Raw genomic sequence first — 72,089 nt, forward strand, 5'->3', positions numbered from 1 at the left:
ATTTTCAAGCATACTTTTCAGCCCTAAGCAAAAGCCCACTCAAAGCATTCAAGAAGCTTTTAATTCAAGTTCACCAACTCCTCAAGTACTCATTCAAGTCTCCAACCACCTTGAGGAAATCAGAAAGAGCTTTCTTCTATTTGAGTAAAGTGTATTTAAAGCTTCATTTGCTCATTAAAGGAGCTTCCTTTATATTTTCTGTGCTATTAATTATAATACTCCTTTTGAGTTATTGTTTTTATTTTGGAAGGGTTTCAAAATGTGGGAAGGTTGATCTGAACCTTGAATCGGATTGTATTGGGTTGGCTTGTATCCGAAAAATAAGTGGACTAGCTTGGGATAGCTAGAGTCGAAGTTTTCGACGAGTGTATTCAGGTTGAATACAAGTTAGTGGATTGAAATTCTCAAGTAGGAGCTTGGGGAGTGGATGTATGTGCAAGGTTGGCACCGAACCACTATAAATTCTCTTATTTGTGTCGTGCTTAATTGCTCTCCTTTTAGAACCTCTTTATTCTCTTGCATTCTTGCATTTAACCATTAGCCTTGAATCAACTATACTCTCCATATTTTTTTTACTATTGTTAAACAATCTTCATAAGGTATAAGTTAAGTTTAAAATTTTTAGAAACCCAATTCACCCCCCCCTCTTGGGTTGCATAGCTGGGCAACAGTTAGGACCGTCATGCACCTGCATGGACCTGAGGAGACCTATGATGAAGCCCTCTACAAGAGTCCATGGCAATCTGAACTCTTGTGGGTCAGCAAACTTCATGCTCTAGATCGCTGCGCACCTTGAACCCTATGTAGAGACCTAGTTTGTGTCCCTCCTTGCTTCCAGGGATCTAAAATGCACCTCAAGATCTGATCTTCCATGCCCAACACTTTAAGAACCAAGTCTTGGGGGGTGGTACCTTTGGGCTATCAGATTTGGCACTGAACCATTGATGAGGAGGAGTTCTTATTGAACTAGGACTCCATGGCAGCATCTCCAAACCATAGCCTTCACTTTGTATGCTCCATCTTGGCCCCTACATACCTCTAATCTAAACCAAATCAGAGTCCAAACCTCTCCATGAGATTGCCTGCTCATCCTCCTAGAAATTAGGGTATTAGGGTGTCTAAGAATTAGAGCAATACCACACAAGAAAGAGAGAGTCCAAAACTAGGCAGCATCTTGCATCCGCAACCTTTGTGTTTATACCTTGTTCTTCCTCTCCCAAAACCCTATTGATACCAGATCTGAAACCCTCTGTTTCAAACCTGAAAATACCCTCCTTCAAGCCCCCAATCAGCATAGAAATGTAGACATGGAGACCTAGGAGATGGCGGCATAAAAGGTGATGGGGTGCCTCTGTCCTCCTAATCCTAGGGTGTCTAGGGGTTTAAGGAGGCAACCCCCACTCTAGGATTTCTTCCTTGCTGCCTAGGGTGGCATGCAAACCAGAGAGAGAGGTTAAGGGAGAAAGGATGTCTTTCATTCCACACTAAAATCCTAGTACAACCTATGTATATATATACATAGTCAATGTGGCTTGACACAAAAAACTCCCGTGGCTAACCCAATCTGAATGCACTCATCTAAGCCTGTGTACACCAATGTCTTGCCATGCACTCACCTGCTAGGACCCAAATTTGGTCCAAACTTGGCTTAGCCCCCTTGAGACCCAAATCCCTGGATCTTAAGACCTTAGAACCAAACCAATCCTAGCCCTAGGACCCAAACATATTCTAAAATCTTGAAGCCAAGCCCATGGCTCCTCTCCTGGCCTCTCAAGGCTTGGGAGTAATACACATGTGCCAACAAGCATAGTCATAGTAAAAAGATATCCTAATAGTCAATGCCTTCATGTTGACTATAACCTTTTACCAGAGCCTAGCTTTATAGGTCTCTACCTTTCCATATGCACCTATTTTTCTTTATAGATCTATTTGCATCCAATAGGTACTATATTTTCTGATGGATCTACTAAGGTCTATACTTGGGTGGAGTGCATTGAATCAATTTCTAACTTTATAGCATTCAACCATTTCTTGATGTCGATGTCTGACATCACCTCGTTGAAGATTTTAGGATCATCTCTATGTTCTCTATCTCCTACGAGGAACATCTCCTCTCATCCTCCATAATCATACCTATGTATCTTTTAGAAAGATGGGAGATTCTACTAGATCTATGAGGTGGAGGACATACTCCATCTACTGGCTTAGTATTAGTGGGTTCTATAGGATCTATGGCTCGTTGTTCTTCAGAAACTTTTTCTTTAAGCTTAATTAGCCTCCCATTATCTCCATCTTGGATAAATTATTTTTTCAAAAATATGGTTTGACAATTTATAATCACATTGTGATTCTTTAAAAAGTAAAAATAATATCCTAATGACTCTTTAGGATACACTATAAAATGAGCTCTCACAGATCTAGCCTCTAACTTGTCAGTCTGTTGTCTCTTAACATGAGCTGGACATTCCTAAATCTTAAGATGATCAAGATTTGGTTTCTTACCATGTCTATCTTATACAGTGTGGTAGGAATAGATTTAAAGAAAACTCTATTCAATAAATAAATCATAAAAAGTAAAGTATATCTCTAAATAAAAAAATAGAGATAAAACAATGAAGCTCATCATAGATCGGACCATACCTAATAGAGTCCTATTCTTCATTTTCGATATCCCATAGAGTTGAGGTGTACCAGAAGGTATCCATTATGAGACTATGCTATCTTTTTTAGATAATTTCAAAATTTTTCACTAAGGTATTCTCCTCTTTGATCTGATAGAAGATTCTTAAGAGATTTTTTAGTTGGTTTTTCTACTTTATATATGAATTTTTTAAATTTTTTAAAGACTTTAGATTTATATCTCATAAGGTACACATATCCATATCATGAATAGTCATCAATAAAGATAATGAAGTAGAGGCCGTTGGCTTGCATACCAAATGAGCAACACACATCGATGTATACCAGGACAAGTATTTCAGTGATCCTCTCTCCATGTCCTATGAAGGATAATTTGATCATTTTTTTTTAAAGGCAAAATTCACAAACTGGATATAACTCAGAATTTAATTAGCCAAGTATCCCATCCTTTTCCAATTTGCTTATTATATCCTATCCAATATGATCAAGTCTAAGGAGCCACATATACCTATAGTTTATCTCATCTCTTGATCCCTTAGATCCTACAGTACACACTATCTTCTCAGATACATTCACAGATATATCAATATGTAAATGGTAGAGACTATTAATTAAAAAACTATGTACAACCACTTTATTTTTGAAATAAATAGAATAGTAGTCTTTATTAAAATTTAAAATATATTCATCCTATTTTAGTATAGATATAGAAATCAAATTTCTGCCAACAGCAGGCACATAATAACAGTCTCTAAGATTATATTTGGTAGCTGACAATCTATCTAGATTGTTGGTAATTTAAAAGGGCCCTATCAGATTACCACATTTGGTATGCTTTTTTAATTGATAATCTAAATTATCAAATAATTCAGATTACCTCCAATGAGATAATCTGGATTATCAAGGGGAGGGGTGGCTATCCAGATTATCATGTATTTGGTAATCTTGTAATAATTTTTTTGGATAAAAATGCTCTTAAAAATTCAGATGATCTTCTTCCTCACGATGGGCAGCGGAAAGAGGGGGAGCCAAAGCCGGTGCCCTCCTCCATAAAGTCTGACCAACAATGGCCCCAAAATCAGCAAATCGGTGGGCCACTGTTGTCTCCTAATTGTCGGCCATTGGTAGCCATCGGGAAGCAAGGAGAAAATATCGATCAAAGCGAGATCCGACGACCCCTCCTCCCTCCTTTTTTTTTTGTTTGTTTGGTTAACCAGATCATCGGCTGCCTAGATGTTGCCATCGGAGTCGCTACCACCTCTTCAAATGGTGGCCTACAATCACTACACAAAGAAGGAGGATACGGCATGGAGGAGCCGATAGTCCCTTTCTCCCCTCTTTTTTTTGTCTAATGTGAGAAAGGAGAAGATCGAGCTTGGTAGGGATCAAGTGATGCCAGTCGCCATTGGCAGCACCGTGCGGATAGCTACAGAGGGTGGGGTGTGGGGGACCGACAGTGCGAGTGAGAGCGGCGGCATGGGTGGGTGAAGGTGACAATGGAGGTAGCTGCTGAGGGCATGCGGTGTGGGTTCACTGGGGGGCTAGAGAATGGTGCAGGGGGTGGCGCGGATGGTCGGGGAGCCGGAGGCAGTGCCGGAGATGCAACTACTAGGGGGTCGAGGTTGGACAGCTCGGGGTGGAGCAGCCGCATGTTGGGGGGTTGTGGAATGTGGGGGAAGGAGGAGAAAGAAAAAAAAAGAAAAAAATATAATATAATATATTGTATATTATAATATATAATATATTTTTATTTTTTTATTCTAAAAAATTCAAAATTTTATGTATGGGATGTGATTTGTAATAAATTTGATTTAAGAATATTTTAAAAATTTGATATTATATTACCAGTAATCTGATTATTATACCAAATATGTCAATCAAGATTTTCAATAATTTTACTGCAATATAACCTACATGTACCAAACATAGTAATTAATATTACTGGCAATCTATTCAGATTGCAGGTAATCTAGATTATCACGTAATCTAAATTACCACTGCTTGGCAATGTACCAAATGCAACCTAATAACTAATCTAAATCTAGATGGTAATCATAAAGGATAGGTGCCAATAGCAACAGCAGAAACTCTTACTCTATTGCCAATCTGAAGGATCACTTCACCTTCCCTCAATCCTCTACTTTCTATTAGATCCTACTTTGAAGTACATAAGTGAGCACTAGAACCAGAGTCTATTATCCAACTAGAAGTAGAAGAAACCGTTAGATTTGATTTAATTATGAGTAGATCTGACATATCTTCAGAAGGTATGTCTCTTTTCTTCTTCTTTAGGCTCCTCAAGTATGCTGGACAGTTCCTTTTCTAATGGCCATCAATATTATAGTGAAAATATTTTTTCTTATCAGCCACTTTCTTGAGAGTGTCCTTCTTTGGCTTATTCTCCTGCTTTTGCTTTTGCGCAGGCTTCTTATTCTTCTTCCAAGTAGACTTTTGCTTGAATGTAGATGCCTGCTCTACCACAAAAATAGTATCCTTTAAACTTTTTAAGATCCCCTCAGTGGTCACCAACATGTTTAATAGTTCAGATAGAGTGCTATCAATCTTGTTCATATAGTAGTTTACTATAAACTGTCCATATGAACTAAGAAGGGATTGTAGAATCAAATCCACTTATAATTCTTTATGCATGGTCATTTCGAGCTTCTTAAGCTCTTCTAAGTCTTTAATCATTGTTAGATAATGATCATGGACCAACAGTCCATTGCGCATCGTAGTGTTGAAGAGTCTCTTAGACACTTCATAACAGACAATCCCGCTCTGCTCACCATACAACTCTTATAGATGAGTTAGTATAGCCCTGACAGTCTTCATGTCCTCATGCTGATGTTGAAGTTCATTAGACATTGATGTCAAGATGTAGCACCTAGCCTTATTGTCATTGTCCATCCATTTGTCCAATGCTTCATGCTAATCAGTAGTTGGACAACTTGCTAATATAGAGGGGTCTTAGTTGAGTACATAGCCTATCTTCTCTGAATTCAGAACTATTCTGAGGTTCCTAAACCAGTCTTTGTAGTTCATATCGATCAATTGGTTAGACTTAGGAATTTGGGCTAAAAGGTTGGAAGTGTGAGAAATTTAGTGCAGGGATAAAATAGTAATTTTCAAATTTTTTCAAAATTATGATTTTACAGTGAAAAAATATTAATTAATCTAATTAATTAATATAAATTTATCCTACACTAGGATCTAAATATGATATATAGCATGCATGCATTTAAATTTGAATTTCAAATTCAAATAGTAAACACTTTACTGTAATGTGTTCAGAACACAATACCTTTGTGCGGGTAGTAAATCGCCGCAATCTGATCACCGTCAGAAGAGTCTGATTATTGCGATGCAGCCACACAGTGTGTCTGACCTCTATGGATCATCCACACGAAGCTCTCAGTCTGATCGACTCCTCATGAGTGCTAGCTCATTGTAGAGCCCTTTTGACGGCCGATGCTGATCGAACTCCTTCGATCGATGTCTGTCGATTCTTTAGATACTCTGGATCATCAATAGACATGCTTGAGAGGATGTTGAAGATCTTTCTGAGATTTTGTAGGCTCACGACACTCGTAGCTCACTTTCTCTCTTCCCGAACCCCAGGCTAAAACTCTAGGAAACTCACCGGAAACCTTGCACCCACTTTTCTTTCTTTTCTTTCTTTTTCTCTTGGAAGGATATGGACTTCCTTCTCATGCACAGGACTTCTCACGCCTCAAAATTTTTTTTCAAAAATCTTTTTCTTCCACGCCCCACTCTTCTCCTCCTTTTATAACAACGTCAAACGTCTTATCCAAAAGAAAGGATAAAGATGAGTAATTGCACATTTGAATTCAAATCAAATTTTGAATTCAAATGGACACCAACTCATCCCTTATCCATAAAAGGTATGAGGCATGGCTTAAATTATGCATGGAGTGATTTCATGAGAAACTTTTTCTCATGTAATAAATGGGACGTAAAAAAAGGGATAAAGCGCAAAGATTGATTGCCCATTCAAATTCAAACTTTATTTTGAATTTGAATGGCCAACCAATCATCCTTATCCATTCATTTGGTATATTAAAATGGGGCGTGGAGAGGGCTTGGTGTGAGAAAATAATTCATGAGAAGTTCCTTCTCATGAATTCAAATGGGTGCAATGGAAGTGAGGTGGTGCATGGAGATTGGGTTAAGGTGGTTTAATTATTTAAACCAACCTAATTGAACCAAATAAGTTAGATCCAATTAGACTAATTTAAACTCAACTAAATTAGGCTTAATTAGGCTCAATAAAATCTTAATCAAATCAGGAATTGATTAAGCCCAACCCCTGATCAAATCAGGGACCAAACCATCTCGACGATTAGGTCAACTCTTAACCTAATCGGGTCAAATCCAACTAAATCCAATTCAATTGGACTTGATCCAAAAATAATTACTCAATCAAATTGAGATAATTAGCAATCAAATCACTAATTAAACCTCTCATAAATACTGAGTCCAAATTCGATGGGCAATCAGGCATCAGAATTCATCGATATATAATCCTGATCGAAAAGCCCCAACCAGTGGGACTCTTGACCCCGGTACCCATAATATATGGAACTCGTGATCAGAGAATCTTGATTCTCGATCACTGAGTCTCAAATATATAAAATTCTACATCAGCCATCAGATCAGATAGGAACCTCTAATGTGTGTGACCCCGCAGGTTCGAACCTAAGCCAGTAGCACAGAAACCAATTCCTGTACTAATCGAAGTGACCATCTAGCAATGGTATCCGACGTCCGGATAGGTCGAAGAGTCGCAATCGCAACACTCAGAACCTATATGAATATGGTTACTGTATAATTCATCCTTTTGACCTCTGTGTTTAGGACAACTCAGGGTTAAACTGTCAACCGTGATCAGATCATCCGAATCGTGCTCAACTCAAACGGTCCTGTGACTCCTCACAAGGACTACCCTGGCCAAGGTTTTGCTAAATTAAAACATGACTGTACACAGCTCCTAAACTGGAGTGGTCAATCCCATCTTGATACACACACCGACAAGTCAAGTACTTGACTACACCCAGCAGCCTTCCGTCACTGAATTAAAAATTCAGGTAGTCCAGTGCCTAAGTGCAGTGAGTTGCTTGCAAGTCACTGTGGCGGTCTCAGGTTAGAGAGATATTTATACCCATATTCCATCGGAGAAAATCTTGACAGCAGAAATAGCTCCGAAGTCGGTCACGTTCAGTACAGATGTACCCTTACATCTCACCTGTATGCCATACAGTGTCTCCACACTCATTGGTTAAGAGGACAACCAACCTATATGGCACACAACGACCTATGGTTGATAAACATTATCATCTTTGGTAACAACGTATCATTTAGTCGCGAACAGATTTAAGGACTAAACGATAAATCCTCCTTTGTCGAGTTTAAATAGTCCTAAGGACTTCACCACAACATGGGAGTTCATTAGAAGATGAAATATTTTGTGATAAAAAATATCAAAATAATTTTTATTAATTTATAATTCATGTACATATACAAAAATGAGCACAACCATCAACAGGCTGACGATTGGCTTTGGGACACTATTCCCAACAATCTCCCACTTGGCCTAAAGCCAATCGGTGCAGTATCTAATACCCATCTTCGACTTGTAGTTGTCGAACTCCTTCACCGCAATGGCTTTAGTGAATGGGTCAGCCAGGTTCTTCTTCCCATCGATCTTCTGAAGATCGACGTCACCTCGATCCATAATTTTTCGGATGAGATGGTAGCGACACAGAATATGCTTCGTCCGCTGGTGTGCCTTTGGTTCCTTCGCCTGAGCAATGGCTCCAGAGCTGTCACAGTAGAGCAGAACTGGACCAACAAGGGAGGGTGCTACTCCGAGCTCGGTGATGAATTTTCTCAGCCACACCGCTTCTTTGACAGCATCTGATGCGGCGACATACTCCGCCTCACAAACTGAATCAGCCACTGTGTGCTGCTTGGAACTTTTCCAACAGATAGCCCCACCATTAAGGGTAAAAATAAATTCCGACACACTTTTGCTGTCATCGTGATCAGACTGAAAATAAGAATCTGTAAACCCTATAAGTCTCAAGTCCGATTCACCATAAACAAGCCACTGGTCCTTAGTATTTCTTAAATACTTCAAAATGGTTTTAACAACCTTCCAGTGATTCTCCCCTGGATCAGATTGGTATCTACTCACTACCCCTAGTGAGTATGCCACATCTAGTCGTGTACATGTCATGGTGTACATGATAGATCTCACTGCCGAAGCATATGAAATCCTACCCATACGCTCTCTCTCTTGAAGTGTTGTCGGGCAATCCCTCTTCGAGAGAAAAATTTCATGGCCTATCGGAAGATAGTCCTTTTTGAAATTCTCTATGCTGAATCTCTTCAGCATAGTATCAATGTACGTGGACTGAGATAAACCAAGCAACCTTTTAGATCTATCTCTATAGATCCTCATCCCTAGGATGTAGGAGGCTTCTCCCAGATCCTTCATGGAGAACTGTGACAACAGCCAAATCTTTATTCCCTGTAATGCAGGGACATCATTCTCAATTAAGAGAATGTCATCCACATACAATACAAGAAATACTACTACTGGACCATTAGCCCACTTATAAATGCATGGCTCTTCTCCATTCTTAATGAAGCCATGCGTCTTGATTGTCCTATCAAAATGTATGTTCCAACTCCGGGATACCTGCTTAAGTCCATAAATGGATCTCTGTAGTCTGCACACCTTAGACTCATCAGTGGATGTGAATCCTTCAGGTTGTATCATATACACCTCTTCATCCAGCTCTCCATTTAGGAAAGCTATCTTCACATCCATCTGCCAGATTTCATAGTCCAGATGGACAACTATCGCAAGCATAATCCGAATGGATTTGAGCATTGCCACAGAAGAAAATATCTCGTCATAGTCTATACCATAACGTTGACAATATCCCTTGACAACCAGATGGGCTTTATAGGTTTCCACCTTTCCATCTGCGCCCCTCTTCCTCTTGAAGACCCACTTACACCCTATGGGTTTTACTCGTTCGGGTGGGTCAACCAATATCCACACATCGTTGACCTTCATAGACTCCATTTCAGATTTTATGGCTTCTAGCTATTTTTCAGAGTCGGGTCTCTGCATTGCATCCATATAGGTGATCGGATCCTCATCGTTTTCATCAAGTTCGATAGGATCATCATCCCAGACCAAAAAATCATAGTATCTGTCCGATTGATGTGGTACTCTACCAGATCGCCTTAAGGATGCTTGAACAATGGACTCCGGATCTGATCTAATCAAATCCGGTTCATGTTCAGCAACTTGTGTCGATTTTTCCACCTGTCGAACTTCGTCAAATTCGACTTTAGAGGCAATAGTCCCTTCACCAAGGAACTCCTTTTCCAAAAAGATTGCCTTAAGACTGACAAACATTTTTTGCTCATCAGCTAGGTAGAAGTAATACCCTTTGGTCTCTTTTGGGTACCCTATAAAATTATACTTGTCAGACCTAGGTCCAAGCTTATCCGTAATTAAACGTTTAATATAAATCGGACACCCCCAAACCCTAAGGTGCGAGAGTACTGGCTTACGTCCTATCCATATCGCATATGGCATTTTGGTTACAGACTTACTCGGAACTCTATTTAGAAGATAACAAGCCAATTTGAGTGCATATCCCCAGAGGGAGATCGGCAGACCAGCAAACCTCATCATGGATCGAACCATGTCCAACAAGATCCGATTCCTCCTTTTAGATACACCATTATATTGTGGTGTTCTAAGAGGAGTCCACTGAGAGAGAATCCCATTCTCTCCAAGATATGTCAGAAAATTATTGAAAAGGTATTCACCTCCTCGATCAGATCGAAGAGTTTTAATACACTTTCTAGTTTGTTTTTCTACCTCATTTCGAAATAGTTTGAACATTTCAAATGACTCTGATTTATGCTTCATTAAATAGACATACCCATACCTCGATAGGTCGTCTGTGAAGGTTATGAAGTAGAAATGTCCACCTCTTGCACTTGAGTCATGGGTCCACATACATCAGAATGTACCAAACCCAAGAGTTCACTGGCTCGCTCACCTTTTTCAGTAAAAGGTGATTTGGTTATTTTACCAAGAAGACAAGACTCACAGGTTGGAAGTGATTCACAATCACCTACTTCAAAAATTCCTTCTTGAGCCAACCTGTTTATCCTGTTCTTATTGATATGACCTAGCCTACAGTGCCAAAGGTAGACTTCTGACACATTATATATTCTAGGGTATTTACCGGAGATTTGAACCACATTAACAGGTTGTGATAGAAAGTAAATTCTATTATTAAGTTGTCCAACAAACATTGTAACACCATTCAAAATGATATTGCAAACATTTCTTTTTATTAAAAATTGATAACCGTTCATGGCCAAAAGGCCTACAAAAATAATATTTAATAAAAAACTTGGATAATAGTGACATTCACTCAAAATTATATTTCAAGAATTGATTACAAAGTTCATGATTCCTAATGCTAGAACTGAAACTTTGCTTCCATCTCCAACGTTCAGGAATCTATCACCTTCATCAAATCTCCTACTGACCTGTAGATCCTGCATCGAATTGCAAATATGATAAGGGCTTCCGGTATCCAATACACAGGCAGTAGTATCACAAATGAAAAAGTTGCAAGGTGTTATCATATAAGTACCTTGCTTCTTCTTCGGTCTGTTCGGATCCAGGGAGGCAATGTATAAAGGACAATTCCTCTTCCAGTGCCCCTGCTTCTTACAAAAGAAGCACTCCACCTGGCTCTGGTCGGGCTTGCGCTTCTTGGTCTAACCCTGTGCAGACATCCCAGCACGCAGCTGCACCTTCTTATTCTTCTTCTTCTTGTTCTTCTTCTTCCTTTTCTTAAAGGGTCGACGACCAGAAGAAGACCCTCCCACAACATTCACCGACTCCTTATGAAGCTGGTGATCCTTCTCAAAGTTCTGCAGCAACCCCAACAAGCCGTGGTAGTTCACTGCAGGCTTTGTCATCTGAAAATGAGTAAGGAAGGGGAGAAAAGACTTGGGCAATGAATTAAGGATCGCATCCTTACCGAGCTGCTCGTGCAAAGGAAAGCCCAGTTTACTTAGGCGCTCAATCATTTCGATCATGTACAGTATATGATCAGTGATTGAGGCTCCATCCCTCATCCGAGTATTAAAAATGGCACAACTAATTTTGTGCCTTTCAACATCGTCAGGCGTGCCAAAGGAGTCGTTCAACATTTGAAGCATCTCCTGTGACTGGGCGTTCTCGAACCTGCGGCTGAAGTCATCATTCATTACCGCCAGCATAATGCACCGAACGGTGGTGCGATCGTTGAGCCACTTCTGGTAAGTATCTCGGACCGTTCCTCAAGCGTTCGGGGCTGGCTCCTCAGGTGCAGGATCCATTACTACATAAAAGATCCGCTCATGCTCAAGGACGATTTGTAATTTTCGATACCAGCTATCAAAATTAGGTCCCATAAGCTTGTCATTATCTAATAATGATCGGAGAGACAGGGTAGTGGCCATAGCTGTATAAAGAAAAATCAGACCTCTATTAGTACATAAATTATAAATACTAAAGACTTGGACTTTAGTCTAAAGTTTCTTCCAGTATTTTTACGAACTGGTAGCCTCAACCTCCAATTCGAGGAATTACTTTAATTCCTTAGTGGATACTAGAATCCACACAGACTACACACGAGCCCAACTTTGGTTGGTCAACCCATGTGCATCTATGGGTAGGTTCATAACCAGTTGTTTCTCTAAACAACTTCTAGTAATTGATTTTGCCCCAGAACCTAATCAGTAGGCTTTGGCCTCCACTGAAAAGATCTGGTTAGGTTCAACCATTAACATGATTTGATTTGATGAATCGGACCAATAAATGATCAGACCCGACTTTGGCCGGCCAACCTGACCACCATCAGAAAGACTCAAACCAAATTATCATATTGTGAATGATAATTCCATTAGTCAATAAGCACCAGGCCTTTGGGCCTCCAATGATTATTAAATTAATGGACTCATTATCACTCACTTAATGAGAGGCTATGACTTAGTTATCAATATAACTTAATCATTTTTAGGGACCTAATAATTTTTGAGAATTTTATTAAAGGATAGATGAGAAGAAAATATCCAGCCAATTTCAATCCTCCCACTGACTTCATCAAGTCAGATTAAAAAAAAGATTTAATTAAAGCTGGCATTAGGAGCACCTAAATCAGTCAAACTGATTTACCTAATGACATGGGTGAGCCCTAATCACCAAGTGATCTAATCAAAATCCAATTCATCAGGTTGGCTAGGTAAGTGAGATCAGTGGTGGGGATATGCCATTAACTCGTCAGAGATCGAATCACTGTGAGTAGCTCCCACTTAAAAACCACTGATCAAACTGCCAAACTTACCTTAGACACCAACCGATTCATTAATTTTAATTTGATCAACTTATTAAATAGGGTTCCACCATATAGCCATGAATTAAGTCCATCTTGATCTAGTTAAAGACATGGACCCATTCAACTACAACTATTGGAGTTGAGTCTAGAGTATCCTTGACCTAATCTAATTCAACTTTTGATTAGATTTGACCAATTACTCTAATTTAGTCCATTTCTTTAAGCTAACCTTAGGTCTAACCCAATTATGGACCTAATCCATCTAACCCATTGACCCACAAGTTTATGCAATTGTCTTAGGTCTTAATTCACAATTCTAGACCTACTAGACAACACTTAATTCTTTTAATTAAGTATTTGGGGTGATGGGTCAGGGTTTGACATTTTGAAAATAATTTTCAAATTTGAAAGGTTTTATTTTCTGTTCACCAAATATGTTGACTCATTTCACAAATAGATCAGCACATTTCATAAATAGCAATCCTATTGCTAATTACATAACAGAAAATAACTCAATCAAAATAAATCATGAATATTTCTTTAGATCTAATCTAACACATTCATGATAAATTTCATAATTGAACCTTTACATTTAATTTCTTTCGCTGCTTCATCTGTATGGGATATAATTACAGTGGCACCCCTACCGCCACAGGAGACCCCATCGAATGGGAGGAGAGGGCCTTTAAACCCTACTTTTCTCCTATGACCGGACGGCCATGGCAACCAACCCAATTCGATTACTTGCTACTTGGATCAAGTATATCTAAATATACCAATTTCAAAATTTAAATTTCAAATTTTTGAATTTTAAATTTTGAATTTTAAATTTCAAACAAATTTCAAATTTTAAATTTTTGAATTTTTGAATTTCAAATTTTGAATTTCAAATTTGAAATTTCAACCAAATTTTAAATTTCAAATTTTGAATTTTAAATTTTTGAATTTTGAATTTTGAATTTTGAATTTCAAATTTCAAAATTTAAATTTTAAATTTTAAATTTTAAAAATTTAAATTTTAAATTTTGAACAACTTTCAAAATTCAAATTTTGAATTTTGAATTTCAAATTTCAAATTTAAACTTTTAGATTACAACTTAATCTACGCATGCAAATATATATATCATATCTAAGAACTTGCTCTGATACCATTTGTGAAAAATTCAGTGCAGGGGTAAAATGGTAATTTTAAATTTTTTTCAAAATTATGATTTTACAGTAAAAAAATATTAATTAATCTAATTAATTAATATAAATTTATCCTATACTAGGATCTAAATATGATATATAGCATGCATGCATTTAAATTTGAATTTCAAATTCAAACAGTAAACACTTTACTGTAATGTGTTCAGAACATGATACCTTTGTGTGGGTAGTAGATCACCGTAATCTGATCATCGTCGGAAGAGTCTGATCATCGCGATGCAGTCACACAACATGTCTGGCCTCTGTGGATCGTCCACACGAAGCTTTCGGTCTGATCGACTCCTCACGAGTGCTAGCTTGTTGTAGAGCCCTTTCGACGGTCGATGCTGATCGAACTCCTTCGATCGATGTCTGTCGATTCTTTGAATGCTCTGGATCATCAACAGACGTGCTTGAGAGGATGTTAAAGATCTCTCTAAGATTTTGTGGGCTCACGATACTCGTAGCTCGCTTTCTCTCTTCCCGAACCCCAGGCTAAAACTCTAGGGAACTCACCGGAAACCTTGCACCCACTTTTCTTTCTTTTCTTTCTTTTTCTCTTGGAAGGATATGGACTTCCTTCTCATGCACAAGACTTCTCACACCCCAAAATTTTTTTTCAAAAATCTTCTTCTTCCATGCCCCACTCTTCTCCTCCTTTTATAACAACATCAAACGTCTTATCCAAAAGAAAGGATAAAGATGAGTAATTGCACATTTGAATTCAAATCAAATTTTGAATTCAAATGGACACCAACTCATCCCTTATCCATAAAAGGTGTGAGGTGTGGCTTAAATTATGCATGGAGTGATTTCATGAGAAACTTTTTCTCATGTAATAAATGGGACGTAAAAAAAGGAATAAGGCACAAAGATTGATTGCCCATTCAAATTCAAACTTTATTTTGAATTTGAATGGCCAACCAATCATCCTTATCCATTCATTTGGCACATTAAAATGGGGCGTGGAGAGGGCTTGGCATGAGAAAATAATTCATGAGAAGTTCCTTCTCATGAATTCAAATGGGTGCAATGGAAGTGAGGTGGCGCATGGAGATTGGGTCAAGGTGGTTTAATTATTTAAACCAACCTAATTGAACCAAATAAGTTAGGTCCAATTAGACTAATTTAAATCCAACTAAATTAGGCTTAATTAAGCTCAATAAAATCCTAATCAAATCAGGAATTGATTAAGTCCAATCCCTGATCAAATCAGGGACCAAACCATCTCGACGATTAGGTCAACTCTTAACCTAATCGGGTCAAACCTAACTAAATCTAATTCAATTGGACTTGATCTAAAAATAATTACTCAATCAAATTGAGTTAATTAGCGATCAAATCACTAATTAAACCTCTCATAAATACTGAGTCCAAATTCGATTGGCAATCAGGCATCAGAATTCATCGATATGTAACCCTAATCGAAAAGTCCCAACCAGTGGGACTCTTGACCCCGATACCCATAATGTGTGAAACTCATGATCAGAGAATCTTAATTCTCGATCACTGAGTCCCAAACATGTAGGATTCTACATTAGCCATCAGATCAGATAGGAATCTCTAATGTGTGTGACCCCACAGGTTTGAATCTAAGCCGATAGCACAGGAACCAATTCTTGTACTAATCGAAGTGACCATCTAACAATGGTACCCGACGTCCAGATAGATTGAAGAGTCACAATCGCAACACTCAAAACCTACATGAATATGGTTACTGTATAATTCATCCTTTTGACCCCTGTGTTTAGGACGACTCAGGGTTAAACTGTCAACCCTGATCAGATCATCCGAATCATGCTCAACTCAAACGGTCCTGTGACTCCTCACAAGGACTACCCTGGCCAAGATTTTGCTAAATTGAAACACGACTGTACACAGCTCCTAAACTGGAGTGATCAATCCCATCTTGACACACGCACCGACAAGTCAAGTACTTGACTACACCCAGCAGTCTTCCGTCACTGAATTAAAAATTCAGGTAGTCCAGTGCCTAAGTGCAGTGAGTTGCTTGCAAGTCACTGTGACGGTCTCAGGTCGGAGGGATATTTATATCCATATTTCATCAGAGCAAATCTTGACAGCAGAAATAGCTCCGGAGTCGGTCACATTCAGTGTAGATGTACCCTTACATCTCACCTGTATGCCATACCAGTGTCTCCACACTCATTGGTTAAGAGGACAACCAACCTATATGGCACACAACGACCTATGCTTGATAAACGTTATCATCCTTGGTAACAACGTATCATTTGGTTGCAAACAGATTTAAGGACTAAACGATAAATCTTCCTTTATCGAGTCTAAATAGTCCTAAGGACTTCACCACAACATAGGAGTTCATTAGAAGATGAAATATTTTGTGATGAAAAATACCAAAATAATTTTTATTAATTCATAATTCATGTACATATACAAAAATGAGCACAACCGTCAACAGACTGACGATTGGTTTTGGGACACTATTCCCAACAGGAAGCTGACATGATGAACTGTGAGAATAAAAATTTTAGTTAGATATTTATACTTAATCTTTTCAATTTATTTTAAGATCTTTTAAAATAAATTTTTTTTCACTATTTCCTCGAATATCTCACACTCCTCTGATAGAGAAATGAAAACTCCTACACGACTAAAATTTCAAGTGGGTACTGTGGTCCCACTGATCTACGCACACCTTATCTAACAGTTATTGATGATACGTAAACCAATGAGTGGACAACTCTTGTCCAATACTTCTCAAGTATGTTATAGCGATTCTTAGTCTTTAAGTCTATGTAGGCCTCATCTACAATTATTGGCTCCATTTCTTAGTTAAGTCAGACTCATTATTCAAAAGTAGATATAAGGCTATCATTGGATCCCTCACCTAACAGTTATTGGGCCCAACCCCATCTTCAACTCATAATAACTGTTGTTAATAGAATGGTTGCATCTTTCTGGTGCAACTAAACCACTGTATCTAGTCATGAACAATCAATACCAGAAGGATACCCACACATCTACGACGATGGACGATCGCTTGACTTAATATGTTGTGAGAAGATTTTAATTAATTTAGGTCTCATCTAATTAATCATCTACATCTCATGCAAATAATTAATCCTAATAGGTATGGGTAGAGCACAAATCACCAAGCACCTAATTCAAAACTTAATCAACCAAATTGGCCAGGTAAGTAAAGATTGGTGGGAGACTCTCTGTTGCTATTGCAACGGTTCTAATTAAGTAACCACCATTCAACCACTTGCCTTAGACACCAATTGATTAATCAATTTCAAAATTGATTAGCTTAAGTGAATTAGGCTCGAGCCAGTAAGCTGGAATCGAATCTTTGGGTCAATTTAAAATATGTGGATGTTAATCGATTTGATCATCTACAACTATATATTGATTTGATCTCGAGCACCCTTGATTTAATTGTAATCAACTCCTTGATCCATATGCTCAACCGCCCTTCTCGATGTTGTCTCCATCATGTGCTAATTGAAAACTCTAGATGTAATCATATTACAGACCTAATTTGGTCTACCTATAAACATATTAAAAATTTGGTCTACCTAGATGTAATCATATTAAAAATTTCAGATCTAGAAACTAATTTCAGATCTAGTGCATGAGTCATTAAAAATAAATTCAGATCTTGAAACAAAATTTTAGATCTGAAAATATCACATCATACATCTCATATATGAAAAATAAAATCAGATCTAATAATTTTAAGTTAACATTAACAACATAAGACTTTCAACATTATTTTAGGATAATCTTTGTAACATAATGGATCCCACCATTATGCCAGGATAATCTTATATCAAAACGATGTCAAAAGTAATCATGAAATTTAAATCTAATAATAGCATACATCTCATGTACAAAAGAAAAATCAGATCTAAAAATTTTAGATTAATCATATCATCAAATAATTTTCAATCATCATTCTAGGACAACCTTTTCTGTATAATAGATTAACGTTATGCTAGGATAACCTTATATCAGAATGATATTGAAAAGTAATCAAAAAAAAAAAAGATCTGAGAATTATATATTTAGATTTCAGATCGAAATCTTAATCTCATACATATGAAGAAGGCTCTGATACCACTATTAAGAAATTAGATATTTTCATACATGCAGATTTTAAAATAATTACATAGTAAAAAAATTAGATTAAAACTTCTTTTAATCTAATTAGCATGCATTAGATCCATTATACAAAATTTCTAAACAAGATCCTTCATATGAGAGATAAGATTTAGATATCTAAAAATCTAAAATATTAGGAATAAGATTCGATCTTATACCTTTGCATAGGTAGTTCTTCATCATGATCTGAGATCTATGGATGTCTTTGAGATTTTTTAGAGCCACACATGTGTCCAACCTCTATAGGTATCCACACGGAGCTGATCTCGATTAGGAGCATCCGAAACCACAGGGGTGCTAGCTTTCTTGCAGATTTCTCCCCTTCAGTAGTTGGATCTATCTTCTTCTTTTCATCTTTTTCCTTCGCAAGAGATCCATGGAAGAAGACAAGAGGATGAAGAGGGAGAAGATGTGTAAACACCTTTACATGAAAGAGGAAGAAGAAAAAGAGAGGACAAAGTCCTCTCTTTTTCTCTCTGTGGTGTCAAGAAGAGGGGGTGTAGAAAGGGAGGCACAGAAGAATATCTCTTTCTTCTGTGTCTGTGAATTCCTGTTAACCAACCATTCTCACACGAGAAAAAACTTCCCTTTTAATGTCTCGCACCCACCCTTATCTGATTAGCCCAAATCTTTTTTTTTTCAAGTTTGAATCAAATTCAAACCTTAAAAGCCAGATAAGGAAAGATGGATAAGATGGAGTGGAGAGAGATTCCTAAGGGGCGCCCAACACTTAGGACGCATGTCCTAACCTTTTTCATGCACGTAAGAAGAGGAGGCATGCTCTCTTTCATGCTTCCTTCCTTCTCTTAGGCATGGGTAAGGTAAGAGAGTCCTAGTACAATGGAACTCCGGAATCCTAACTTCGAATCCGATTCGAATCTAATTTGAGTCAAATCCAATTAGAAATTAAGTCTAAATCCTATTTGGACTAAAAAATCTAATAAATAAAATCTAATCAGATTAAATCTGATTTAATTTGACCTCAATTTGATCAAACCAAATTATATAGCAATAATTATAATTAAGTTCTCCTCTAACTCACTAACTCTTAGTAAGTCTTCTCTGGTAATTTTTACAAATCAGTCCAATCATCAATCATATTGATAATTGGATCCAACTACGATTCAAGAATATGAATCATTTATTTGATCAAGTCAAAACTTCTATTATATGTGACCCCATAGGTTCTATTTGGTCTGATAGTAAGATATAGTATGATCTCCATTAACAGTATCATTGAAACTCTTTTCAATGGATTGGAATAATTCTAACTCTCCCCAATCAAGATCATCAATCTCAAGATGGTCCTTATGAGTCTCACAATCTATCAGTGATGTCTAGCAGCATGTAGTGGCAACCCAGTGAATGGAAGGGAATGAATCTCTTGTGTAGTTAACATGTGATTCAGTTCTTCTATCATGTGTCCCGACAAGATGGAGGTTATAAAAAACTCATCAAGCCTCATCATCTGTCATATGTAAGATTTAATTAGCTTGAATTCAAATTATGAAATCTTATAAAAATTCTTTTGCATTAATCACATCATCGTGGCCACGGTCTTAAGAACCTAGCTTCATAAATCACATTGCCACTATAAAAATAAAGGGATTAGGAACGTTCTACAAGTAGCTTTATTAAAATCATACCTAATAAAAGTAAATAGAGTCATTCGTTAGTGTTCCTATTAAATAATTTTTTAGACATGTTTTTCTTCATTCCAATAAACACTTATAGGAACATTATCATAAAACCACTCTTAAAAATAAAAGGGAACATATTAGAAATGTTTCTATATACCAGTCTAGGAACATTTCAACAAAAATATTCTCATATATCTTGCCCAAATTTTTTGCTCCCAAAATTCTTTCAAAATTTATGAAATTAAATTTTCCCTCCTCTCTCGCACATCTTATATAAGGTTCCCCATATGAACCAAAAATGTTCCCATATATGCTGATCCCGTGGATCCCATGCAAAAAAAAATGGATTTTGGATCTCTCACGTGCCTCTCCACGGTTCCTCCATATTTCCACAATTTCTTATAGTGCTCTCACTGTTTCCACATGGAGCCTCCTTGTTCCCATTAAAAAGGTTCTCCGTATGAACCAATTTATTGTAGTGCAAACTCCCTTCCCAACCCGTAGCCTCTCATGTGCCTCCTTGCATTCCCCTTCTCCCACTGAATTCCTTCTCTCTTGGGCACCTCCTATGTATCTCTCTCACGCACCTCCTCACATTCCCCTTCTCCCATGAAAAAAAGAAAACATTCCCTCCCTTCTCTCTTGCACCTCCCCGTGTATTCTCTCTTCTCTCTTGCGTGCCTCGCATTCTCCCTTCTCCCACGGAAAAAAACCATAAGAAACCAATCACGTGCCTCCTCGCATCTATGGATCCAATAAAAAAAAATAATCCTATGTAGTAATGCTATGACTTCGGAGAAGATACTGACTCAAAAATCCCTACTTTGCCTTCTTTATCTTGTACATTCCCAACTTTTTTACTCTCTATTTTGTATATGTGCCTTTATATATTTTTGATGTATAAAATGACACTCTAAGGATGCCTCCTTTTAAGGGTAATTCTTCAATTCTCACATTGTGATTTGGATTTTCTGATCAAATTACTTGTTATTCATACATTGATGTTTAGATTGTGTGTATTGGTTGAGGGAGAATTTAGGATTGGTGGGCTGTGGTTTTATATTTTTTTTATGGATTTTCAGTTTTTCTTGTTCTTCTTTGGTTATATTGACGCTCTTTCTAAAATGAGTCCAAATTCTCTGTTTTCATAGTTTTTTCTGAATTTGGTGTTTGGCACTTGTATTCATTGATGAAAGATTTAGGAGTTTGGTTTTAGAGGCTAATTTCAGATTTGTTATGGAGTTGTGTGATTATGGAAACTCATGGGATTTTTATCAGTTTGATTTGTTACGATTGTTTAGTACAATAATGCCTTTTTATTTTAGTATAATAGTGCTACAAAAGAAAGTGATTTTGATGATGAGAGATGTTTTTGGAATTGATGAATTGAGTTGAGTTTTGTCTCTTCTCTTTTGTCTTCTCAAGTACTTATTTTTAGACATCTCTCACTCTGACCTCTGAAGCAGAGGTATATGTTAGCAATCAGTACTATTTTATGTATTGAAAATTTGAAATTTCATTTCTAATATTTATCAATACTTAACATGTTATATAGATAAAGGCACCTAATAAGAGTTGGATGCAAATACGTAATAGGCTATCTAATGAATAGAAAGTAGGAATGGAAGAGTTTTTGAACTATGCCTTTGAATGCTCTGTTGAGGGTAGTAATATTTTATGTCCTTGCATCAAGTGTTAAAATCATAAGTATTTGAATAAGAAGGATGTTAGGTTCTATGTATTGAAGCATGGAATAATCCATGATTATATGACATGGATATTTCATGGGGAAGCTCCAAATGTCTTTGGTCGGTGTCAAAGAGAAGATCCATTAGATACTTTTCAATCTGATGATATGATTGGATTAGTTAATGATATTTGAACTGCAGCTGAAATGGTTAAAAGTGTGCAAACTAAGAGGGTTGAGACCTCTGAAACTGAAGGAGAAGGTGTTGGGGGATGGAAACCCTTTTCTCAAAATTATTTCATGGTGCACAAGAAAAGTTATTTTCAGGATCTGGATTACCAAGATTAGCTGCTATTGTGAAGCTTCTCCACCTAAAAATAATATATCGATGGAGTAATGCATCATTTGATGCATTTGTTGAGTTTTTGAGAGAGTTAATTCCAAGTGCTAAGGAGGAGATTCTTAATTTCTTTTACAGTTGTCAGAAGTATGTATCTGATTTAGGGTTAATATATGTTAAGTATGACGTATGCAAATACAATTGTGTTGTCTATTGAAAGTTGTTGATTGATATACAGTATTGTCCTATTTGTGGATCATCTAGATGGAAGGATAGTTTTAAAATAACTATAAAAAAATATCCCACACAAGGTGCTAAGATATTTTTCAATCAAGCTAAGATTACAAAGACTGTATATGTCAGTTGAGATTGTAGAACATATGAGGTGGTACTATAATAAGAGAGTAGAAGATGGAGAATGAGACATCCAGTTGATACACTAGCTTGAAAATCTTTGGACAATGAATATGTTGAATTTACAAGAGATCCACATAATATTCAGTTGGATATGGCAACAGATGGATTCAACCCATTTGGGCAAATGAGTTCTCAGCATAGCATTTGGCTTGCTATTTTTATTTCATACAATCTTCCGATTATGTATAAAACAACCTTACATCTTTCTCTCATTGTTAATACCATGACCATATAGCCCAGAAATGAGCATTAATGTCTTCTTGAAACCTCTGATTAAGGATTTGGCTGATTTGTGGGTAAATAAAGTTGAAACATTAGATGCTTATACAAATAATAACTTCAGTTTGTATGCGATTGTAATATGGATGATAAATGACTTCCTAGCATATGGAGATTTGTCTAGTTAGTCTACTAAAAGGTATATGGTATGTCCAATATGCCATAAGGATACATATAGTCGATGCTTGAATGGAGCAGGAAAAATATGTTACATGGGACATAGAAGGTTCCTGCCATAGGGCCATAAGTGGCACAATGATGTAGCTCGTTTAAGAAAAGGGATAAGCCTAAACCATTGTCTGGTGTAGAGATTTTAGAGATGCTAGAAAATCTAGATCAACGCCCTTTTGGGATGAATGTGAAGGCTACATATAATCAATCCAATATAATTTTTACTTGGAGGAAGAAGAGTATTCTCTTTGAGTTTTCATAGTGGAAGAGTTTGTTAATTCATCATAATCTTGATGTGATGCATATTGAAAAAAATATTTATAAAAATATTATGGAAACAATAATGAACATTGCTGGAAAGACAAAGGATACATTGAGCAGCCGTTATGATCTAGTTGAAATTGATATCAGACCTGAATTACATCCTGTTACAAGAGGGGATAAGGTATATATGCCTGCAGTTCAATATTGTCTATCTAATGAAGAGCAAGTAGCTATTTGTAGGATGTTAATGGGTCTCAAAACACCTAATAGGTTGGTTTCCAAGTTAAGTAGGTGTGTGAATGAAAAGAGCAAAAGATTTTTGATATGAAAAGTCATGATTGTCATATGTTTATACAGCGATAATTACCACTTATAATGAGGAATTTTCTACTGAAAGAAGTTTGTGAACCTCTCATTACATTAAGCTTTTTCTATAAAGACTTATGCTCGAAGACATTAAGTCTAGATGATCTTGATCATCTTCAGAACGAAATTGTTTTAACACTTTGTAAGCTCGAAATGGTATTTCCTTCATTTTTTTATGTGATGGTATATTTAGTTGTACACCTTGCTGAAGAGGCGAAAGTATTTGGACCTGTATAATATAGGTGGATGTATCCCATTGAAAGGTATATGAGGAATCTGAAGTTGATGGTGAGAAATAAAGTGCGGCCTAAGGGGTCGATTGCGGAATCATATATTGCTGACAAATGTTTAATATTCTGCTCAATGTATTTGAAGGATATCGAGACTAAGTTCAATCATCCTTCTAGATACAATGATAATAATAGTCATAATTCTTGCCATACCTCAAAAATATTTTCTTCATTAGGAAATCCAGTAGAAGCTATGAAATTCAAGACTTTAACACATGATGAGTGGCATAAGGTATAATTATACATGCTAAACAATGCCATTGACATTAATAACTTCATTGAGTAAGTTTCTTATTAATCATATTTTTTAAACACTTAATTATTTAAACTGATGATATACTATAACCAGTATAGTAAAATTTACATGTTTATTGATTTGTATATAGATTATATAAAAGCACGTTGCCGAGCATGAGTCATCCTCAATTTATTAAAAGATCTAATTCTGAATTTTCTGATTAGTTTCATAATCATGTAAGTATTGAAGGGATAAGTTATAAGTTCTAGATATCACTAGACACATCAATCTAACTATTAAAATGCAATGTTTCTTAAGTGGACAAATTACATCGACAACACAATGTCTCCGATGATCTTTTTCTTAGCTTCGGATCCATCATTTACTTCTAAGATGTACCATGGGTTTGATATTAATAGTTATCATTTTCATATATTTTCAAGGGATCAAAGCATGGGATCTCAAAATTCAAGAGTACTTTGTAGGGGAGACAATAAATCTATGGAAAAAGAGTATTATGGGATCATTGATGAGATTTGGGAGCTGACTTATCTTGGATCAAAATATGTATATATATCTTTTTAAGTGTGACCGGTATGATGTCGATGGACATCTAGAATCTAGATATAAAGTTGATAAGTTTGGGTTCATAAGCGTTAATGTTAATAAGTATTTAAATACAGCTGATCCATTTATCTTGGTCTAGTAAGGAGAACAAATATTTTATATTTTAGATTCTATCGATTCTAATTGGGCAGTTGTAATGAAAACAAAATCAAAAAAATATCTACAATATTCTTTTGAGTGAAGATGACACAAATGATGACAACACAAAGATTGAGAAGGCCTATCAAGGAGAGAATATAGATGCTGGAAACATCAATCAACCATTCCATAAAGATAACAATGTTGGCATACTTAGTAAGGATGACATTGCTAGTGAGGGAGTGCCACTTTCACTAGCCAAGAAGATTGAAGATCGTATTGCTCATCTTTCTGAATTTGAAGATGACATATCTGATGATAATAATGAAATAGGGGTGGAGGATGCAGACAACTATAATCAAGCTGAAATACAAACATACCTTGTAGAATCCGAATAAATTTATTACAATTTTTTTTGATTACTTTAAACAGATGTGTAATTATGAAATCTTATACTAATTTTATGCCTTTGCTTATTTATTATGTAACAAGTATGCAATCAAAGAATTATAAAAATTTATGTCAGTTTATGCCTTTAGATTTAACTAACTATTTTTATATCTTTATCTCTTGTAACAGAAATGGCTTCAAAATATAAAGGCATTCCACGCACTATTCCCATGTCCTTACAGGATGAGAATAATGCAGTAGTGAGACAACAAGATAGCACAGGTCTACTATGCACTAAGCAGGAACCAACACCCAATGCACCAAATAGGCAGAGAGTTGCAGGCTTTACATCTAGATCTGGAGGTCAAACTTCTACTGTGTAGCCATATCTTAAGTTCCAATCGGACACATATCTAACACACAGATATTTGACTTTACATGTCTTACTCTAATAAAGAGATAAAGTTAATAATTTATATATTTTATTAAAAAAATATGTATCTTTATATGACACAATAATTTGAGTTATTGAGTATGCAGCAACCAAGTGAGGTTTGAGTTTGACTTTATATTTTGTATTCATGGTTATTTTATTTTTTTATTTTCAACTTTTTTAAACCAACAAAAGATGGGTGTGGAACACACTTAACACAAAGAGTTAGAAAATGAAGGAGCCAGAGCTAGCTAGCCAGTGTACTACTAAGAAAAAGAAGTCTAAGCATGAGATATACAAGGCAATTAATTTGGACTTAATAACAAATGGAGGTGATAACAAACTAGTGGTAACAATACCACCAGAAGACTTTACTGCTCTTATAGGAAAGAATGCAAAGCACTTAGGCAACTATCTTGACAAAATTATAAGAGATTACACTCCCGCTCCAATTGGGGTCGGGTTGTCTACTAAGAAAAGAAAAGAGGATATGATGTGGGTAGAAATCACGATAAAAAGAAATATATAACATTAATTATATTGCTTTTTGTTTTGTTCTTTGTACACCATTATGTTTGTTTGATTAATGCTACACTCCATTAAAGTTTCTACTATTTATACAAGTTTGTTGTTTATATTATAAAAATATTTTATGGTTAGTCTAGAGAGTCGTCCAAAGTTCAAAATTTTAGAAGAGAAGGATGACATGACCCCTGATATACCAGAGGTAAAGTAAGAAAAATTTCACAGTCATTGCTTTATGAGTATGGGTATAAGCTTTTATCGATGGAAATATAGGCTTTATCGTGAGCATTACTTGCTATTCAAAATAGCTGAGGAGCGGCGAGCTACAGTATCCGAAGGGATCGCACTTGACTTATGGCACAAATGTATTAAAGAGTATGAGAAAGAGAATTTTCAAATCAAATCTGAGAAGGTATCTCAAAATCAATCCAATCAAGTAATCATATCAACCATTGAGTCAAAATCATTTTACCAAAAGAAGTATGAAATGGTAAGCTATTCAAGTTGTATTACATCAGCTCTGAGTTTACATATTTGTATCTCTTAATTTTTCCTCATGGACATGTGATAGATAAATCCTGAGACTAGTGAGATGAATAATCCCTGTGATGTATGGGAGGCAGAGCATCAAACAAAAAAGACTGCATCAAGATATTCTGACCCAAATCAAAGAAAGTATATGTGAGATTTCTTTACTTAATCTCTGGTTATGACCCAAAATCGAAGGAATCAAAATATTATATGCTTGTACTATGTTGTACTTAAAAGTATTCCAATCGAATGTTTCATTTTTTTAAACTAGATCATAACCTACAGTTAAAAAGGCGTAGATGGATGAAATAGTCAGATATCTATATAAATCATTGCTTTTTTGACAAATAAAAATATGAAGGTCATTGCATCTGCTTGACACAGTTAACTTTGAACCTTATTTCTATAAAAAACTAAAGGAGTTTGAATCCCAGCCCACACAAGAAGTTGAGAGTGTTGGAAATAGTATCCCAAAGCCAATCGTCAGCCTGTTGACGGTTGTGCTCCTTTTTGTATTAGTATATGAATTATAAATAAATAAAAGTTATTTTGATATTTTTCATCATAAATTGTTTCATCTTTTAATGAACTCCTGTGTTGTGGTGAAGTCCTTAGGACTATTTAGACTCGACAAAGGAGGATTTTTCGTTTAGTCCTTAAACCTATTCGTGATCAAATGATATGTTATTACCAAGGACGATAATATTTATCAAGCATAGGTCGTTGTGTGCCATATGGGTTGGTTGTCCTCTTAACCAAGGAGTGTGAAAATACTGGTATGACATACAGGTGAGATGTAAGGGTACATTTGCACTGAATGTGACCGACTCCGGAGCTATTTCTGCTGTCAAGATTTGCTCCGATGAAATAAGGGTATAACTGTCCCTCTGACCTGAGACCGCCACGGTGACTTGCAAGCAACTCACTGCACTTAGACACTAGACTACTTGAATTTTTAATTCAGTGACAGAAGGCTGCTGGGTGTAGTCAAGTACTTGACTTGTCGGTGTGTGTGTCAAGATGGGATTGACCACTCTAGTTCAGGAGCTATGTACAGTCGTGTTTCAATTTAGTAAAATCTTGTTCAGGGTAGTCCTAGTGAGGAGTCACAGGACTGTTTGAATTGAGCACGATTCGGATGATCTAATCAGGGTTGACAGTTTAATCCTGAGTCATCCTAAACACAGAGGTCAAAAGGGATGAATTATACAGTAACCATATTCACGTAGGTTCTAAGTGTTGCGATTGCGACTATTCGACCTATCCGGATGTCGGATACTATTGCTAGATGGTCATTTCGATTAATACAGAAATTGGTTCCTATGTTATCGGTTTAGGTTCGAACCTGTGGGGTCACACACATTAGAGTATCTGAGAAGTCAGCAAACATCGATCGAAGGAGTTCGATCAGCATCGACGTTCGAAAGGGCTCTACAACGAACTAGCATTCGTGAGGAGTCATCAGACCGAGAGCTTCATGTGGACGATCCACGGAGGCCAGACACACTGTGTAGCTGCATTGCAATGATCAGACCTTCCAAACAGTCATCAGATTGTAGCGATCGACTACCTGCACGAAGGTAATGTGTTCTGAACACATAACAGTAAAATATTTACTGTAGAAGTTTGAAGTTCAAATTTAAATGCATGCTATGTATATATCATATTTAGATTCTTGTGTAGGGTTTATATATGTTAATTAATTAGATTAATTAATAATTTTCGTTGTAAAATAGTAATTTTGAAAAAATTTTAAAATTATCGTTTTACCCCTGCACTCAAATTTCACTACAAAGAGAGCTTTACATAAGGATGATATATATGCATGCATTTTAGGGACTCGATCAGACTTATCTCGTGGAAGAGGGCCTGATTATAACTCAATTATGATTAAGACAGTAAAGACCATTCGCATATCATGTGAAGAGTAAAAATTCATGAAGAAAAAATGTGTAGATATGCAAATAAATTTACAAAAGATGAAAGTGGTTGAGGAGCAGCTAATAGAAATGGCAAACTTGAAAGAGAGGTTACAATGTATGGAAGAAATGATGGCTCACTTCCTATTGAAAGGAAGGATTAACCCTCCATCAAATGAATCAAATAAAATTGACGATGATGAGACACAAGCACCCATAAATTATGAAGGTGATCCTACGAAGGTAAGTGAATGAATTAGTTTCTTTTTATTTTTTTTGTAGTTTAGTTGGCTAACATGACTTAATTACACACTATCAGTGTTATGTCTCTAATTTAATTGTTGCTTGTTGTTTGCTATTCTCAATCGAAAACCTCATTTTCTGGTCTGTTAGTTTTTGCCATTAATAGTAACATATAGAAATTATTTTTTGCATCTTTCTTTATTTTTTTCATTTATATCATTAAATATGACACAAGATCAAATTGTTGTCTTTTAGAGTCTCCTGACATACGAAAATGGTTTCTAAATCATGTGTATGAGTCACCGATTTTGAGCCAATCTGATGTTTTTTTTTTATTCTAGTTTCATGAATAGCAGCAAACACAAGTAGTAGAAGTTTTGACTTATGTAAAAAATGCTTAACAAAGTATTTGGTAAGATCAAAGTGCATGTGATATGTTTGATGAATTTGAATATGAGTTGTTGAATAAGAAACTAATAAATCTTTCATTATTATACTTATGCGAGCTTAGATCTTTTGGTACAAAAATTTTTTGGATAGACATCAACCTCAAATGCTGCAATTTTTTGGTTATATATTAAAACATATGTGTAAGCATGTAAGATCATGCAGGAATATTGTTCAAGCACTTCTGAATTTTAAGAATATGTTTTGGTCTATTGGTGGATTTAGATATAGACTTGACAATTTTGTCTTTCAGAGATTTTTTTGAAATTAGTATTTTACAATATTCGAAATGTAATATTTCTTTATCCTTATTTATTGAAAAATTGAATATTTGTGTCTATAGGATATAATGTTAGAAATTTTAGTGTTCAATTCAAAATTCAAAATTGATACACAGGTTTCTAAATACATGAATGTTTTAGAAAATATCCATAAAAAACTATTAGAATGTGATCGCTGTCGTAGGCGGTCAAAAGTAAACCTAACTCAACCTATATAGATAGGATGAGTCGGAATTGTATCCTCGGATATCTAGGATAATTATTTTATGAAGAAGTAATAAAAAAGAATTGATTGTGTAAAAATTTAAAAACAGCAAGAATTAAATTACAAGTTTAAAATAATTTGAGAATGAAAGCAAGTCAGAGAAATAATCTAGAAATTTCGAATCCACCATGTAAAATAGATTTTATTTTTTATATATTATAATATTAATACTTGTAATTAAGATATTAATATAGTTTATCTCTGAGAGGTACAGACCGTATCTGTAGATCATGGCTCATCTGTTTGAAGTATAAACTATCTAAATCTAATTACAAGATACAATGTTTAATCTAACATACTATGATCTATCTCTCTTAGGTACGTACTGTATCCAAAGATCACGACACGTCTGTAGAGAGTATAGACCGTGCAAGCTAGACCAATATCTTCAAAAAATAAATAAGAAGATATGAAACAAGAGTATATTTTTATTGCATAAAAATTAAATATAAAAAATAAAAATTTATTTATAAGTTTCATCGTATTTTTGAGTAGGAAGAGTCCAATCATACATAAAGATCTCCATCTCTCCTTTTATATTTTGCTTTCTTCCAAAGCCTAAGATAAAAATTAGAAAAGAAAAAAATAAAAATTGCTGCTGCCGCTGCTCTCTTGGATCTCTGTTGCCCACTTCCGCTCTCTTTTTTCTATTGTCCGCGGTGCTCTCACAGTGTCTTTTAAAAGGATTCAAAGGCCTCCTCTGTTTCAGTCTCGGTCTCCGCCACGTCTCAAGCTCTGTCGCAGCCCACGTCCGCTGTTTCGAAACCCCAAGCCCAGACAAAGCTGCGTCCCATCACGTTTTTGAATTAAATCCCAGGGTCAAAGCCCACTCCATGACTACTCCTGTTTTACATCACCCAAAGCCGCTTTAAATGCCCTATGGACCCAGGTGATTTAAATGCTCCTGTGGACCACATTTCTTTGGTTGTGAGCCCTTTTTTTTTTTTCCTTTTCTGATCCTTTAATGCCAGTGTCGCTGTTGTGAGCTGCGCCAAACACCTGTGGACCGCTTGAGCTTCTGTGGCCAGGTTTCCAAATGATTTTTGAGCTGTCTTTGAATCACTCTATTTTAAGGCCGATTTATTTTTATTTTTTTAATCTATAAATCAGATTTTATATATTGATAGAAAATTTTTTTATAAAATATAAATAAAAATATCAATTTTAAAAAAATAAAAATTAATTATTATATATTTTGATATTTTTATTGAGATATTTATTATACTTATTACCACCTTCCAACTTAAGCTTTGCTTGTCCTCGAGTAAAGAAAGGAATTAGTATTAGATACCGCCATGCTCTGAAATAGATATTTTATCAAATAATTTTCTAAACAGTCTATTGATAATCAGAAGAGCATTGTTGAGATAGGTCATAGCGGTATTAATACTCACTAATATGATGGTTGAATAAAGAACAAAAATTATTTTCAAGCCTTTTCCAGTCAATTTCTACTTTTATATCCAAGTTGTCTACATTAATACAAGCAAGTGCAAAGTAACTCTTTGCTCCTCCTTCTCTCTTTTTTTTTCTTTTCCTTTTTCCTTTTTTTTTTTGAAAGAGGCTTCTTTACATCGCCCATGTTTTGACATGAACATTAGTTCTTTATGAGGCAAAGAGTTCCGGTTACTCAGTGGAAGATCAATATTTAAAACTTGCCCCTTTTTTTATTTTTTATTTTTATGAAGGAACTTATAGATACTCTACTTATGCTTGTAAAAAGTAGACTCTTTTTTTATTCTAGTAGGGAAAGTTTAGAAATACTAGAATAATTTCTGTTCTAGATTTAATCATTTTTTAGATTTTCTTAATACTTAATCCCTTGGTGTCTCAAGAATTTTTCAGATGAACATCAAATGCTATTTTAAAATTTACTTGATTCAACTCAAATCTTGGGTAATCATGTGCCTAAATACTAAATACTCACTTATTCGAAGATTTTCAAAATTTTTTATTATCCTCACCCCCTAACTTAATTTTCATTGTCCTCAATAGAGTAAGAAAAAAACAAACAAAGATATATAAATAAGACAAAAAGAGAAGTCACCTGAACTAGGTGCTTGCGCATTACTTCCATACTAGGATGTCCATCTTGGCTGGATGTGCTCATGCAGATTTGACTTTTCCCCAACTTAACTTGGTAATCCTAAAAATATAAAAAAAAAATAAACTACAATTAAAAAGATTTCAAAATGCAAAAGCTAGGCTGCCTCGTAGAAAGTACTAAATTTAAATTCTTCAGTCAGACTAAACCCTTGATACAGGATCAGACAGTATAAATGGGCTCATGGAGAACAATGGCCTCCTTCACAACTTCAGTAGGCAATTCCAAGAATAGTTTCAATCATTGTCTATTAACTTTAAAAACGTTACCATTACTTGGATTCTCGATTTCTGCAGTCCCATATGAGAAAACTTCTTTTACTAAAAAGGATCATGTCCATCTAGACCTAAGTTTTTCAAAAAATAAATATAGCCTAGAGTAATACAAAAGAACTTTTTGACCAGATGTAAATGATTTTTTAAAAATTGCTCGATCATAAAATACCTTATTTTGTTCTTTGTATATCTTAGTATTTTTGTATGTCTCATTTCTAATTTCTTCTAGTTCATCAATTTATAGCTTCCTATGTTGTCCAGCCTTGTCTAGATCCATGTTCAACTTTTTGATAGCCCACATAGCCCTATATTTAAGCTCGACTAGCAAATGACATGCTTTACCAAATCCAAGCCTATAAGAAGATATTCTTAAGTTGGTTTTGAATACAGTGCGATATGCCCAAAGGGCATTTACTAGTTTCAATGATTAATCTTTTCTATTGATGCTCAGTCTTCTCTAGAATTTGTTTGATTTGATAATTTAAAACTTTGACTTGCCCATTAGTCTATGGATGATAGGATATGGCCATTTTGTGGGTGATGCTATACTTTTTCATTAGGGATGCAAAGGATCGATTGCAAAAATATGTTCTCTGATCACTTATAATAGCTCTAGGGATTCCAAAATGGGAGAAGATATTTTTTTTTAAGAATTTGATAATAAGTTTACTGTCATTCGATCTACATGGTATAGTCTCTACCTATTTGGATATGTAATCAAAAGCCACTAAGATATATTTATTTCTAAAAGATTTTGGAAATAGTCCCATGAAATTAATTTTCTACACATTAAAAATCTCAACAACTAGAATCGAACTTAATGGCATCATGTCTCTTTTTGTGATTTATCCTACTTGTTGACACCTGGTGCAGCTTTTACAGTACTCATGTGCGTCTTTAAATAGATTGGGCCAATAAAATCCACATTGAAGAACTTTTGCAGTAGTCTTCTTGGATCCAAAGTGGCCACCACAGGCTTGGTCATGATAAAAGGACAGGATGCTTTTGATCTCATGATCTGGAACACACCTTCTGATGATTTGGTCAGGATATTATTTAAATAGATATGGATCTTCCAAATAAAATACTTAGGCAAAGAATTTATTTTTGTCCTGAGTGGTCCAATATGAGAGAATTTTATCCATAGCTAAATAATTGACAATATCAGCATACCATAGTTCTATGGTCACGGATATGAGTTGTTTATCAAGAAAAGACTCTTCTATTGATGGCTCATTAGAAGGTGCATCTATCAATCGGGACAAGTGATCCACTATTATATTTTTGGTTTCCTTCTTATCCCTAATTTCTAAGTCAAATTCCTAAAGAAATAAAATCTATCGGATCAGACGTGCCTTGGCATCTTTCTTTGATAAGAGATATCTAATGGCTGAATGATTAGTGTATACAATGACATGTGACCCAACCAAATAAGATCTAAATTTTTTTAGGGCAAAAATGATAACCAAGAACTCTTTTTTAATTATGGAGTAATTAAGTTGTGCATCATTGAGGGTCCTACTGGTATAGTAAATGACTCATTGCAACTTATCGATTCTCTATCCTAGAACGGCTCTGATGGTATGATCAGATGCATCACACATGAGTTTGAAGGGCTAAGTCTAGTCAAGTGGGTGAATGATGGGTGTGGACGTCAGTGCCTTTTTAGGATGCTCAAAAAACTCGAGGCACTCAAAATTGAAGTCAAATTTGACTTCTTTGGTAAGAAGATTGGTCAATGGTCGAGCTATCTTATTGAAATTCTTGATGAACCTCCTATAGAATACAGCATGTCCTAAAAATGAGCAGATTTTTTTGACTAATTTGGATGGTGGAAGATTTACAATCAGGTCTACTTCAGCTTTGTCCACTTTAATGCTTTTCTTTGAGATAACATGGTCAAGTATTATGCCTTCTTTGACTATGAATTGGCATTTTTTCCAATTAAGCACTAAGTATTTTTTCTTATACCTTTTTAAGACTAGTCTTACGTAATGTAGGCACTTGGAGAAGGTAGAGCCAAAGATAAAAAACTCATCCATAAATATTTTTAAAAATTATTTGATTATGTCAAAAAAGATGCTGATCATGCACCTTTGGAGAGTAGATGGAGCATTACATAAGCCAAGGGCATGCATCTATAGGTAAAAGTTCTAAATGGACAGGTAAACGTGATCTTCTCTTGGTCCTTTGGTATTATAAAAATCTAATTACAGCCAGAGTATCCATCAAGAAAATAATAGAATTCGTGTCCGACTAATCTCTCCAACGTTTGGTCAATGAATAATAGGAAATAATGATCTTTCTTATGGCCGCATTCAATTTTTTATAATCAATACAGACTTTCCATCCAGTTTGGACTCTGATCGATACTAACTCATTTGATTCATTTTGGACCACTTATCCCTGACTTTTTAGATACTACTTGAATTAGGCTAACCCGTGAACTATCTGAAATAGGATAGATAATTTTATTATTTAGTAACTTAAGAATCACTTTCTTCACTACCTCCTTCATAACTGGGTTAAGCCTCTTTTGCGGATCTCTAATTGGCTTGGCTTCCTCTCCTAAATAAATTGATGTTGGATAATTGAAAAGTTGATCCCCTTGATGTCAGTCATAGTCTAGCCTATGGCTTTCTGATTCTCTCTGAGGATAGCTAAAAGTTTCTCCTCTTGGATTTGATCTAGGTTTGATGCTATGATTATGGGCAGAATTTTTTATGGATCTAGATACGTGTATTTGAGGTATTCAGAGAGTATTTTGAGTTCTAATTTCGGTGCACCCTCAATTGATAGTTTGGATATTGGTTCATCCATTCTTATGAGAGGTTTGACAGATGGTTGCTGTTGGGTATAAAATACCCCCCAGCCGAAGTTCGTGATGGGAGTGATCCTTCGGTGATCCAACTGACTTTCGACCTCCGGCAACATCTCTTCAAACCTCCCAGACGGCCGAGCCTCTGCCACACTCCCAAGTTTTGTCGACGAGCAGGACCCCGCCAGCGCCGACCGGATTCTTCGCGACGTCCGGACTCCTACGGGAGCCAGATCTCGTCTCCGACTCTAGCTGAGGCAGGCTTCGTCCGGACTCCTACGGGAGCCGGACTTCATCCCCAACCTCAACTGCTGGAAGGCTTCACCCGGACTCCTACGGGAGCCAGATCTCATCTCCGACTCTAGCTGCAGGCAGGCTTCGTCCGGACTCCTACGGGAGTCGGACTTCGTCCCCAACCTCAACTGCTGGAAGGCTTCACCCGGACTCCTACAGGAGCCGAGCCCCTCCCGCGACTTCACTTACAGGTAAACTCCGTCCGGACTCCTATGGGAGCCGGACTTAATCCCTGACCTTGATTGCAGGTGGACTTCGATCAGACTCCTACGGGAGCCAGATCTCATCTCTGACTCCAGCTGCAGGCAGGCTTCGTCCGGACTCCTACGGGAGCCGAACTTCGTCCCCAACCTCAACTGCTGGAAGGTTTCACCCGGACTCCTACGGGAGCCAGATCTCATCTCCGACTCCAGCTGCAGGCAGGCTTCGTCCGGACTCCTACGGGAGCCGGACTTCGTCCCCAACCTCAACTGCTGGAAGGCTTCACCCGGACTCCTACGGGAGCCGAGCCCCGCCCCCGACTTCACTTACAGGTAAACTCCATCCAGACTCCTACGGGAGCCGGATTTCATCCCTAACCTTGATTGCAGGTGGACTTCGACCGGAATCCTATGGGAGCCAGATCTCGTCTCCGACTCCAGCTGCAAGCAGGCTTCGTCCGGACTCCTACGGGAGTCGGACTTCGTCCCCGACCCCGACTGCGGGAAGGCTTCGCCCGGACTCCTACGGGAGTCGGGCTCCACCCACGACTTCACTTGCAGGCAGACTTCGTTCGGACCTCTACGGGAGTCAGACTCCGTCTTCTACTCCGACTGCAGGCAGACTTCGTCCGGACTCCTACGTGAGCCAGACTCCATCTTCTATTTTCAACTACAGGAAGACCTCGTCCGAGCTTCTATAGGTGCCGAACTTCGCTTCCGACTCCAGCTACCGACTCCAACCGAACTTCGATCGACAAGTCTGGACCCCCTGGCAGGCCACAATAATGGCCACGTTTCTGCTCCGCTCCCTGCGGCGGACCCTACGCAACTCCATCACCCCCTGGCAGGCCACAATAATGGTCATGTTTCTGCTCCGCTCCCTACGGCGGACCCTACGCAGCTCCATTACTCCCTGGCAGACCGTACTAACGGCCACGATTCTGCTCCACTCCCTGGCGAGTAGCGATAACGGATGCCGCTCCACTTCCCGCAACTGATTCCACGTGGCGAGCCATGATGACAGCCACGACTCCACCCCATTACTCTTTATGATAAACTCCTCCTGACCATGGGCAGCCCACTGCCAGACGGTTACAAACATCATCATCAGTCCGTTGCTCCCTCTGCCTGTAAAAAGGGGACCCCAGATACGTTAATCTCTAAGCTCTCATTTTCTACCTAAAAACTCTGCTAAAATTTTCGTTCGAGCACTCCATTCTTGTTGAGGCAGAGAACTGACTTGAGCATCGGAGGGTCTTGCCGGAGCAACCCCACCTCCGGTTTAGACTTCTTTTGCAGGTCCCGACGGCGACCGCAACTCCCTCGACTCCAGCTTCTCCGGTGCAAGCAGATTTTTGCACCAACAGGATTGGCGCTAGAGGAAGGGCATGTGTGTCTTCGCAGTACCCTTGTTCTTAAAGGAGTGCTCAACGGAACCGCCTCTGGTCATCTTCTCCGATAGCCGCTCCTCCTTCCCCCACTGAATCCTCGCTCGATGACTTCTCGCGAAGCGTCCACACGGTGATCCGCGGCCTCCACGGCCAGATCTCAGGCTCCGGCCTCACCTCTAGTTTTTCAGGCCCCACATCCTCCGGCAATGGTCACCGGCATGGAGTGGTCGGACAATCAGCCCCCGACGGATTTCGCCAACACCATCTCGGGAGGATCTCGGCAGGAAGCAACCAACGTATTGGCCATACCCCCCAAGTGACAAAAGATTGAGGAGCCCATAACCTTTACTGAAGAAGATGCTCAGGGAGTTCAATTCTCTTATAATGACGCGGTCGTAGTTTCCTTGAATATAGCAAATTACGACGTCCGCCGCATTCTCGTCGACAGTGGAAGTTCGGCCGACATTTTGTTCTACGATGCCTTCTCAAGAATGTCTATCCTTGACTGCCATTTGAGGCCGATTAGCTCCCCTCTAGTAGGGTTTACTGACGACGCTGTTCCGGTGGAGGGAATGATAACTTTGATTGTGGCCGCAGGTCGATGTCCAAGGCAATCCAGGGCTATTGTGAATTTCCTAGTGGTGAAGGCACCGTCAGCCTACAACGCAATCCTCGGCCGACCTGGCCTCAATGCTCTCCGAGCCGTCGTGTCAACCTACCATTTGAAGTTAAAATTCCCCACCAATCAGGAGATCGGAGAGGTCCGAGGAGACCAAGCCCTGGCCAGACACTGCTACAACATAGCCTTGCAAAGAAGCGACCAATCTGACCCCTGTCCAGTCGGTGGACTGGATGCTCGCGACGACCTCACTAAAGAGAAGGGCGGTCCAATTGAAGATCTGGTACCGATCCCTTTGAACGATGGGAATGCGGGGCATGTGGCGATGATCGGCTCCAACCTGGGGGAAGAGGTGCGAATGCGTCTCATCGATTTTCTACGAAAGAACGCGGACGTCTTCACTTGGGTTCCGACGGACATGTCGAGGATCGACGCGGAAGTCATGGAGCACCATCTGGCCGTCGATCCAAAGCATCGACCAACGAAAGAAAAAATCCGAGGTCATGCACCAGAAAGGCAGAAGGTGATAGCTGAGAAAGTGGACAAACTCCTTAAGGCCGGATTCATTAGGGAAGTCAATTATCCTGATTGGATTTCCAACGTTGTCCTAGTAAAAAAAATAAACGGCAAGTGGAGGATGTGCATAGACTTCAAAAAGCTGAATAAGGCCTGCCCAAAAGACAGCTACCCCCTTCCCAGAATCGATCAACTGGTGGACGCGACCTCGGGCCATGAGCTCCTCACCTTCATGGATGCATTCTCTGGCTATAATCAAATCAGGATGGCATCGGAGGATGAAGAAAAGATCACTTTCATTACTAACCGTGGCCTTTACTGTTACAGGGTCATGCCTTTCGGTCTCAAAAATACAGGCGCAACCTACCAGCGGTTGGTGAACAAAATCTTCAAGGAGCAGATCGGCTGCAACATGGAGGTCTACGTGGACGACATACTCATAAAAAGTAAATCTTTTGTGGACCACGTCGCCGACCTCGAGGAGACCTTCGACGCTCTCCGAAAATATAAAATGAAGCTGAACCCGACTAAATGCGCTTTCGGAGTAACCTCGGGAAAGTTTCTGGGCTTCATGGTGTCGGGGCGTGGGATTGAAGCCAATCCAAAAAAAATTTACGCCATCCAGGAGGTGGCCGCCCCAAAGTCGATAAAAGAGGTTCAGTGCCTTACAGGGAGGGTAGCGGCCCTGAATCGCTTCGTCGCAAGGTCGGCCGAACGGTGCTTACCTTTCTTTCAAACCCTCAAGCAGCCAAAGAACTTTTGTTGGACCCCTGAGTGCCAACAGGCGTTCGAAGAACTAAGGAGCTACCTCGGCTCACCCCCACTGTTGGCAAAGCCAGAGCCTGGGGAGGAACTATTTTTATACCTGGCGGTCTCTCCCATGGCTCTCATGGCTGTCCTTGTCAAAGAAGAAGCGAAAGTCCAACGGTCGATCTACTACGTTAGTCGCGCGTTGAGAGACGCCGAGACCAGGTATACCAAATTAGAAAAACTGACTTACGCCTTGTTGATTGCAGCCCGGAGGCTCCGACCCTACTTTCAAGGGTACACCATAACGCTGCTCACCGACCAACCGATCAAGGCAATTTTGCATCGGACGGATGCTTCTGGGAGGATGGCAAAATGGACGATCGAGCTCATAGAATTCGACATCAACTATCGACCCAGGCCAGCAGTGAAGGCCCAGATATTGGCAGATTTCATAGTGGAGTGTACTATCCCAGAGGAGGCCGAACCTGAACAAGGCAAAATTGACGGCCTGAAGCCCCGACCGAACTCCCCCAAAGAAGAAGTAGATCCCTCTGATTGCTTTTGGGCCCTCTACGTGGACGGGTCTTCCAACATGTCAGGCGCAGGTGCGGGCCTGATCTTGATCAGTCCGGAGGGAATCATCGCGGAGTATGCTCTGCGCTTTGAGTTCCCCGCAACGAACAATGGAGCAGAATATGAAGCTCTGATCGCAGGACTGAGGATCGCCAAAGAGATAGGAATAGATCGACTCCGGGTCCACAGTGACTCTCAACTAGTAGTGGGACAAGTCAACGGAAATTACGAAGCGTGGAAGGATAGCATGGCTAAATACCTTGAAAAGGTAAAGGAGCTTGTCCCCGCCTTCAGCAGCTTCAACATCAGATAGATTTCGAGGTTGGAAAATACCAGGGCTGACTTTCTCTCCAAGATGTTAGGGACAGGAGGAGAACCTCGCCCTAACTTGAGCAAAGTCGAAGGTCCGATTCTCTTTAGACTGGATGGGGGAGAGGCCCTGCAACGCCCATATGTGCCCCCACAGTCCTGTTAGGGATAGGAGGAGAACCTCGCCCTAACTTGAGCAAAGTCGAAGGCCCAGTTCTCTTTAGACCGGATGGGGGAAGAGGCCCTGCAACGCCCATATGCGCCTCCACAGCCCTGTTAGGGACAGGAGGAGAACCTCGCCCTAACTTGAGCAAAGTCGAAGGCCTGATTCTCTAGATCGGATGGGGGGAGAGGCCCTGCAACGCCCATATGCTCTCCCACAGCCTTGTTAGGGACAGGAGGAGAGCCTCGCCCTAACTCGAGCAAAGTCGAAGGCCCGGTTCTCTTTAGACTGAAAGGGGGGAAGGACCCAGCAACGCCCATATGTACGCCTACAGCCATGTTAGAGACAAGAGGAGGACCTTGTCCTAACTAGAGCTGAAACCTGTTACGACAGAAATAGGGAAAGAATCTCGTCTCGGCATCAATTAAAGTCTGGTCGTTCAAGACCAGAAGAGAAAAATGGGAGACCTCCCCCAGCGGCCCCTTCGCAATAAGACTTCGTCCAGACTCCTACGGAAGCCGGACTTCGTCCCGACTTCGACCGTCGGTAAACTCTGTCCGGACTCCCACGGGGGTCGGACTCCGCCTCCAACTTCAACTGCGGACAAACTTCCCCCGGACTCCTGTGGGAGCCGGACTTCGCCCTCGACTTTGATCGAAAGAAAACTCCGTCCGGACTCTTACGGGAGCCGGAACCTCGTCCCCAACTTCGACCGCTGGTAAGTTCCATCCGGGAGCCAGATTTCGCCTCTGACTTCAATTGCAGGTAAACTCCGTCCGGACTCCCACAGGAGTCGGACTTCGCCCCGACTTCGCTTACGGGAGCTGGACTCCCGTAGCCCCACCAAGAGCGGAGGAAAAATTCCAATCAAAAAAGAAAAGGGAGGAGGGGCTAAAAAGGAAGGCGATGGACCACGTCAGTGACGAATGGAAAATAAATAGCGTCGAAGACGCAGAGAACCCCATCTCAGCAAGGATTGGGGTTCTTATCAAGGACCCCAGCTCTCAAGGAAGCTCTCAACATGAATCCGAGATGAGACTTCCTCGGGGTGACGAAAGATCAGACCTCCGAGCCCGAGCCCTGATGGGGGGCACCAAACCCGAGTGGCCCCAGACAAATATGCGGCCATGGACGAAAAGGACAGATCGATATGATGGCAATCGGGTACCTCCGAACGACGTGAAGGCTGAAAAGAAGCTCGGCAAGCGATAATTCAACACGTGAGTATAAGAGGTAGCAGAAATTTTTCTTCTCATATTATTCATCCAATATACATTACAGAGCCATTAATTGAAAGAGAAGGACAACTGAAAGGCAAGCCGATGTGACAACTACCGGCAACCTATGGATGACATCAAAAAAAAAAAAAAGAAGAAGAGAGAAAGAAGAAGAGAAGTAAAGAGAAGGGAATAAATAACAACAATGGTAAAGAAAGAAAGTTCGACAGACAACAATTCGATGCAAAGCGCAAACGAAGTAACAAAATCTTCTTCTCATTTCTCGATTAACAAGATGTACGTTACAAGACCTGGAGGGCCGAAAAAAGAAAATATTATTACAAGACTCGAAAGGGATACACCGGAGGCCACTTCGAGCTGTAGACTTCTCTTCCCGATTCCATCCTTCCCAGCAGTATTTTTCAGTACGTGTGACAAGCCTCTCGGCTCTCGCCCCCCGCCTCATTCTGCTCCACCTCCGAAATCCCAACCCTAGGGGGAAAAGGATGGGATAGATTCCAAGGGGCAGCAAGGGCAACGATAGCGGCGACGATGACCTATTTCAAGAAGAACCGGAGTTACCCCGGAGGCAGCGGTGGCACCGAAGGCATGCGCCACCGCCATGTGCTCCATGACAACCACTGTCCTGGGCATTCCGGTAAGGTCGGCATGCGCTACTTCCACCGTCCCCGCAACAAGTTCTGCTGCCCCGCCGTCGGTGCCGACCGCTTCTGGTCCCTCGACCCTGACGGCATTGAGGATCTCGCCACGGCTTGTGACGAAAGCTCTGCCCCCTTGACCGGTGTCGCCCCGTTCGGCTACTTCGAAGTTCTCAAGCAGAACGTCTTCACCGGTTGTCTCCGTTATTAAACCCATGTTGTTGAAGGAATTCTCCCTTGAGCCCCAGTTAAAGCGGCGGGAACCCTCAACAGCGATTTGATAATCGGAGAACTCGCAGACTGCTGTTCTCCTCCTTGCACTCTTCTTAGTCTGTGACATCATCTTGAGATTGGCCTCCGGGGTGGAGGCCCCAGCGGGGGAACCCCTTGGAGAGACTCGGGGGACCGGAAGCGGCAGAAAGCCGGCGAAGATGGCAAAGACTGACGCAAAAGACGCTCGGAGTCGGAAGGGGCACCGATGGAGCGGCTGAGTGGCTAAGCTCTCAGGCGAAAGAAGGATGTCGTGAAGCCCCTGGAGGAAAGCTGGGGGCTTAAATAGGCAACGGGGCCTGGCGCAGTTATGGTGGTCGGTGTCCCTAGGCCAACCGGTGCCCACCACGTGTCTCGCGTGTCCCACTCACCGTGACCTAGGGTTGACCATTCACAGACTTTCATGGCACGACGCTTAGGATCACGTCCCGGTGAGAGTTCCGAAAAGACTCTTCGGGTCACCCTAATCGGAAAAAGGCCCCAGCATGCGCGCATTAAATGCCAAAATATCTGAGGACGATCGCGTACGGACGTCGAGGGAAGAACTTCGGCTGTGACAATCTTTCTGTACTTCTTTCATTCAAAATTCGAACTCGGGAGTAGGGGGACTGGTGTTGGGTATAAAATACACCCCAGCCGAAGTTCGTGATGGGAGTGACCCTCCGGGGATCCAACTGACTTTCGACCTCCAACAACGTCTCTTCAAACCTCCTAGACGGCCGAGCCTCCGCCACACTCCTAAGTTTTATCGACGAGCAGGATCCCGCCAGCGCCGACCGGATTCTTCGCGACGTCCGGACTCCTACGGGAGCCAGATCTCGTCTCTGACTCCAACTGCAGGCAGGCTTCATCCGGACTCCTACGGGAGCCGGACTTCATCCCCAACCCCAACTACTGGAAGGCTTCACCCGGACTCCTACAGGAGCCAGATCTCGTCTCCGACTCCAGCTGCAGGCAGGCTTCATCCGGACTCCTACGGGAGCCGGACTTCGTCCCCAACCTCAACTGCTGGAAGGCTTCACTCGGACTCCTACGGGAGCCGAGCCATGCCTGCGACTTCACTTACAGGTAAACTCCGTCCGGACTCCTACGGGAGCCGGACTTCATCCCTGACCTTGATTGCAGGTGGACTTCAATCGGACTCCTACGGGAGCCAGATCTCGTCTCCGACTCCAGCTGCAGGCAGGCTTCGTCCGGACTCCTACGGGAGCCGAACTTCATCCCCAACCTCAATTGCTGGAAGGCTTCACCCAGACTCCTACGGGAGCCAGATCTCGTCTCCGACTCCAGCTGCAGGCAGGCTTCGTCCGGACTCCTACGGGAGTCAGACTTCATCCCCAACCTCAACTGCTGGAAGGCTTCACCCATCGCGACTTCACTTACAGGTAAACTCCGTCCGGACTCCTACGGGAGCCGGACTTCGTCCCTGACCTTGATTGCAGGTGGACTTCGATCGGACTCCTACGGGAGCTAGATCTCGTCTCCGACTCCAGCTGCAGGCAGGCTTCGTCCGAACTCCTATGGGAGCCGGACTTCGTCCCCGACCCCGACTGCGGGAAGGCTTCGCCCGGGCTCCTACGGGAGCCAGGCTCCACCTACGACATCGCTTGCAGGCAGACTTCATTCGGACCTCTACGGGAGCCGGACTCCATCTTCTACTCTGACTGCAGGCAGACTTCGTTCAGACTCCTACGTGAGTCGGACTCCATCTTCTATTTTCAACTATAGGAAGACCTCATTCGAGCTTCTACAAGTGCCGAACTTTGCTTCCAACTCCAGCTACCGACTCCAACCGAACTTCGACCGACAAGTCTGGACCCCCCGGCAGGCCACAATAATGGCCACGTTTCTGCTCCGCTCCCTGCGGCGGACCCTACGCAGCTCCATCACCCCCTGGCAGGCCACAATAATGGCCACGTTTCTGCTCCGCTCCCTGCGGCGGACCCTACGCAGCTCCATTACTCCCTGACAGACCGTACTAACGGCCACGATTCTACTCCACTCCCTGGCGAGTCGCGACAACGGACGCCGCTGCACTCCCCGCAACTGATTCCACGTGGCGAGCCATGATGACAGCCACGACTCCACCCCATTACTCTTCATGATAAACTCCTCCTGACCATGGGTAGCCCACTGCCAGACGGTTACAAACATCACCATCAGTCTGTTGCTCCCTCTGCCTATAAAAAGGGGACCACAGATACGTTATTCTCTAAGCTCTCATTTTCTACCTAAAAACTCTGCTAAAATTTTCGTTCGAGCACTCCATTCTTGTTGAGGCAGAGAACTGACTTGAGCGTCGGAGGATCTTGCCGGAGCAACCCCACCTCCGATTTAGACTTCTTTTGCAGGTTCCGACGGCAACCGCGACTCCCTCGACTCCAGCTTCTCCGACGCAAGCAGATTTTTGCACCAACAGTTGCCATTGTGGATGAACTCTCTGATCATTAGACGTAAAAGTTTCATAAGCAATTTCAAATTCTTGGTCTAACCAAAGATTGCAATCAAAATCTTCTTCTCCTAGGTCTATGGGCTCATAAATCTTATCCTGAATCAAGTTTACATCGATGAATTGGTCCCTTTTGTTTTCAAGATTGAAAATATTAAGATCAATAGACATGTTTTCAAATGAGAGCTTTATGAGTCCATTATGGTAGTTGATTAAGATATTGATGGTTACTTAAAATGGTCTTCTTAAGATAACTGGGATATGACCTTTTGGGTTAGACACTGGTTCAGTCTTAAGGATCACAAAATCCATAGGGTAAATAAAATTACTGACCTTGATTAGCACATCCTCCACAACTCTCTTGAAAATCCTGACTGATCGGTCTGTCAATTGCAACATGATTTCTGTAGGCTTTAATTCTCCTATCTCTAATTTTTCATAGATCGAATAAAGATGTTCACACTAGCCCCTAAGTCGAACTAGGTTCTATCGATGATAGTTTCTTCAATGACATAAAAATTTGTAGGAGATCTTGGATCTTTGTACTTGACTAGCATGTGGCTTGAAAGGTATGAACTCATACTAGCCACCAAGAAGGCTTTCTTAGGAATATTGGAGGTCTTCTTCTTTGCACATAGGTCTTTGAGGAACTTGACATATGTGAAAATTTGTTGGATCATATCTAGCAGAGGGATATTTACTTTCACTTGTTTAAACATCTTTAAAATTTGATCCATATGTACTGAGTGTGTAACACCGCATCTCTAAAATTGGGCGAGTGTGCTACACCCCACCCTTAAGAAAAAATGAAGGGAATTACTAACTATAGCTGAGTTGATAATCTGATCACATTTAATTCAATAAACTTTCCAATCTACTTACACAAGCATTTCAACATAATTTATCATTTCTCAAAATCAAACCAGGATTCCATTCATCTCACAATGCTCTGTACAAACCGTTCAACATAATATACATTTAATATTTATTGATTTTTCACAACTTAAACACTTATAATACAGCTCAAAATATATTTCTTCCACAAGCTAACATGGACAACCTCTACTAGTATGAGTACTACTAATGCAACCTCTATGTTGAACTACAGCACTTCAATCTATTAAGAAAAGAAAAAGAACAACATAATAAGACTAAAGTCTGAGTGAATGAATAATCCATCTAATAGTGAAGATACCAGAAAAGTATAGCTTAATACACATAATATCATATATCATGCATCGTTGGAATAAACTAATATAGCTCCAATACTTTTATATACCAAACAAGAATAAAGTCATGTAAAAAACTGTCTATATGCTGAATAAGGATGAAACCATGTAAAAGATCATAACAAACACAAGCATCTGATTACCATAACAAACACAAGCATCTGATTACCATAACAAACACAAGCATCTGATTATCAATGACCACACCACGGCACACCCTTAAAATCATTAAGCCCTAATGGGCACACTATTTCATCATAGATATACTCGTTCACCACAGGCATATTATTTCATCATAGGCATAGAGTTCACCACAGGCATGTAGTTTTGCCATAGGCTCATCACCACAGGCATGTCGTTTTGCCACTAGCTCATCCCCATAGGCATGTAGTTTTGCCATAGGCTCATCACCACAAGCATGTAGTTTTATCATTGACTAGTCGATAGGACTCATCTACTATCCCATAGGTTGATCACTCCTATGAGTGGTCTGCTAAAAAAAATATGTTCGATAAATCTCATCAAAAAGCTGATGAGCTAATACAATACAATTTCAAGATAAGAAGACTCGGTTGTCCAAAACAGTTCCACATATACATATTTAGTCATGAGTAACCTGTCAATAAAATCATGTCCTGTTTCCATGCTTACATACATCTATATAAGCTGTAAAACAATAAGAGACTAACTTTCGTTTCTAAATAAATCTTTTTCATAACAAAAGACAATAAAAACACCACAGTTATATGGAAATCACTCACCTTAAATGGCTGCTAACAATATAAACTTTTTTATTTTTCCACCAACAGCACCTCTCTCTTTCCAAGGAGTTTATCATCAATTCACTCTTTTTCAGCTAAATTCTTCTTAAATTTAACTAAGAAAACTACCTTCTCTAGCTCCTTTCCCTTCTCTATTTCCTCTTGTTTTTACTCAAGAACTAGAACAATAGAACAATGAAAATTGGTGGAAGCAATAGATAACCTTAAAAATAAAATTTTTAAAGAATTACTTTGCTAGGTGTTAACCCTATGAATTTGCCAGCAAATAACTTAATTTTCTGCCCCTTTACTTATATAAAATAGCTGCTGAATCATTCCCTTGAAAATACTTTTTAAATCTCCTAGATAAGGCTCCTCGGTTGAATTCCGCTGCTTAACTTCTTCCCATAGCTTAGTTGACTCACCTGAGACTGAGCCAACTCAATTTAAAACTTAGTCGACTCATCATATAAACTAAGTCGACTCATCTGTGTACTAGCTCAGTTTTTTCTGAAACTTCAGCTTTCTGCCTAGCACGACTATCTTGAGACTTAGTCGGCTCAACCCTTGACTAAGCCTACTAAGTGGCAGAAATTACTAATTATTATGAAGGTTCACCACAAAATTTACCACACATATATTACCTAAAATATTCTTCTAAATATCAACTCTCTCCAGAATTAATAACCATCAAAATTCAGCTTCCATATCACTATCATCATTTCAATTCCTCTAATCATTTTCCTTCATAACTAACAACTATAATTAAGCTTTATTACTATTGCTTAATCAATATTTAAATGCTCAAATGTATGATCAAGTGCTATACTACATATACATGAATACAAAATACAATTGCAAATCTCTTAGATTACCACTTTACTAGCTCGAGGTATTACATTCCTCCCCCATCAATAAATTTCATCCTTAAAATTGACATAATACAAGGTCAAAATATTAAGAACATAAAGTTCTTATTTAGCCTTGAGTTCTCATATATCCTTTTCATCTGAAGGGAACTTTCAATCCTTTATAACATCCTCTGAATTAGAACTACATCCTTTCAATAAATTAACTAATTCAAACCATCACACTTTTGCGACCCACTCTTATTTAATCCACAGAATATTTAGAGCTTTTCTTCATCTTCTTTTCTTTTCTCTCTTTTTTTTTTCAATTAAATAACAATTAATTAGGTATACACATTACAATATGACGTATCAGTTTAGCAACCTAAGGTCAAAGATCAACTCTTTTTTATACTTCGATCAAATCTTGTTTGCTGAAATCAGAGATATAATCATCCATTCGATTATAGATGTCATACCTGACATCCCATTAAGAGTAACTCATACCTCCTGTCACCACTCTTGATTTAGTGCTCGATCTTACTGGTATAGCACCTAGCCTATTGTACCAGTCTCCATCTTATTTGCTTGTACATCAATAATATAATTGTCACCCCTAGTCTGAAATCTTCATGGAGCATTTGACTTCAGTGGGAGACCCCTAGTTGAAGCTTTGTTAGGGCAGTCCTTCCTTTGATGACTTCTTTGATCATACTTGAAATATCTTCTAAATCTATTTCTACATTCTCCATGATGGAACTTCCCACAAATACCACATTGAGGGATTTGGCTTAGTGAAGTGGTAACTAGATTGGCATCCCTACTAAAATTGCCCTGATTCTCTCTTCTTTCTATCACCCTGCTTCTTGCTGATTATGGCACAACTCTCTGTTCTATTCTCCTCTGCTCCAGGCTAGTAAAAGTAAAAGAACCCATGCCTGACTCTACTGATGCTCTGAAGTTCTGATTAGGCTGCCTAAATACTTCAACCTTCTTTGATGATTGACTTCCCTCTATACCCAAGAAAAACTTTTGCATACTTCTCTTATCCCTTTCCTACTTACGATTATAAAATTTCTTCTCAATTTTCTCTACCCTAATAGCTCCTACAACCAACTCTGCAAAACTACAATAGTTATGTATTTTTGTTTTTGTCTTAATCTCAAGGCGCAACCCATACTGAAACAACTGACATTTTTTCTTTTCATCCACAACAAATGCTGGAGCAAAGTCGGATAGCTCAACAAACTGAACTTCATAATCAGCCACTATCATTCTCTCTTGTATCAAATTAAGAAACTCTCTTCTCTTCTGATCCTGATATACAATCAAGTAATATTGCTGATAAAACTTTCTTCTAAAATCATCTCAAAAAATAATATAATCCTATGGCTACCTGTTGATATAGGATTTCCATCAATGTCGAGCTCAACCTTCTGTTGGGAATAGTGTCCCAAAGCCAATCGTCAGCCTGTTGACGGTTGTGCTCATTTTTGTATATATACATGAATTATGAATTAATAAAAATAATTTTGATATTTTTCATCACAAAATGTTTCATTTTCTAATGAACTCCTATGTTGTGGTGAAGTCCTTAGGACTATTTAGACTTGACAAAAGAAGATTTGTCGTCTGTCCTTAAATCTATTCATGACCAAATGATACGTTGTTACCAGGACGACAACGTTTATCAAGCATAGGTCATTGTGTGCCATATAGGTTGGTTGTCCTCTTAACCAACGAGTGCAGAGATACAGGTATGGCATACAGGTGAGATATAAGGGTACATCTGCACTGAACGTGACCGACTCTGGAGCTATTTCTGCTGTCAAGATTTGCTTCAATAGAATATGGATATAAATGTCCATCCGACCTGAGATCGCCACGGTGACTTGCAAGTAACTCACTGCACTTAGGCACTGGACTACCTGAATTTTTAATTCAGTGATGGAAGGCTGCTGGGTGTAGTCAAGTACTTAACTTGTCGGTGCGTGTGTCAAGATGGGATTGACCACTCCAGTTTAGGAGCTGTGTACAGTCGTGTTTCAATTTAGCAAAATTTTGGCCAGGGTAGTCTTTGTGAGGAGTCACAGGACTGTTTGAGTTGAGCATGATTCGGATGATCTAATCAGGGTGGACAATTTAACCCTGAGTCATCCTAAACACAGAGGTCAAAAGGATGAATTATACAGTAACCATATTCACGTAGGTTCTGAGTGTTGCGATTGCGACTATTCGACCTATCCGATCGTCGGGTACCATTGCTAGATGGTCACTTCGATTAGTACAGAAATTGGTTCCTGTACTATCAGTTTAGGTTCGAACCTGTGGGGTCACACACATTAGAGGTTTCTATCTGATCTAATGGCTGATGAAGAGTCCCACATATTTTGGATACCGAGGTCAAGAGTCCCACTGGTTTGGGACTCTTCGATCAGTGTTATATATCGATGAATTCTGATGTCCGATTACCCATCGAATTTGGACTCAATATTTATGAGAGGTTTAATTAGTGATTTGATCACTAATTAACTCAATTTTATTGAGTAACTATTTTTGAATCAAGTCTAATTGAATTGGATTCAGTTGGGTTTGACCCGATTAGGTTAAGAGTTGACCTAATCGTCGAGATGGTTTGGTCCCTAATTTGATCAGGGGTTGGGCTTAATCAATTCCTGATTTGATTAAGATTTTATTGAGCTTAATTAAGCCTAATTTAGTTGGATTTAAATTAGTCTAATTGGGCCTAACTTATTTGGTTCAATTAGGTTGGTTTAAATAATGAAACCACCTTGACCCATTCTCCCTGTGCCACCTCACTTCCACTGCACCCATTTGAATTCACGAGAAGAAAGTTCTCATAATTTTTTCCTCACGCAAAGCCCTCCTCACACCCTACTTTAATACACCAAATGAGTGGATAAGGATGATTGGTTGGCCATTCAAATTCAAAACAAAGTTTGAATTTGAATGAACAACCAATCTTAGCGCCTTGACCTTATCCTCTTTTAACGCCCTATTTATTACATGAGAAAATGTTTCTCATGAAATCACTCACGCACAAATTAAGCCACACCCTCCTCTTCTCACGCCTTTAGTGGATAGGGATAAATTAGTTTCCATTTGAATTCAAAATTTGATTTGAATTCAAATGTGCAATTACTCATCTTTATCCTCTCACGTGGATAAGACCTTGGTTATTGTTTTAAAAGGAGGAGAAGAGTGGGGCGTGTGCAAGAAAAATTTTAGAGAGAAAATCTGGGTGTGAGAAATCCTTGTGTGCAAGGTGAAGGTCTATATCCTTCTGAGAGAAAAAAAAAAAAAAGAAAGAAAAAGTATACGCAGGGTTTCAGTGAGTTCTTCAGGGTTTCAGCCTGGAGTTCGGGAAGTGAGAAGGTGAGCTACGAGTGTCGTGAGCCCATAAAATTTTAAAAAAATTTTTAACATCCTCTCAAGCATGTCTACTGATGATCCAGAGTGTCTAAAAATTAGCAGACATCGATCGAAGGAGTTCGATTAGCATCGACCGTCGAAAGGGCTCTACAACGAGCTAGCACTCGTGAGGAGTCGATCAGACCAGAAGCTTCGTGTGGATGATCTACAGAGGTCAGACATACTGTGTGGCTGCATCACGATGATCAGACTCTCTCGATGATGATCAGATTGTGACGATCTACTACCCGCACAAAGGTATTGGGTTCTGAACACATTACAGTAAAGTATTTACTATTCAAATTCGAATTTCAAATTTAAATGCATGCATGCTATATATTAAATTTAGATCCTAGTGTAAGATAAATTTTTATTAATTAATTAGATTAATTAATAATTTTTACTATAAAATAGTGATTTTGAAAAAGTTTTAAAATTACCATTTTACCCCTGCACTGAATTTTCTCCACAAATGGTATCAGAGCGGGTTCTTAGATATGATATATATATTTGCATACATAGATTAAGTTGTAATCTAAAAGTTTAAATTTGAAATTTGAAATTTAATATTTAAAATTTGAATTTTAAAAGTTGTTCAAAATTAAAAATTCAAAAATTTGAAATTCAAAATTCAAAATTTGAATTTTAAAATTTGAAATTCAAAATTCAAAAATTCAAAAATTTGAAATTCAAAATTCAAAATTTGAAATTTAAAATTTGGTTGAAATTTCAAATTTGAAATTCAAAATTTGAAATTCAAAATTTAAAATTCAAAAATTTAAAATTTAAATTTTGAAATTTATTTGAAATTCAAAATTTAAAATTTAAAATTTAAAATTTGAAATTTAAATTTTAAAATTGGTATATTTAGATATACTTGATCCAAGTAACAAGTAATCAAATTGGGTTGGTTGCCATGACCGTCCGGTCATAGGAGAAAAGTAGGGTTTAAAGGCTCTCTCTTCCCATTCGATGGGGTCTCTTATGGTGGTAGGGGTGCCGATACAATTATATCCCATGCAGATGAAGTAGCGAAAGAAATATTCATGATTTATTTTGATTGAGTTATTTTCTGTTATGTAATTAGCAATAGGATTGTTATTTATGAAATATGCTGATCTATTTGTGTAATGTGTCAACATATTTGGTGAACAGAAAATAAAACCTTTCAAATTTGAAAATTATTTTTGAAATGCCAAACCCTGACCCATCAGCCCAAATACTTAATTAAAAGAATTAAGTATTGTCTAGTAGGTCTAGAATTGTGAATTAAGACCTAAGACAATTGCATAAACTGTGGGTCAATGGGTTAGATGGATTAAGTCCATAATTGGATTAGACCTAAGGTTAGCTTAAAGAAATGGACTAAATAAGAGTAATTGGTCAAATCTAATCAAAAGTTGAATTAGATTAGGTCAAGGATACTCTAGACTCAACTTCAATAGTTGTAGTTGAATGGGTCCATGTCTTTAACTAGACCAAGATGGACTTAATTCATGGCTATGCGGTGGAACCCTATTTACTAAGTTGATTAAATTAAAACTAATGAATCGGTTGGTGTCTAAGGTAAGTTTGGCAGTTTGACCAGTGGTTTTTAAGTGGGAGCTACTCGCAGTGATTTGATCTCTGACGAGTTAATGGCTTATCCCCACCACTGATCTCACTTACCTGGCCAACCTGGTGAATTAGGTTTTGATTAGATCACATGGTGATTAGGGCTCACCCATGTCATTAGGTAAATCAGTTTGACTGATTTAGGTGCTCCTAATGTCAGCTTTAAGTAAATCTTTTTTAATCTGACTTGGTGAATTCAGTCAGTGAGAGGATTGAAATTGGCTAGATATTTTTTTCTCATCTATTCTTTAATAAAATCCTCAAAAGTTATTAAGTCCTAAAAATTATTAAGTTATATTGATAACTAAGTCATAGCCTCCCATTAAGTGAGTGATAATGAGTTCATTAGTTTAATAATCATTGGAGGCCCAAAGGCCTAGTGCTTATTGACTAATGGAATTATCATTCATAGTATGATAATTTGGTTTGAGTCTTTCTGATGGTGGTTAGGTTGGCCGACCAAAGTTGGGCTTGATCATTTATTGGTCCAATTCATCAAATCAAATCATGTTAATGGTTGGACCTAACCAGATCTTTTTAGTGGAGGTCAAAGCCTACTGATTAGATTCTAGGGCAAAATCAACTATTAGAAGTTGTTTAGAGAAACAACTGGTGATGAACCTACCCATAGATACACATGGGTTGACTAACTAAAGTTGGGCTCGTGTGTAGTCTGTATGGATTCTAGTACCCACTAAGGAATTAAAGTAATTCCTCGAATTGGAGGTTGAGGCTATCAATTCGTAAAAATACTGGGAGAAACTTTAGACTAAAGTCCAAGTCTTTAGTATTAATAATTTATGTACTAATATAGGTCTGGTTTTTCTTTAAGCAGCTATGGCCACTATCCTGTCGCTCCGGTCATTATTAGATAATGACAAGCTCATGGGACCTAATTTCGATAGCTGGTATCGAAAATTAAAAATCGTCCTTGAGCGTGAGCGGATCCTTTATGTAGTAACGGATCCGGTACTTGAGGAGTCAGCTCTGAATGCTAAAGGGACGGTCCGAGATACTTACCAGAAGTGGCTCAACGACCGCACCAACGTTCGGTGCATAATGCTGGCAGCAATGAATGATGAGTTCAGTCGCAGATTCGAGAACGCCCAGCCACAGGAGATGCTTCAAATGTTGAACGACTCTTTTGGCACGCCTGACGATGTTGAAAGGCACAAAACTAGTTGTGCCATTTTCAATACTCGGATGAGGGATGGAGCCTCAGTCACTGATCATGTACTGTACATGATCGAAATGATTGAGCGCCTAAGTAAATTGGGTTTTTTCCTGCACGAACAGCTCGGTAAGGATGCGATCTTTAATTCTCTGCCCAAGTCCTTCCTTCCCTTCCTTACTCATTTTCGAATGACAAAGCCTGCAGTGAACTACCATAGTTTGTTGGGGTTGCTGCAGAACTTTGAGAAGGATCACCAGCTCCATAAGGAGTCGGTGAATGTTGTGGGAGGGTCTTCTTCTGGTCGTCGACCCTTTAAGAAAGGGAAGAAGAACAAGAAGAAGAAGAATAAAAATGTGCAGCTGCATGCTGGGACATCTGCACAGGGTCAGACCAAGAAGCGCAAGCCCGACCAGAGCCAGGCGGACTGCTTCTTTTGCAAGAAGCAGGGGCACTGGAAGAGGAACTGTCCTCTATACATTGCCTCACTAGACCCGAACAAGCCAAAGAAGAAGCAAGGTACTTATATGATAACACCTTGCAACTTTTTCATTTGTGATACTAGTGTCTGGGTATTGGATACTGGAAGCTCTTATCATATTTGCAATTCGATGCAGGGTCTGCAGGTCAGTAGGAGATTTGATGAAGATGAGAGATTCCTGAACATTGGAGATGGAAGCAAAGTTCCAGTTCTAGCATTAAGAATCATGAACCTTGTAATCAATTCTCGAAATATAATTCTGAGTGAATGTTACTATTGTCCAAGCTTTTTATTAAATATTATTTCTGTAGGCCTTTTGGCCATGAACGGTTATCAATTTTTAATAAAAAGAAATGTTTGCAATATCATTTTGAATGGTGTTACAATGTTTATTGGACAACTTTATAATAGAATTTACTTTCTATCACAACCTGTTAATGTGGTTCAAACCTCTGGTAAATGCCCTAGAATAGATAATGTGTTAGAAGTCTACCTTTGACACTGTAGGCTGGGTCATATCAATAAGAACAGGATAAATAGATTGGCTCAAAAAGGAATTCTTGAAGTAGGTGATTGTGAATCACTTCCAACCTGTAAGTCCTGTCTTCTTGGTAAAATGATCAAGTCACCTTTTACTGAAAAAGGTGAGCGAGCCAGTGAACTCTTGACTCTGGTACATTCTGATGTATGTGGACCCATGAGCTCAAGTGCAAAAAGTGGATATTTCTACTTCATAATCTTCACAGACGACCTATCGAGGTATGGATATGTCTATTTAATGAAGCATAAGTCGGAGTCATTTGAAATGTTCAAAGTATTCTGAAATGAGGTAGAAAAATAAACTGAAAAGTATATTAAAACTCTTCGATCTGATCGAGGAGGTGAATACCTTTTCAATGAGTTTCTGATATATCTTTAGGAGAATGGGATTCTCTCTCAATGGACTCCTCCTGGAACACCACAGCATAATGGTGTATCTGAAAGGAGGAATCGGACCTTGTTGGATATGGCTCGATCCATGATGGGGTTTGCTAGTCTGTCGATCTTCCTCTGGGGATATGCGCTTGAATCAGCTTGTTACCTTCTAAATAGAGTTTCGAGTAAGTCTGTAACCAAAACACCATATGAGATATGGATAGGACGTAAGCCAGTACTCTCGCACCTTAGGGTTTGGGGGTGTCCGGCTTATGTTAAACATTTAATTACGGACAAGCTAGGACCTAGGTCTGACAAGTGTAATTTTATAGGATACCCAAAAGAGACCAAAGGGTATTATTTCTACCTGGCTGATGATCAAAAGGTGTTTGTCAGCCTTAAGGCAATCTTTTTGGAAAAAGAGTTCCTTGGTGAAGGGACTGTTGCCTCTAAGGTCGAACTTGATAAAGTTCGACAGGTGAAAAAACTGACACAAGTTGCTGAACCTGAATCGGATTTGATTAGATCAGATCCAGAGCCCATTGATCAAGCACCCTTAAGGTGATCTGGTAGAGTACCATGTCAACCGGACAGATACTATGGTTTCTTGGTCAGGGATGACGATCCTATCGAACTTGATGAAAATGATGAGGATCCGATCACCTACATGGATGCAATGCAGAGACCCGACTCTAAGAAATGGCTAGAGGCCATGAAATCTGAAATGGAGTCCATGAAGGTCAACGATGTGTGGACATTGGTTGACCCACCCGAAGGAGTAAAACCCATAGAGTGTAAGTGGGTCTTCAAGAGGAAGAGAGGCGCTGACGGAAAGGAGGAAACCTATAAAGCCCGTCTGGTTGCCAAGGGATATCGTCAATGTTATGGTATAGACTATGACGAGACATTTTCTCCTGTGGCAATGCTCAAATCCATTCGGATTATACTTGCGATAGCTGCCATTTGGACTATGAAATCTGACAGATGGATGTGAAGACAGCTTTCCTAAATGGAGAGCTGGACGAAGAGGTGTATATGATACAACCTGAAGGATTCACATCCACAGATGAGTCTAAGGTGTGCGACTACAGAGGTCCATTTATAGACTTAAGCAGACATCCCGAAGTTGGAACATACGTTTTGATAGGACGATCAAGACGTATGGCTTCGTTAAGAATGGAGAAGAGTCCTGCATTTATAAGTGGGCTAATGATCCAGTAGTAGTATTTCTTGTATTGTATGTGGATGACATTCTCTTAATGGAGAATGATATCCCTGCATTACAGGGAATAAAGATTTGGCTGTCATCACAGTTCTCCATGAAGGATTTGGGAGAAGCTTCCTACATCCTAGGAATGAGGATCTATAGGGATAGATCTAAAAGGTTGTTTGATTTATCCCAGTCTACGTACATAGATACTATGCTGAAGAGGTTCAGTATGGAGAATTTCAAGAAAGGCTATCTACCGATAGGCCATGAAATTTTTCTCTCGAAGAGGGATTGTCCGACAATACCTCAAGAGAGAGAGCGTATGGGTAGGATTCTATATGCTTCGACAGTGGGATCTATCATGTACGCCATGACATGTACACGACCAGATGTGGCATACTCACTAGGGGTAGTGAGTAGATACCAATCTGATCTAGGGGAGAATCACTGGAAGGTTGTTAAAATTATCCTGAAGTATTTAAGAAATACTAAGGACCAATGGCTTGTTTATGATGAATCAGACTTGAGACTTATAGGGTTTACAGACCCTAGTTTTGAGTCTGATCATGATGACAGCAAAAGTGTATCGGGATTTATTTTTATGCTTAATGGTGGGGCTATCTGCTGGAAGAGTTTCAAGCAACACACAGTGGCTGATTCAGTTTGCGAGGCAGAGTATGTCGTTGCATCAGATGCTGCCAAAGAAGCAGTGTGGCTGAGAAAATTCATCATCGAGCTCGAAGTAGCACCCTCCCTTGTTGGTCCAGTTCTACTCTACTGTGATAGCTCTGGAGCCATTGCTCAGGCGAAGGAACCCAAGGCACACCAGCGGACGAAGTATATTCTGCACCACTACCATCTCATCCGAAAAATTGTGGATCGAGGTGACGTCGACCTTCAGAAGATCGACAGAAAGGAGAACCTGGCCGACCCATTCACTAAAGCCATTGCGGTGAAGGAGTTCGACGACTACAAGTCGAAGATGGGTATTAGATACTGCACCGATTGGCTTTAGGCCAAGTCAGAGATTGTTGGGAATAGTATCCCAAAGCCAATCGTCAGCCTGTTGACGGTTGTGCTCATTTTTGTATATGTACATAAATTATGAATTAATAAAAATTATTTTGGTATTTTTTATCACAAAATGTTTCATCTTCTAATGAACTCCTATGTTGTGGTGAAGTCCTTAGGACTATTTAGACTCGACAAAGGAAGATTTGTCATTTAGTCCTTAAATCTATTCGCGACCAAATGATACGTTGTTACCAAAGATGACAATATTTATTAAGCATAGGTCATTATGTGCCATATAGGTTGGTTGTCCTCTTAACCAATGAGTGTAGAGACACTGGTATGGCATACAGGTGAGATGTAAGGGTACATCTGCAATGAACGTGACTGACTCCAGAGCTATTTCTGCTGTCAAGATTTGCTCCGATGGAATATGGGTATAAATGTCCCTCCGACCTGAAACCGTCACGGTGACTTGCAAGCAACTCACTGCACTTAGGCACTGGACTACCTGAATTTCTAATTCAGTGACAGAAGGCTGCTGGGTGTAGTCAAGTACTTGACTTATCAGTGCGTGTGTCAAGATGGGTTTGACCACTCCAGTTTAGAAGCTGTGTACAGTCATGCTTCAATTTAGCAAAACCTTGGCCAGGGTAGTCTTTGTGAGGAGTCACATGACTGTTTGAGTTGAGCACGAATCGGATGATCTAATCAGGGTGGACAGTTTAACCCTGAGTCATCCTAAACACAGAGGTCAAAAGGATGAATTATACAGTAACCAAATTCACGTAGGTTCTGAGTATTGTGATTGCGACTATTCGACCTATCCGATCGTCAGGTACCATTGCTAGATGATCACTTCGATTAGTACAGGAATTGGTTCCTGTGCTACCAACTTAGGTTCGAACCTGTGGGGTCACACACATTAGAGGTTCCTATCTGATCTGATGGCTGATGAAGAGTCCCACATATTTTGGGTACCGGGGTCAAGAGTCCCACTGGTTTGGGACTCTTCGATCAGGGTTACATATCGATGAATTTTGATGTCCGATTACCCATCGGATTTGGACTCAATATTTATGAGAGATTTAATTAGTAATTTGATCACTAATTAACTCAATTTGATTGAGTAATTATTTTTGGATCAAGTCCAATATCGATTAGGTTAAGAGTTGACCTAATCGTCGAGATGGTTTGGTCCCTGATTTGATTAGGGGTTGGGCTTAATCAATTTCTAATTTGATTAGAATTTTATTGAGCCTAATTAAGCCTAATTTAGTTGGATTTAAATTAGTCTAATTGGGCCTAACTTATTTGGTTCAATTAGGTTGGTTTAAATAATGAAACCACCTTGACCCATTCTCCCTGTGCCACCTCACTTCCACTATGCCCATTTGAATTCACGAGAAGAAAGTTCTCATAAATTTTTACTCACACCCTACTTTAATGCGCCAAATGAGTGAATAAGGATGATTGGTTGGCCATTCAAATTCAAAATAAAGTTTGAATTTGAATGAGCAACCAATCTTAGCACCTTGACCTTATCCTCTTTTAATGCCCTATTTATTACACGAGAAAATGTTTCTCATGAAATCACTCACGCACAAATTAAGCCACGCCCTTCTCTTCTCACGCCCTTAGTGGATAGGGATAAATTAGTTTCCATTTGAATTCAAAATTTGATTTAAATTCAAATGTGCAATTACTTATCTTTATCCTCTCACGTGGATAAGACCTTGGTTGTTGTTTTAAAAGGAGGAGAAGAGTGGGGCATGTGCAAGAAAAATTTCGGAGAGAAAATCTAGGCGTGAGGAATCTTTGTGTGCAAGGTGAAGGTCTATATCCTTCCGAGAGAAAAAGAAAGAAAAGAAAGAAAAAGTGTGCGCAGGGTTTCAGTGAGTTCTTTAGGGTTTCAGCCTGGAGTTCGGGAAGTGAGAAGGTGAGCTACGAGTGTCGTGAGCCCACAAAATTTTAGGAAGATCTTCAACATCCTCTCAAGCATGTCTGCTAATGATTCAGAGTATTCGAAGAATCGACAGACATCGATCGAAGGAGTTCGATCAGCATCGGTCGTCAAAAGGGCTCTACAACGAGCTAGCACTCGTGAGGAGTCGATCAGACTGGAAGCTTCGTGTGGACGATCTGTAGAGATCAAACATACTGTGTGGCTGCATCACGATGATCAGACTCTTTCGATGGTGATCAAATTACGACGATCTACTATCCGCACAAAGGTATTGTGTTCTGAACACATTACAGTAAAGTGTTTACTGTTCAAATTTGAATTTTAAATTTAAATGCATGCATGCTATATATCATATTTAGATCCTAGTGTAGGATAAATTCTTATTAATTAATTAGATTAATTAATAATTTTCACTGTAAAATAATGATTTTGAAAAAGTTTTAAAATTACCATTTTACCCCTGCATTGAATTTTTCCCACACCTTCTAGTAAGAAGGTAGCAATGCTCACCTTCTATTCATCAGTACTTTTTATTAGTGCAAACATCCTTTCTATTTTTGGATCTAGTTTTCTACCTCTATTGGATCTGTAGCACCCGAAAATTTGGTTACCCCCAACTTTCTAGCTCTTTCAAAATTTCTTTCTCTATTTGAACTTTGAGATTGTACATTATGAGCAAAAGTTACGACAGCAGCAATAGCCTGAGTAATTATGCCTATCAATTTCTGTAGTTTAGGAATGGGAGCTTGTGTTTGTGCTGGAGGTGTGGATACTAGTGTAATAGATGGAGAACCATACACATGCTTATACAACTGTAAATCCTCTGTCTCTGCTCTTAGGTTAAAAGATGAGGCATAAAATGATACCCTATGAGGTTGACCATCCCTATCAACTCCTGTTGGTCTACCCTGACCTCGACCTCTACCTCTACCCTGACTTGGGGATAGTTGCCCTCCATCAAGTCTTGATCTTATCTATACCATCTTTCTATAAGATGCAATTGACATAATCAAATTTATCAACTTTTAAGATGACCTCAATAATAAGCAAATCTCAAAATAAAACATCTACTGTTATTCTCTTGAATTTTTCTCTAGAATGCTTTTGTAGATGAAGAATATCATTAGAATGAAACTGAGACTAATTAGAACACCTCGAATTGAAATATAAATTTAGAAATAAATTTTGTTGAAAAGAGCCCTTAAAAGACATTGAGTCGACTCATCAATTAGTCGGGTTGCCTCCAAGATCACTCAACCCACTTTACGTTATTTGCTAAACAATCGAGGTGAACTAATTATGCTATGCATATGTCCAAGTATATCCTTAATAATCCAGCAAATTGTCCATCCTTAGTAATCATACCCTTAAGTTCTGAGACTATTCTATCACATCCCTAGTAATCATAACCTCAAGTCTTGATTCCATCTATGCCATAGTCCCAGATGGTTATAAATCTTGGCTCTGATATCAAACATGTAACACCCCACCCCTAAAATCGAATGACAGTGCTACACCCCATCTTTAAATAAGGGTAAAGGAAAATACTAAACTATAGGTAAGCTGATAACCTATTCACATTTAACTCAAATTAATAACTCAAACTGCTAGCACAAATAATTTAGTTAACTCATCATTGATCAAAATCAATTCAAGATTTCATTCATCAAACTATGCTTTGTACATATAGTTCAAAAGTAAGGTACCTTTAACATTTACTGATTTCATAGCTTAACACGTATCATACATTTCAACAGGTACTTTGTTTACACTTAGACTTAAACTATTTATCATACAATATATCACAAAATATAATCTTCTCATAGGCTAATATAACCAAAAGCAAATAGGCCCTATCCACTAGCTGGCACAACCATCTCCTGCTAATATAAGTGCTGATAATGCAACTTCTATGCTGAGTTAAGATACTCTAAATCTGTCAAGAAAAAGAAAACAGCCATATAATGAGGCTAAAGTCTCAATGAATGAATAGTCCATCTAACAATGAAGATATCAGAAAAATATAGCTTAATACACATAATATCATATATCATGCATTACTGAAATAAACTAATATAGCTCCAATACTTTTATATATCAAATAAGAATAAAGTCATGTAAAAGACTGTCTACAAGCTAAATAAGGATGAAACCACATAAAAGATTATAACAAACACAAGTATCTAATTACCGTAACAAACACAAGCATCTGATTATCGTTGACCACACCACAGCACACCCTTAAAACCATTAAGCCCCACGGGCACATTATTTCGCCATAGGTATACTCATTTCCGCAAGCATAATATTTCACCACGGGTATAGAGTTCATCACAGGCTTATAATTTTGCCACAAGCTCATCACCACAGGCATATAGTTTTATTGTCAACTAGTCGATAGGACTCATCTACTATCCTATAGGTTGATCACTCCTATAGGTGGTCTGGTCAAAAAAAAATAAGTTCGATAAATCTCATCAAAAAGCTAATGAGCTGATGCAATACAAGTTTAAGACAAGAAGGCTTGATTGTCAAAAATAGTTTCACATATACATATTTATTCATGAGTAACCTATCAATAAAATCATGTCCTATTTTCTTGCTTACATGTATATAAGCTGTAAAATAATAAGAGATTAACTTTCTTTTCAAAATAATTTTTTTTCATTACAAAAGACAATAAAAATACCATAGTCAAATAAAAATCACTCATCTTAAATGGCTGCTAACATCATAAACTTCTTATTTTTTTCACCAACAGCACCGCTCTTCTCTCCAAGTAGTTTATCATCTATTCACTCTTTTGCAACTAAATTCCCCTTAAACTTAATTGAGAAAACTACCTTCTTTAGCTCCTTTCCCTTCTTTATTTTCTCTGGTTTTTACTCAAGAACCAAAACAATAGAACAATGAAAATCAGTGGAAGCAATAGATAACCTTGAAAACAAAATTTTTAAAGAATTATTTTGCTAGGTGTCAATTCTATGAATTGGCTAGCAAATAACTTGGTTTTCTATCCCTTTACTTATATAAAATAGCTATTGAATTATCCCCTTGAAAATACTTTTTAAATCTCCTAAATAAGGTCCTCGATTGAATCCTACTACTTAACTTCTTCCCGTAGCTTAGTCGACTCATCTGAGATTGAGCTGATTCAATCCAAAACTTAGTCAACTCAACATAAAATATAGTTGACTCACCTACGTGCCACCTTAATTTTTTTTGAAACTTTCGCTTTCTGTCTGGCACGGCTATCCTAAGATTTAGTCGGCTCAACCCCTGACTGAGCCAGCTAAGTGGCAAAAATTATTAATTTTTATGAAGGTTGACCATAAAATTTGTCACACATATATTACCTAAAATATTTCTCTAAATATCAACTCACTCTAGAATTAATAACCACCAAAATTTAGCTTCCATATTACTATCATCATTTCAATTCCTCCAATCATTTTTCTTCTTAACTAACAACTATAATTAAGCTTTATTACTATTGTTTAATCAATATTTAAGTGCTCAAATATATGTTGAAGTGCTATACAACACAGACATGAATGCAAAATGCAATTACAAATCTTTTAGATTATCACTTTGCTAGCTCGAGATATTACAAGTAGCCATGCTCAAGTCTATTCAGATATTGCTTGCTATAGCTGTATATCATGACTATAAGATCTGGTAGATAGATGTCAAGACTATTTTTTTCAATAAAAATCTTGAGAAAGAAGTTTATATGACTCAGCCATAGTGATTTATCTCTAGTGGGAGGGTAAATCAAGTATACAAGCTAAAAAAATTTATTTATGAATTAAAGCAGGCATCGAAGAGTTAGAACATCTATTTTCATAAGATAATCAAATCATTTGATTTTATTAAAATTGTAGATGAACTATATGTATATAAGAAGATAAATAGGAGTGTCATTGTCTTCGTAGTTTGTATGTAGATAACATACTGCTCATTAAAAATGATATCTCATGTTGGAATCGATCAAAATATGGCTATCACAAAAGTTTTTCATGAAAGACTTGGGTGAAGCATCCTATATACTTGGTATAAAGATCTATAAGGATAGTTCTAAAAGAATACTAGGCTTGTCCCAGTCTAGTACATAGATATGATGTTGAAGAGGTTCAACATGGATGTATGTAAGAGAGATTACTTACCCATGAGTTATGGCATATATCTCTTTAAGAAGATATCTCCTAAGATATCTGAAGAGAGAAAGAGAATGAGTTCTATCCCTTGAAATGTCTCAATTGAAATATCTTAATTCTGTGATATGAAGAATGCTTATTATGAATGGCAATATATTCTATATGAGCAAATTGAAGTGCCCTTTATGATTGCTATAGTGAGGGAGAGTCTCTTTCATTTTTTTTTGAAAAAAAATGAGAGAAATGATCTTAATTGATGTTGTCAAAAAAAGAAAGTGGAGAAATAAAATCAAGTAATAAGCAAAATTATCTAAAATCGAGTAATAAGCAAAATTATCAAAGCAAATTTGTCAAAAAAAAATAATCTTATAAGCTATCTTAAAACTAATTTTCAAACTACTCATGATGCTTACTATTCAAACAATTGATTATACTGTTTAAGTGATGCATCTTCATAAATTTAAAATTTTCAATCAATGCTTTATATATGTTATATGTTATATTTTGCTTTTGCTCAAATATTTGGTCATCATCAAAAGGAAAAGATTATTACTCCTTAAATTGATTTTAATGATTACAAAATATTTGAAGGGATTACTAATGATTTTGGTTTGAAAAAAGATTTATTGTATTTCAAAGGCAAAATTATAATTTTATCAAGTTCTGATTCGAAAGTCTTAAGAGCAAGAATAAAAAATTTATGATCTATTGGAGGTAATTTCATACTTTTTGGATGGATATGTTGAGAAAAATTCAAGTTTAAAGAATTGGATCGACCCCCTAGGTCGACTCCATCAAAAGGGACTGAACGGCATGCCATTTCTAGCTAGCACACCCAAAGAAGACGATCCCATGAGTCGACCTCTATTGCTGTGCTAGCCAAAGTTGTAGAACAATCAATTTCTATTATGTACCACAGAGGTCGATCCCATGAGTCGATCCCTGTGCAGAGGTCGACCCCATGAGTTGACCCCCTATAATGGAAACTTCTGTAATGACTAGTTTTCAATCCTTTTTGACAGCATTTAATGCTCCTTGAATGATCTCCAACAGTTCTATTTTCAGTTCAGATTTATCTCTAGCATCCATTGAAGATAAAAAGGCACTTAAAGGAGAGAAAAAGTAAAGATTTTTCAAGTATTCATTTTCAACCCTAAGCAAAAAGATCTCTTCAAGTAAAAGAAGCTTTTAATTCAAGTTCACCAATCCCACAAGAGCTCATTCAAGTCTTCAACCACCTTAAGAAAAATCAGAAAAGTTTACTTCGTATTGTGTAAAGTATATTTAAAGTTTTATTTGCTCATTAAAAGAGCTAAATTTATCTTATTTTTTAGTTTTGTCTTATTTTTTAGTTTTGAAAAAGTTTAAAAACTTGAAAAGATTGGTCCGAATCTTGAATCAGATTGTATTAGGTTGGTTTGTATCTGAAAAATAAGTATTTTAGCTTGAGATAGCTAGAGTCGGAGGTACCGATATTGTATTCTTGTTGAATACGATTTAGTAGATTTAAATTCTCAAGTAGGAGCTTGGAGAGTGGATATAGGTGTAAGATTGGCACCGAACCACTATAAATCTTGATTGTTTGTGGTGTGCTTACTTGCTTTCTTCCTAAATTTTCTTACTTTCTTGCATTCTTGCATCTTATTGCTACACCTTGCTTAAATCACTCACTACATATAACTTGCTTAGTATTATTTAATCTTTATAGTTCTAAATTAATTTTAAAATTTCAAGAGTCTAATTCACCCCTCTCTCTTGAGTTGCATAGTTGGGCAACAAGTGGTATCATAGCTCGGTGCTCTCGTCCTTTTTTGATTTAACCATCAAAGAGCCAAAGATCTATGGCAACTCAAGTTGGTGCTTTACTAGTCGAGGGACAGTCCACAAATCGATCTCCACTTTTTAATGGGTCAAACTACACCTATTAGAAAGCTCGGATAAAAATCTTTATCCAAGCACTTGACTATGATATGTAGAGTATCATAGTTAAAGGACCACACACATCCACTAAGATAATTGATGGTGTAGAATCAACCAAACTCGAAAGAGAATGGGATGAAGTTGACAAAAAAATGGCTCAACTTAATGCCAAAGCCATGAATATTTTATTATGCTTTAAATACTAATAAATTTAATTATATTTCAACATGCATGTCAGCTAAAAAAATATGAGATAGATTAGAAGTAACGTATGAAGGTACTAATTAAGTTAAGGAATCAAAAATTAACATGCTTGTACACACATATGAACTTTTTAAAATGAAGCATGATAAATCAATAACTGAAATGTTTACTCATTTTATGGATATTATCATTCTAACAGTGATCTTGTGAGAAAGATTCTTAGGTCTTTACCAAGGACTTGGGAGGCCAAAATGACCGCAATCCAAGAAGTCAAAGATCTGAATATTTTACCCTTAAAAGAGCTTCTAGGATCGCTAATGACACATGAGCTAAGTATGAAACAATATCAAGAAGAAGATGTCAAGAAGAAGAGGACAATCATCCTCAAGTCCACTACTCAACTCGATGAAGAATCCAAAGAAACAGAAAATGAAGAGCAAGATGAAGAAATGGCCCTCATCACTAGAAAGTTTAAAAGATTTTTGAAGAAAAGAAAATAAGGGATGAGGAAGAGGCCACCTACAAAAGGAGAGCATAGCAAGGAGAAGGATAAAGAGCAACCCCTTATTTGTTATGAATGTAAGAAGTCGGGGCACTTTAGATCCGAATGTCCACAACTTAAGAAGGGCCCCAAGAAGTATAAGAAAAAAGCTATGGTGGCTACATGGAGTGATAGTGATGAGTCAAGCTCTGAAAAAGAAGAGTCTCATGAACAAGCCAACTTGTGCCTTATGGCACATGAAAATGAGGTAAATGCTGAAACTCCTAATGACTTTACTTTTGAAGAACTTCAAGAAGTATTTTATGATCTAGTTGATGATCTAAAGAAGTTAGGAGTAAAGAACAAAGAATTGAAATCAAAGAATCAATCTTTACTAAAAGAAAATGAGATTATTTCAAATAAAAAATCAGCCTTGACACAAGAAAATTGAAACTTAAAAAATAAAATTGTTAAGTTAAAACCTATAGTAGAAAAGTTTACTCTAAGTTCAAATAAACTTCAAATGATACTTGATAATCAAAAGGTCATTTATGATAAAGTCGGTCTTGGCTACAACCCTTTAAAGAAATAATTTTTTTTAAAAAATATCTATATGAACTCGTCAAGCAACAAGTTTTCAAATATTACTTACTTTAAATGTGGTAAAGAAGGACACAAATCCTATACATATTTCTCTAGCAAATCTGAAAATTCTAATATGAAAAAAATATGGGTTCCAAAAAGAATCATTGTGACTAACCAAAAAGGACCCAAGAAAACTTGGGTACCCAAAGTCAAAATTTGATTTTTGTATGCAGGTATGTCTTGCATCCCAAAGAACAAATCGAAAATGGTATCTTGATAGCGGATGCTCAAGACACATGATCGGTGATGAATCTCAATTCATCACACTTGATGCAAAAGATAGAGGGATGGTCACCTTTGGAGACAATAGCAAAGGAAAGATCATCAATATAGGTAACATTGGTATCACTCCCTCCAAGTATATTGAAAATATTTTATTAGTAGATAGTTTGAAACATAATCTATTAAGCATTAGTCAATTTTATGACAAAAGGAACAAAATTATTTTTGAATCTTTATTATGCATAGTAACTAGTCCCAATAATGAAGGCATTAAATTTGTTGAGAATAGACATGATAATATTTATATGGTAGATTTGAATGATCTTTTCAAGATAAACATGCAATATCTAGTAGCCTTGAATACCAAAATTAATGAGACTAATTGGCTTTGGCACCGTAGGCTTACACACATTAGCATGCATTCACTTTTAAAACTTATTAAAAAAGAATTGGTTACCGATTTACCTAAATTGAATTTTGAAAAGGATAGAATTTGTGATGCATGCCAACTGGATAAACAAATAAAAGTCTTGTTCAAATCTAAAAATATTGTTTCAACTTCTAAACCATTAGAATTATTGTACATGAATTTATTTAGACCCACTAGAACTACTAGTTTAGGTAAAAAATGTTATGGCTTTGTAATTATTGATGATTTCTCTCATTTTATATGGATTTTTTTTTTGGCACATAAGGATGAAACTTTTCATGTATTCTTAAAATTTTATCAAAGAGTTACTAATGAAAAAAATTTTCAATTCAAAATATTCAAAGTGATCAAGGAACTAAATTTGAAAATCAAAATTTTAAAAAATTTTGTGATGCAAAAGGCATTGACCATAATTTTTTAGCACCTAGGACACCCCAACAAAATGGGATAGTAGAAAGAAAAAATAGAATCTTTGAAGAAATAGTCCATACCATGCTATGTGAAAGCAACCTCCCAAGATATTTTTGGACGAAAGTAATTAATACGGCATGCTACATTTTAAATCATGCTTTAATTAGATCAATTCTAAAGAAAACACCCTATGAGCTTTGGAAAGGAAGAAAATCAAATATTGTATTTTTTTTATATTTTTGGTTGTTGATGTTTTGTTTTGAACAATGATAAAGAGATATTAGAAAAATTTGATACAAAATCCGATGAAGCTATTTTTTTTGGTTACTCTTCTTCTAGCAAAATTTTTAGAGTTTTCAACAAAAGAACTTTAGTAGTAGAGGAGTCAATACATGTTATTTTTGATGAGACTAATGATCTTCCTTCAAAGAAGTATGAAGGTATTGATGATGCAAATCCTCTTATAGAAGGGATGAAGGAGCTCACCCTAAAAGACTCAATAATTCAAAATGAAGAAGAACATGAAAACAAACAAGATGATGAAGGTGAAGAACAACAAGAACAACCTCAAAGTACAAATGATCTACCCAAAGAATGGAAGTATGATCACAATCACTCCAAAAAACTAATTATTGGTGTCCTACACATGGAGCAAGAACTCGTTCTTCACTTAGAGATACATACAATCATTTTGTATTTATTTCTCAGTTTGAACCTAAAACCATAGATGAAGCTGAAAAAGATTATAATTGGATAAAAGCAATGCAAGAAGAACTTAATAAATTCAAAAGAAATAATATATGGATTTTAATATCAAGACCTAAAAATTATTCTATAATTGGCACAAAATGGATATATAGGAATAAATTGAATGAACATGAAAATGTGATTAGGAATAAAGCAAGATTAGTTGCAAAGGATTATAATCAAGAAGAAAAAATTGATTTTGATGAGACCTTTGCACCTGTTGTTAGATTAGAAGCAATTAGACTTTTACTTACATATGCATGCTTTATAAACTTTAAGTTATTCCAAATGGATGTCAAAAGTACTTTTCTAAATGATTATATTGCTGAAGAAGTATATATAGAATAACCTCTCGATTTTGAAAATCATGCTTTTCCTAATCATGTTTTTAAATTAAACAAAGCTTTGTATGGTTTAAAATAAGCACCTAGGGCTTGGTATGAAAGGTTAAGTAAATTCTTGCTTAATAATAGTTTTTCAAGAGAAAATATAGATACTACCCTTTTCATTAAAAGAAATCATGATGATATCTTACTTGTACAAATATACGTTGACGATATTATACTTGGGTCTATTAATGAAACTCTTTGTCAAGATTTTACTAAGCTCATACAGGGAGAGTTTGAGATGAGCATGATGGGAGAACTTACATTCTTCCTTGGACTCCAAATCAAACAAACAAAGGAAGGGATCTCCATCACCCAAAGCAAGTATACAAAAGAACTACTCAAAAAATTTGGAATGGAGAGCTCCAAAGTAATTGGTACACCCATGAGCCCATCATGTAAGCTTGACAAGGATGAAGGAGGTAAAATATAGACTCAAAATTTTATAGAGACATGATTAATTCTTTATTGTATTAACTACTAGTAGACCAGATATTATGTTTAGTGTTTGTCTATGTGCTCGCTTTCAATCAAATCCAAAAGAATCACAGCTAAATACAGTTAAAAGAATTCTTAAATATTTAAAAGGTACACAAACTCTAGGATTATAGTATTCTAAGGACTCATCAATTGACTTAATAGGATATTCAGATGCTGATTTTGCTGGATATAAATTAGATAGAAAAAGTACTAGTAGAACTTGTCAATTTTTTGGAATTAACTTAATCTTTTGATTTAGCAAGAAGCAAAATCCGATAGCACTGTCTACAACCGAGGTCGAATACATTACAGTTGGAAGTTGCTGTGCTCAAATCCTGTGGATTAAACAACAACTTGAGGATTTTGGCATCAAACTCAATAAAACTTCCATAAGATGTGATAACACTAGTGCTATTAATCTAACTAAAAATTCAATTCAGTATTTTAGATCAAAACGTATTAAAATTAGACATCATTTTATAAGAGAACTTGTCCAAAATAAAGATATAATTCTTGATTATGCATGTACTGAAAAATAATTGGCTGACATCTTTATCAAGACCTTAAGTGAAGATAGATTTTATGAAATTAGGAGAGAATTAGAAATCTTTGATCCTTCAACTTGAGTATCTTTTTGATTCCAAGTTCAATTTACCAAAAATTCATTGAACCAATTTATTTTTGAGCTAAATTCATATCTCTTCTTTCTTAAAAGCTCAAAACTATCCTTCAAATGATCAATCTCTCAAATAGACACCCTTCCTTCAAGTTTCAAGTTTTTTTGAAATTTTTTCATTATTTTTTTTAATTTTTCCTTGCCATGAGTCGACCCCCAGGGTCGACTCTGAAGTAAACTTGCAATTTTTTATTAAAACCCATTGGGCTCTGTTTTATTGGGATTTCTCCGATTGCAAAGAGCCAACCCCTTTGCCGTTCGTCTTCCCCATTCCACCGAACAAGATCACCTCCCTCTTCACTCTCATCTCAAAATATCACCTCCCACCAGATTTTCTCCTTTAAATCACCCCTCTAAGATTTAAATCTCTCTTCTCTTTCTTCTTCATTTGGGCAGTTCGAGCTTACCCTAGCTTCAAACCCTCTTTTTCAAACCAACCGTCTATCTCTCCAAAATCTTTGCTTTTCCTTAAAATTCCTTCCACTCTACCCCTCATCAAACTCCCAGACTGTTTGCAAGTCTCTCTTGTCCAAAATAGCTCCCAAATCAAAGCTACCACAGAAAAGAAAATATGTTCAAGGGTTAGAGGAAGATGTGCGCAGAAAAAGAATGGCAGCCAAGCCCTCTTCTGCTCCAACCCCTACTTCAGATTCTGCTCCAACTTCTACAAAGTCCCCACTCAGCCCAAGCAAGGTACCTCTCTCCAATCGAAAAGTGAAATCCGGAAAGAATATAGACTTTAAGTTTTTTGAAAAAGAAGGGTTCTTTATTGGATCAAAGATTAAAAATCAAGAATGGGAGTTTTACTGTTTATTAAAAGAAAATACTTATGTTGATTTGGTCAAAGAATTCTACTTAAATTTGAGTTATTGCAATAGAACAGTAAAATCTTTGGTGAAAGGGATTAATATAGTTCTTGATCCATTGCACTTGGGACAAATCTTACACTTGCCTTGTGAAGGCTATATTCATATGGAGCTCCCCATCAAAGAAAAAGGATTAAGTGCTATTTTAGGGAGGGCATTTACTAGAAATTTGAATAAATTAGAAGCAAAAATTCTTTCAGTTGAGATGAGGCTTTTACATCACATGGTAACCAAACTGTTTATCCTTAGGAGTGGCAGACATGACCTCTTATCTGGTAGGGACATATGCATCATATACTATGTGATCACTAAGATCTTCCTGAACCTTCCTACTCTGATGTTTGAGGCCATGAGGAAAACTCTAAATAGGTCTAAGGCTCATCTGCCTTATGGTATGGCACTCATCCTGATCTTTAGGAGGTTCGGAGTTTGTTTTGAGGGGGAGACAGTCACCAAATTATCACACTCTGACACCATCAACCACCACACACTGCACCGCATGGGTTTCTCAAAGACTGATGGCGGTTGGTCGAAGGGTGTTGAGGAGAGAGCTGAGGAGAGAGCAGAGGAGAAAGGACCATCTTCACCTCCTTGTGATCACAGGATATCTCTTGATATTCAGTTCATGTCTGATCATGAGGCTGGTCTCTCAGAGTCTGTGAAGAGGCATGTTTCTGTACCATAGTTTGGGAGCAGAGTAGATCCTTCAAAGGTCAGACTTGCAGACGATCAGATTGAGTTGATGTCCCAACGTGTTGCTTCTATTTTATCTCAATAGTTTGCCACCTCAGGCTTTGCTCAGAGGATGACATCTCAAGCTATTTCAGACCAGACCTTGATCTCTCATATCTCTACTGTCTTTCAGATGCTTATAGCTCAATCCGTACGATTTGAGGAGCTTGAGGGATGTGTTCTGAGACGACGGATAGAGTTCTAAATTTACAGAGGTAGGTATTAGCCTTAGCCAATCTCCAGTCGCATGAGGACATCATGGAGGTCTCCCACCTATCTGCAAAGGCGGCTAGGCTTCAAAGAGTTTCGCAGAGTGGATTTGATTTTTTGAGTAGAGAGATCAGGAGCTCCAGTGAGACTGTCTCTACTCAGATTGGTGCCTTGATGCAGTCTATGATGAGAGCTGTGGAATAATTGGATACTATCAGACTTTCTCTCCTAGCACAGTCCATAGCTTCCCAGGCTCCAAGATCTTCTCACCCTTATGCTCGTGCTGGTACTTCTATCCATGGTCGAGGCAGACGAGGTCGAGGATGTGCCCATGGCTTTGATCCTGAGTCTCCTCATCATATCTCTGACTCTTCTGATGCCTCTAGCCATGACAACTATTAGATCTAGCATAGTTAGTCTTTTATGT

The sequence above is a fragment of the Elaeis guineensis genome, chromosome 1 (genome assembly GCF_000442705.2).
Source record: "Elaeis guineensis isolate ETL-2024a chromosome 1, EG11, whole genome shotgun sequence".
In the NCBI taxonomy this organism is placed as follows: Eukaryota; Viridiplantae; Streptophyta; class Magnoliopsida; order Arecales; family Arecaceae; genus Elaeis; species Elaeis guineensis.